This window comes from Melospiza georgiana, chromosome 18, assembly GCF_028018845.1.
Source record: "Melospiza georgiana isolate bMelGeo1 chromosome 18, bMelGeo1.pri, whole genome shotgun sequence".
NCBI classification, from domain to species: domain Eukaryota; kingdom Metazoa; phylum Chordata; class Aves; order Passeriformes; family Passerellidae; genus Melospiza; species Melospiza georgiana.
The window spans coordinates 8,039,183-8,109,882 of record NC_080447.1 but is presented as its reverse complement, the minus strand read 5'-3'; the positions used below and the strand labels follow the sequence as shown (position 1 = coordinate 8,109,882).

Sequence of the window (70,700 nt, the reverse complement as noted above, 5' to 3'; positions counted from 1 at the left end):
CTTCTGACGTGACTACAACTTGTCGTGCATGATCATTGTTTGTGTTTAGATGTAAAAAGAGAAAATGCTCTGAGTAACACTGGATTCCTGTGGGTCTGTCACTGGGGCTTTTGCTTCCTTCTTGGAGGATAAAACCACAGACACATCTTACCCCCATCTGTCCTGTACTTACATGTTCCTGGGAAAAGCAAACATCTTGGTCTCTACTCATCATATCCTTGCCAGCTGGTTAGCTGTGCGAGGGACACACAGCTCTCTGGAGAGAAGGTGGGAAAGGGAGCTGAAGTTTTGATCATGAATCTTATGAACTGTATCTTGGTCAACAGAAAAATAAATGAGAGGATCCTCAGAATGCAGATCTGCTTAAACACATGTTCTTAGCACTTGACACTGAGATTGCCAATGATCACAGTACCCTGATGCTTTCCTAATCTGGCGTGTCCATAGGCCAGGCTTCTCGGATTTCACTTATATCCTTTTGTCTCATGCTTGCAGCTAATGCAGGACAGGAGTCCCGTGGCTGAATTCCCAGAGAACAGAATTACATCTCTAGAATTTGATTGGGACACCATCTCCTGTGGGGAAAGTAACTGTGGGATTCTGAGTTCAGCCCAAGGCTGGACAAAAATGTGGTCCAGTCTATTGACAGGTTTTCACTTGCCTTTTCTTTTCTGACATTGTTTCCCAAAACCTCATAGGAGTTAAACAATAAAACATTTAATTTTTATGAAGAGTCTGATACTGTTTCTACTGATGCACCTCTGTGCAGTGGGACTCTGGATCAGCACTGCTGCTGAGTTTTCTGAGTACTACTGGTAGGAATGATGGATATTTGCTACTCCTTGGGAGGATCCAGACTCCTTCATGATTTCTGTGATATCCTATCATCAGAGGAACTTTGGCCACAGTACCCCAAAAGAGTCATCTACTTAGGTTTGCCCCAAATCAAGAGACTTTTATTTTAATGCACTTATAGAAACTGAGGATGAGGAAACGTCTCTCAGTCCCTGTGGTCATATTTCAGCTGTTACTGGGGCATCCTCTGCACTGAGAGATGGAGTTTGCTTTTCAGAAATCTCTCAGCAACAGATGGGCATTATGAATGGAAAGGGAGGACTGCAGAAGCCAAGTTTCATTTCCCATGCTCTGCACAAACTGTCAGTGATGCCAGATCTGTGAGCTGACCAGATTTAGCAGTACTGTCCAATGTAGAGGAGTTTCTGTTTCTCTGCCTGTGTATCAGCTCAATGCTTTTCTGTCCAGGTTTGTTTTATACACTGTGTTTAGAAACGGTTCATTTGTCATGTTTTAAGAAGACACAGAGTATCACTGTTTCCAACTCTTTGAACATGGAACGCTGATTAATTTCTAATTTGGACACTTAATTAAGATTAAGAGCTTGGAACAGTTTCCATCTGAAAGCAGTGAGACTGTAGCTGCTGATTTTGAATGCAGGTAGAATTACACTGTCAGGCTGTGTCAATGCAGCACAAAAAGTACACCAGAGTGCTAAAGAAACAGATTTTCCGCTAAAGTCCAGAACAGAGGTCTGGAGAGCTTCCAGCTCCTACCCAGCCAACAGCATCTCCTGTTAAAATCATTGCTGTGGATCAGTGTGAGGATTGGAACTGTGCTTTTGGACAAAGCAGTTGTCTTTGAGGAGGCTGCCTGTGTGTCTCAAAGGAGAGTGTCTACTCAAACACTGTCCTCAGTGCTTGCTACAAGGTGATTCTTTTTTTCTGGCAAGACAAGAAAAAGACTGGTAGCCTCTTGCCAACACAAAGATGGCACTTGCTGGCTACAGAATCGTGCCACATTTCAGAGCAGTGTCTTGCTGCTCCCTGTGCTCTCCAGTAGAGAAGAGACACCTTATTCTCATCCTCCTGCAGCAGAAAAGGTCCACTCTTGCTCTCTGCCACTGCCACCCCTTCAGGCCAGAAGTTATTTCATTTGAGGACAGACAGACAGCTCCCTGGGCATCACTTGCACAGCTCAGAATTCGGCCTGGGGAGGGAGCAGCAGTGGGGCAGCCAGGGCTGTGCTTGGGGAGGGATGAACTGAAGGGGCCCCTTGGCCCTGCCCCTGCAGAGAGCTACACTGACAGGCAGGGGCATCCTGTGGCAGAGACCATTCATTCACACAGGCCAGCCCAGGAGCAAGTACGTGAAGATCAAAAAAATTGATTGGTCAGGGATCCCTTATATTCCCTTTTCTCTTGCCAGTAAGCTGTGTTGTGCCTTATCTTGCCTACGCTTTAGGATCACCTGGTGTTAGTGAGCTATTGATTACAGCAGGCAAAGCCCTTAGCACTTACCCAGCTGCACAGAGCCTCCCACTATAGGAACTCCTTCCCAGAAAGCCCCACTGCACTGGGGGTTAGGTTTTAAGTTTGGCCGGTCCAGGCCATTTCTCTTTATTCTGACTGTTCCTTGCTGCAGGTTCCTCTCTGCTTGCTGGTGAGTGAGTACCTTTAGCCTGTGTTGCTTCTCTATGTTTCTTTTTTTCCTTTGTCAGACACAATGTTTATCACTTCGGGAGCTGTTGTTATCCGAGGTTCCCAAAGCACGTGGACTCTGCAATAACAGACACAGACACGATGTTGCTCAGAGTAGCAGCTTGTAGTTGAAAATCCCAAGGCATTTTATGAAGGTGATTATTTCTACGGCAGAGAAGTGAAGTTGTCTGCCCTCAGACACATCTCATGTGGGACAGAACACAGATTGTGGAGTGCAGATCTCAGCTGCACTGAGTGCTCTGTTTGCTTCCTTGGCTTGTTGTGTTGTGCTTATGCTGTGGGAGCCCAAGAACAGGGTCCTTGCAGTGAGGCAGGATTGCAAACACCCCCACACCTACAGGTGGAACTTGAGTACATGCTCTTTCAGAGTAGTGGTTGGCTCAAAGTTCAGATATCCCTGTAAGTGAAGCCCCATGTGTTTGTGCCAAGTAGTTTTGTTGTTTTCTCTGCTTTCCTCAAGTGTTCATTCTCTCAACTCTGAGCATCACCATAGACCTTACTGCTGTAATTGCTCTGCTTCTTCCTTGTGTTGCTCTAAATTTAGTTTTCAGATGATGGTGCGTATTGGACAAATGAGGAATTGTTGTACATGGCCAGGGTCTTGTTTTAAAATATCAAATGGAATAATGGTACCCAGCTGAAAAGTAACAGGACTTTATTGTGATTATTTGATAATTTTCCTTTGAAAGAAAGGTTTTCCAAGCCCATCAGCACTTGTGAGCTGCAAGAGAAAATTAGCAAATGACAATATGCTCAGGAAAACAGCTGCTCTTGCTATAGCCATGAGTCAAAATCTGTTTTACTGCAAAATTTCATTGGCGTCAACTGGAATTTTGCCTGAGTAAGGTGCTCGAGATTTTTCTTCAAGTAACTTTACAGTTACTCAACATGGAGAATTGGGAATCACGTGACATTCCTGACACAATATTATGTTTCCATTCTTGCTGCATGAACATACTTATCTGAAGAGTAAGTAGATTTTGCACTTTAAAAAGTGCATGCTCATGCTGAAGGCAGACAAAGACCTTGGAGCTGTTGTGCTATTGGAACTTCATCTATTTATTCAACTGTCCACCATGGCAGGAATTTTTCTCTTAAATATGTAATTCCCCACTTTTTTTTTCCTTAAACAAGAGAACCAGAGGGTGAAAGGGTTGAAGATTAAAATGTAAACAGCAAAATTTATTATAATTACAAGAGTGTTTCAAATTATTTCCTTAAACTGCAACATAATTTACCTCTAGTCAAGGTCTCTATTGGTGGTGAAAGAGGAAACTGCTTGACCTTGGGGTGACCTCTGGCCCCTGGGGGTCAGCGCCCGAGGAATGTGCAGATGTCACGGTTCATAAGCAAGGACAGAAACTCTCAGGTTTCCCAGGCAGAGAGGCGCCAGTTCGGGGATGGGGCCAACATGTGCACCTCCCTTTGAAGCAGCCACTCATACCTGCCAGCCCATGGAAGGCAGCACGCTCTGGGCTGGAGATGGGAAAGGTCCAGGGCTGCCCTGGGTGGAGGCTGGTGCCAGCAGTGGGCACAAGCAGCAGAACATAACGGAGGGAAAGATAAAATTTCCCTTAAGAGGATCAGCATCTGCACCACTTTTTAGTTGTACTTAAGGAATGCTGCAGGGAAATGGGACCTGCAGTGCAGACCCACGTGCAGATCCTGGCCAGGAGCATTTAGAGGAGCTTTGGCTGCAACCAAGGGATGCAGCTCCTTGCTGTTGTAAAAACAAGTGTCCTAAACTCTTAAAAATGCAAGAAAGGAGAGAGGAATAGAAGGATTTACTGCCTATACACTACATTAACGAAACTGCATGGGCTGAATGGGTGCAGTGCAAATTGCTGCTGGGACTTTTGCAAAGCAGAGATCCTCTCAGTAACCCTGTCTGGAGTCAGTCAAGTGCTGCTGGATACCTTCTCTCTGCCCCAGAGAAAGCCATTTGTGCTGCCAGCCCATGTTCTCTGAGCAACAATACAAAAAAAAAAAAAAATCCACAAAGAAAAATTTTCATGGCTAAAAAAACCCCAAACCAAAAAAACAAAAACCCCAAAACATAACCACAACACCTTTATAAAATTATTTGTAATAAAACAAATGAACAAGGAAAGTAGGTTTAAGCTAAAACAAATTGTGTGGTAAATATTAAGATCAGGGAGAGAAAATTATACCAGCAATAATATTCAAAGAAGAAATGGGATGAGGGGAAAAAACAAACATAAGCTTTATTTTAATATTTAAATCATACCTTATATATCAAAAATATAATTTATATTCAAGGAAATTGTGAACCCAAGAGTTCCTTTCAACTATTTGCAGCCTACAAACCACAAGTTGTGCTAAGCATGATCAAAGTACTTCACAATTAGTTAGGGTTTAAATCACTATAATTGTCAGCCTAGGTTGTAATCAGAGAAACATTGTTTTGAAGCAGCAGCAAACTTGTCCTGGTTGTAATCTGGGGAAAATTCAAGAAAAACCTTGGGTTGGTTAAGTGTAGCCCAGTGCTTGGGGACTGAGTTGTGTTAAACATGTGGGGCATCAGAGAGGCTGTCCTGGGACCGTGAGAAGCCGCCCTGTGCAAAGCCCTCTCTGGTTGCTGCTCTCTGGGGAGGAGTGGGCAGCACATCAGAGCCTTTGTAGAAACCAGTTCCTGAGGTGCTGTAAAATTCACGTGCTCCAGGTGATCCTGGGAGGTGCTTGGTGCTTTCCTTGTGGGGATGTAGGAAGAGGCAGCCAGTGGAATGAGCGGTGCAGAGTTCTTGGATGGAGGAGGCTGCAGGAGTGCCAAGAATGACTGCAATGCGAGTGCAAGCCTGCTCGGGCTTTGCTCTTTTAATAAAGCTGGCAGAGTGTTATCTGGAAGCTGTGATGGGTTTCCTAACAGATTCCTTCGAAGTTTCAGGTTGGAGAACTCTACCAGAGGCTCTGCCAACATAGCTGAATAGAGGATGAGCTCAAATGCCTTTGTAATTAGGAAGAGAGTATTTCTTGAAATTAAAAAGATCTTCTAGGAGTACAGGAAATAAAGGCTGTCTTTGAAGAAATCATGCTTTCTAGACCTTAAAAGGGTAAAGGTAGCTTTAATCGGGACTCTGCTATGGAGAAACTGGAGGAAATTTCCCCACTGGAAGCCTCAAAAAGAGAATTTGCTCAGCAGTACAAATGAATAAAACAACAAGGCTTTGTGCTTGAGGATCTCAAAGCGTTTTCTGCTCTGCACCAGGAAATGTAATACCTCCTGGGAGCTGGGCTAAATTGGAAACAGGGACTTTCTCAAAGGTCTCTCAACTCCACTCTGGCTCAGCACAGCCATGCTTCCACCAGCGTTGGTGGAAAAGACAAGTGATGTTTTGACAACTTGAGTCTTCAGTCGTGACTTTTCTACAGGGATGCAGGAGATTAGCAGGCAGCATAGGTTTAGTGAAGAAGCAGTTAAGAGAAGAGAATTAAATTTGCCACCTTATATGCAGCCAAGCCAGAGACTTTCTTTGCGTTCAGAAAAATCACCACCTTCTTTGCAGTGACTCTCATGGGTTGCAGAAAAATGGAGGTAGCATTGGGGTGACAGTGAGGGAATGGACTGGTTGAGGAGGCTTTGCTGGCAGTTTCCCCTGCTCTGTTTCAGAAGAAAATGCAGAACTGAACAAAGCTCAACCCCCAATTTAGTTTGTATGAATCATCTCCTCTGCGTCTCTTCTCTTCTAATCACCAAAGAGGTGTTAGGGAAAAGATGACTAAAAAGGAGCAACAGGCAGGTGAAAGCGAGGGCAATAAATATTAGAAGATATGAGGTTTGTAAGAAGCAACCAGTACATCAAGACTTCATCTGGAGAAGGGAAAGCATTTCCTGGAAACCATATCCTAGAACCCATTTGGGTGCAGGACTGAGAGACCATGAGTGCTGGGAAGGAGGGAATTGTAACAAAGCAGAGGAGCTCGTGGAGAATGGTGTGCTGTGCTCCCCCAGTGGAGTGTAAATGAATTGTAGCTGTCTTTTGGGTCTACTTTCACAAAATAGCTTATTGAATTGTTTATTTAAAGAAGTCACAATTAGAGTAAGTAAAATAACTCAGGTGTCGTCAGGCACTGCCAGACTCTGGGCATGGCCACATGGTTGTGGTCCCACTGAATTCCAGAGCACCCAGCAGATGCTTTGCTGGCTTTGCACACCTGGCATGGCACCAAGGAAAAGGCACAGACAGGTGATTCCTGATCTGCTGTAAAACATCTCAACACGAGCACTGCCCTAGCAAACTGTTTGTTGTAAATTAAGAATTCATAGATGGGATTTATATCCAAGCAGTGATTTTTATCAGATTATGGCTTTTCTGAATGAATGATTAAAACCTCCCAATTAGTTTCCCTCTTTATTACTGACTTATCTAAGAACAGAGTAGCCCTCTTGGCTTTGCTTTCTGTGTCCAGAGGTATAGCAGCTCTCTGTTACAGAGATGGTACAAGGGTGTACCAGCTAAGGTGGGATATCATGGCTCATTACCACAGAGCTGTTGTTTATTTTAGTGTGAAGAGCCTTTATGCTCTTGCCCAATTTTGACTGTGCACATTAACCAGTGCAATTGTGAGCAGTCCCAGTAAGGTGTCAGCAATGCACGTGTTTGTCTTCAGCCTCTGACCATGCACCTTTTGTGACACATGCTGTGTCTAATGCATCCCTGCAAATTTGTCCTTACATGACTCAGCCCACACTGTTCAATAAAAGATACAACTGATGGGGGGGAGTAACAAAGAAAGAAGTGAGTCTAGACTGATTCTGTGATTTTTTTTTTGGTTTGGTTTGGTTTTTTGGTTTTTTTTCTGCCCTCCTTTTCATGAAAGGGTGAGCATCAGATGGAAAGAAGGACAGTCTTTGGAAATTGGTGATGGAAGGATTCTCCCATTGACTGGCTTGACTCAACAAACAAAATCCACTTGAATCCACGGAAAGCAGAGGACACAGAGGGAGAGAAGGGACGGTAAAGCTGCACCCAGCCCTCTAGCAGCTGCAAAAGCCAAATGTAGAAATTGTTCCCTGGGCAGACAGGACCCAGAGTTGTTTCTTTAGCTTTCCTTTGGCTCTTCTAAGATTTTCTTGCTGTTGGGAGGAACTGGGTGAAAAGGGCAGCGAGAGAGGGGCCTTTGTGCCATTCTTCCACTTGAGTGTGGAGAACAGAGAGCAGAAGGTGCAGTGAGAAGCCTTTTAAAGTGGTCGTAGATGTGTGAGGTCTGATTCTGTTTTCAAAAACGTATCTGTTAGATGTAAGTGCATGGGAGGTCATTAGAGCTGTGCTGCCTTTCAGGGGGTGAGGCAGGAGGGAGCTGGGCTGGGGGTGAGGCAGGAGCATCACTGCTGGGAGCGGGAGCCACCCTGCCATCAGCAGCCTCCAGCAGGGGAATCAGGGCAGAGAGGCTGGATTTCCCTCTCCTCAGCTGAAGGCACTGCTGGTCACAGCCAGGTACTCATGTTTAAAATCACACCAGCTTGTGATTGTGCCAGGAGTTACTCTGGAAATGAGTATGGTTAGCTGGCAGGGTTTGAAACAGAGCAGTGCCTATCTTTGGTGGTCACCCAACATCTTGTTAATTACTGGATCTAAAAATAAACTGTGTTTTCCCAGAGCAGAGAATCCAGCTTGTAGGAAAAGGAAGGTATTTCCAAATAGCTTTCCATATGGTAGGTACCTCTGGTTCGTCTAACAACCCTTGCCATTCCTCTAATCCTTCTCAAATCCTTGCTTACTTTCCATGGATGGGGACTGAGAGCTTGCAACACAGCTTTTTATTCAATGAGGAAAAATAATTAGTTCTTGTATGTAAAGTTACTTCTGAGGGAGAGACGTGTTACAGAATGTGTGATAACTTTCTGAGTTTATGGGAATAGGAATCCTCTCAGAAAAAAAAGGAATGTTCTGATACTCACCCTGCACAGACACAATGTATTTCCAATAATCGTGCTACTCACTGATATTAAGATTTTTGTTGCATCTGAACTGACCCCCAATAAGTCTGTGATGGGTCACAAGTGAAGACATAAAGGCACAGATATGAAAGGAGAGATGTGATAGGGTCTCAATTTAAGGTTGGCCATGGGCTGCATGTGACATTCTCGTAAGTAAACTGACAGTGTCCAGGTTTATAATAGCTAAACTCCTCAGTTTCCTTTGTGTAAACATTTCACTCTAATGGAACATTATACCCAGGACCATGCCTCAGCAGACATACATGTATATGAATTGCATAAAGATAGAGCAATAGATAAATAGATATCTGGATTTAATAAACACATTCTAACAGTAATAGGCTGGTGAAATCTTACAGAGAGGGAGAGAGAGACTGAAGGAAAATACAAAATACTGCTGAGAGTTTACAGACTGGCACAACTGGAAGCACTCAGCATCAAAAGAATGAGGAGAGGGAAAGGCCAAGATGGATCAGGCATATTCTGTGCTTATTAGTGTTTTCCCATCTTGTAGCAAGGGGTGGTGAACAAGCCAGTGGGTTTGGGTGCCTGCTATTTCTTCAGAGGGGAAATCATCCTCATCCAAATCAAAGAGTTTCATTTATGAACTATGGAAGATTCAAACACATTTCTCCAAAGCCAGAGGATCTCTAGGAGTTTGTATTCCTTGAAACTCAGGTAAGTGCATTTAAAAATTTTACTTTGACTTCTCTTGGAAGCAAAAATGTTTTATCCAGTAGGGAAAGATTTCTTCAGATCGCTCATCTTCCTGTATACACTTGACATTTTCCCTGTTGCTTTTCACAAAAAAAAAAAAAAAAAAAGAGGAGGAGATAAAAGTGGCAAACAAAATCCTCCATTCCCTATTCCCTCCCAGACAAATCTCTCTTCCAATTCTTGGTCTGGGAACCAAAATCCTGTAACAATGGCAGCTCTCTACTGAACTTGTTGGAACTTGACAGGATATGGTCCTGATGGCCAGCATGGAAACAGGAGGGTTCTGAATCCAAGAGCCTGTGTGGGAGGGCTCAAATAATCCCTGTCAGTTATTTCTCATGGCTTCAGAATGCAAGGTAACTAGGTGAGAAGAAGGAAGAACTTTATGACAGTAAATGAGTAACAAATCAAACAAAAAAGAGGGGAAAATAATATCTAATTTCCAGCTTGCCCACTTGGGTCTGTCTTTGAAACAAGCATCGTCTGTGACCTAAGAAAGGTCAGTGCAAGTATTGCTCCAGCCCAGGCACCCTTTTCCTCTCATTTTCACAGTGTTTGGGTTATTTTACTTCTCTCTGCTTGGCTTTGTGCCATTCTATTGGCTAACATTCACCTTGGCAGCACGTGCCAGGGAAGGGCTGCCCGCTGCTCTCTCCATGGCGTGCCCAGTGAAGCCCACTCTCCCCAAATGGCTCCAGCCACTGATTCCTCCTGCCAACTGCATTTTGGGGAGCCAGCAGCTCCAGAAGCAAACCCTCTTTTTAGCTGGCTTTATTTACTGTTCAGAGCTAGAGCAAAGAGTATATTTGTCTCCTTTGCAAAGAGGAAGCAGCAGAAGAAGGGGCTGCCCAGCACAGGGAGGGGAGGGCAGCACCAGCAGAGCCCCCCACGGGCGCGGGCACCGCGTACTCTCCCACCAGGGATCTGCAATCTTGCATGCATGAATTGCCTTGCAACGGCCACTCGGCTGTCATCCTGTCAGGCCCATTTACAAATCACATAACAGGTTTAATTTTGAAATCTCTCTCTTCTCCCCCCAACTCCCCTCCTTATTTTTGCTGAAATGGATTTATAATGAAAGTATCTGAAAAGGAATAATTATCTATATGAGCAACAGCAGCACAATGCCTGCAGCAGCAGGGTGGGCTACGATCAGAGGAAATGAGCTCTAAGTCTGAAATCTGCTTTTATACTTGTGTACATGCTTAAAAAGAGCCAGGTATTTGCAAATACCTATAAAATATTTGATGGAGATGGATATGACATGATTTTTAAATTCTGTGGGTATAGATCGAATATGCAAAGTCTGATTTCAGCTTTTGCTTTTGTTGTGCTAAATGCCACATTTTAAAATAAGTCTCCAACCATACCACTGTGTGCACTTTATATCTGAAGTGATATTCCTCAAGAAATTGGTTACCAAAATCTTAGATGCTTTCCAAAGCATTCCAGCCCAATTTATGTTTTTAAAAGGGCAGCCAGCTCACACTCTCAAAGTGCGGGAGAGCCCATTTTATGCAGTAGTGGACATGAAGCTGAAGCTTTTTCTATAGTCTCTGTCCATTTCTCTCAGTGAATTGAATCCAGTCAAAGGTCAAACTGGCCAGAGGCACTTTTATTGTCATGGTAACCATGACTTAATCAAACAATCCTGAGATTCCAGGTTTGTGGGAACAGGCAAAGATCTGAAGAGACTGGAATGAATCAATCAAAGGGGGCAGGAAAGAAAATCCTAAGATATATGACTTATCCTTCCAAATCTATTACTCTGTCCTTAAACACACAAGAATTATGCCTTGGACAAAGCCTCTTTTCAGACCAAATACCTCTGATTTTTGTTTTCTTGTCCTTTGCATCAAATTTCCTAACATACCTCTGTCCTACAGCAATCAACCTCAGCCCCAGATTTAACCAACAAGAGGAAAAGAGGGGAAAAAAGAATTTAGGAAAGACAAAGATTATTTCGTAAAAACCTACTTAAAAAAAAAAAAAAAAAAAAAAAAGAGGAAGAGGAAAACCAAGGCAAAATGCAATCAACCACCCTTGATTTGAAAACCTATTTAGGCTTGTTAGTAGTGATCTAATGCAACTCTACAGGCAGTTAATGAATTTTTAAGGTTTTTCTCCTTTCTGGGCAGCTACTGTGTCTTTTTGGGGTGCCAGGGCTGTGGGACTTGCTTTTGTCTCATGCACTGGAGCATCCAAGGGTGCTGAGTTCAGGCAGCCTCTGCTCTTTGGCAACTCCAGGGCTGTTTGGGGGCATCTGGAGAGTGCTGGGGGCTGGTTAACCTGAGACTTGGCTAAGGCTGCTCTAAGCCTGTTTGTGCATCTTTGTTTTTATTCCAGAAGCAGTTTGCATGTGTCTTAACTTCTGTATGTGCTTGTGAGTCCTGGCTGCGTTTCTTGGTTGAGGAAGACGCAAACGTGTGGCCTCTGCTCCATCACCTCACTAATGGGGGAATGTCTTGTGGGATTTTGGAACCTGACTGCAGTCTATGTCCACAGGCCAATAAGCCCCTCCTAATAATTCCTACTTTGGTTTCTAATATAGTTAATCTCTTGTTTTGGCTTCCTCTGTCCTGAGAAGTCACAAATAGTGAAATTATGGGGATATGAGAGGAGTAGGAAACTTTGCTGAAGTGTTGATGACAGTGTGTTTATCTTGTTATACCTGGTTAAATGGAAATACCACATCTTCTTTTCCAGTGCTGGAGAAGAATTAGCAAAGAATCTGAAATGTATTTGCTCTTGGAGACTTTCCTGAAATTGGGAGTGTGGGGTTGGGGTTGGTTGTGCAGTGTGTGTGCTTTGTTACACTTCCTGATCCACAGTCAGGGAAACATGGGGAAGCTGTTGGCTGCTGTGCCATACTGGAAAACTGATTTTGTAATGTCACATATCACAAAATATGTGATGTTCACCTCCCCAGCCTGCCCTCACATGCAAGGCAGGATATTTTCTGGTGACTACCCTGTCTGAGGAGATTGCTGCTGAAATTCTCTGTGTCCATGTTATTTAAGGAATGCAGGTTGTGGCTTGCAAACCTCAAACCTAAGAACTGTAATAACAATCAGAGCATAAAACAAACTCCTTGATTGTTGTTTTTAATGTAGAGGTGTCCTTACCAGAAAATGCCCTCTTAATGGGCTCAGCAAACAGACTCTAATGGGGGAATTGTCCAGAAAACAAGCTCCTTCCTTGCTGCTGGATGGTTGCAGTGTCACCTACAGAGATAGATGTTGGTGGGTAAAATATGCAGGAGAAAAAATGCATAATAGAGTTTAGCAAATGGACAGAATTCCATGGATACTCCCAGGATACTGGCAGGACAGAATATAAATTACAGAAGCCTGAGCATAAGACAGGGAAATGAGTAGCTGAGGAGGTCTGGAAGAAAGGAACACTGAGCTGTGTCCAGGGAGGATGTGATTTTCAAGTGTAAGAAGAAAGAGGTCTCCATTTAGCTTGGCTGTAACAAGGCCACTGCTACCTCTGATAGTGGTTGTGGAAAGGAGACATTTCAAGCCACAAGAGGGGAATGGAAAAGCAATTCAATGTAGAAAAATAGCAAAGTTTAGAGAACAACAGGAAGGAAGAGGCAGAAGGCTGATTATGTCAAGAGAGCCTTTTCTGAGGTCTGTACATATAGGAGCAAACAAAGGAAACAGAAAATAACAGCAGAGATGAAATGAGAGAGAAGTACAGGGAGATCAAAAATGGGAATTAGAGGACTGGATGAGCAACTACATGAGCAAAGGAGGGAGTGACATATCTGATGTGGGCTTTCTTAATAGCAGAACAAGAAGAAAGTTTAAGAGGAAGAAAGGCTGTGCAGGACCTGCTCTGAGAATGAGCAGGGTGTGTGGCTAGAGATACTGGGATCAACAAAATTGAGGAGAATTCTGATGGTTTTTTATGGGGAAAGGCTTTTCTTAATTTCTTGTCCAGTGTCTCAAATAATATTTCAGACCGGGACAAAGAGCAGCACAGACAGAGATGAATTGCTGCCTCCTGCAGCAGTGCTGAGCACCCTTCTAACAGGACTATGAGGAGCAGCAGGCACTCAGCACCACTGGGAAAGAAACCTGAAATCTTCTCTTGTCTTAATCTGTTGATCTCCTCAGGACAAGACTGGGGAAATTGGTGAGATGAGGGACCATGGGCAGGTTATATAGGGAGCCAGCACTGCACATGACCTGTGCTGAAATGAAATGCCAGTCTGATAGGTAAAAGCCCTTGTAAAACTCCTTCCCCTCTGCAAAAATACCCTCCAAGTTAGCTTTAACACTTAAGTACCATGGTTCCTGAATGCTACCTTTAAAGGTTAAAGCATTTAAACTATAGGAACAGCCAGGGGCAAAAAGAGGCCCGTTTCAATTTGATATGTTGAGGTCCTGCGAAAAGCCAGACTGGGGGGTCTCTGAGCTCTTTGTCCTTCCCTTTCCTCCTGAACCTGAGATGGCCCCGAGCCCCAGGCTGGGCTGTGTTTCACTATCCTTCCTGCTTTCTCTCCCTATGTTGTAGTAAATTAGCCATTTCCAAAGGGCTCAAGCAGGGGAGGAAGTTCTCCATCCCTGACTTGCCTGCTGCACAGGGCAGCTTTGCAGGAAGGAACTGAAAGTAGATCAGGAAAGACTGGTGCATGAAGAGAAGAGCTGCGCTTCTCCCAAGGGTTCAAACCTTGGTTGAGACAAACAACACCCCTCTGCCACCATGAGCGCTGCCAGGATGGGTGGAACTGGTCCCAGTCACCACCACTGCTCAGGGGAGCTCATCTGCCTTTCATGGTAGGACACAGCACACCTGCCTTCCCTGGAGGGATCAGGGTCTGTCCCAGCATACTGTCATCAACTGACAGGGTTTTTTCCCCCATTTCCTGACCTTTATCTTGTAGCTGTGTTTTGAGGCAGCCCAGGTCTGGCTCTTGCTGTTTAGCACCCAGGGCAGGGCAGGCTGTTGGTGTCACTGCAGCACCCACAGCAGGACGGTCCCGCTGCACAGAGAACACCCTGCAGACTTTACCCCACCCTGTGATCCAGAATACTCCTCAGCTTGCTCTAACCTAATCCCTCCTGCAAGCTGCTGCCTTTTCCAGCCTTATCTGCTGTGATAGCTGTGGTATTAATAGCAGGAACCTTCCTTGCAAGGAGCCGACTGCAGCCAGAGCCCAGCTCCCCCTGTGCTCCTGCACTGCTATCTCTGTGCAAGGAAACACTTCCAGCTCTGCTCCACTGCTTACAATTAATGGAGATCTCCATCCATTTATCCCCCCTCAGCATAAACAGTCCTATCTGGAGGTGATGCCTGCTGTCAGCTCCCACCCTTTAAAACAGTGCTGGAACTTCCTTGTGCTCAGAGAGGTGAGTGAAGGTCTCCAGCACTTTCTAGGCAAGAGCAGGGCTGAAGGTGACTACTGGAATAGAAGTGTAAAATCTTCTTTCTGGGAGCCCTACCACAGAGAGATCTTTTACTGTTGTATTTCCCTCTTTTAAAGACATCCCTTTAAAAACCTCAATGAAAATAGGGAGGGATTTGCAAGCAATCATTTAATGGATCAGAAAAGCCCAACTACTTGATAAAGCTCTTTTACCTTTAGTAAAGCATGTTGGTACTGGAAGGCTGCCATGTGCTCTCCAGGGCTGTCATTACAATGAGATATTTTAGAATAGCTGCTGTTCAGGAAAGAAGGATAGGTGTGTCTTACAAGGAAAGCTTTCTGAGGGTCTCTTCCAAGGCTTGCTTTTCTCATGGGAGCAGAGAAAGGTCCAAGAGTCACTTCTCTGTTACCCTGACACTGCTCACTCCTACTGTTGTAGCTGTGCTCAGGGGCACCAGTCCTGGTGAGTGTCTCAGGTGAGGAGAACTCTGAATAGTGCTGACTATTGAGTGCTTAAAAACAGACATTCTGGAATACAGGTTTTTGGGAGAAATGTTATCTGCACCTAGAAAAGCCTGTAAATTGTGTGTATACCATAAGAAATGTAGTGCCCAAGTCCTTGGCAGAGACCTTCTCTATCAGGTATTTGTTTTCTCCATCCTGCCCTCAGTGCAGGCAGGGACTGTAGCTTTGCAGGGAACTCTGAATTCCACAAGTTTCTGCTTCTGCTAATCTCCAGTCTGACACTTCCTAATACCATCATTCAGAATAAGATTATATGAGATACACTAATTTCTTTGTCAGTCTTCATTCAACTTAGAAAATAGTTCTAAATCATCACAAATTCTGATCTATAGCACTGAACTATCTCTCCAAAAAGATCCCATGAAAGTATATTATAGACTTTTCATCACATACGTTAAGGCATAGAAGCAATGTGTGAAGATGATTGGAAAACTTAAGCATGGAGACATTTTTTTCCAAATTATGGATGTGCAAAATCTTTTGCTATGGATCTTGAACCCCCAGAGGAACTACTAGGTAGATGGCCAAAATGTCTTGCTAGCTGATGTAAAGAGAAAGCTCTAAAAATTTGGTATGTGAAGGTTGGAACAGGAGGAACCTGACTCAGTTAACTCAGAGGAATATGTCTGATATCTAAATATAAAAAAATTCTTCCTCCTCCTTAAAAAAAAAGGAAAAACAAAGTAAAAAAGAGAGTAAGATCTGTTAATTTTTTAGAGAAGAAACTGAATTCTGCTTCCTTGCATTTTTATTTTAAAAACCCCAACAACCCACACACACAAAAACCCCCCCAAAAACAAAAAAACCCCAAATCCCAAACAAAAAAAAACCTTACAACCCTTCTAAGCACATGAAAATAGAATTGCACTTCTCTATGAAGTGTGCAGTCTTATTCTGAGCTCACTTTACGGCAGTGTGTGAATCTAAAGTTCAGCAGAAGTTGATGAATTTACACCCCTTAGTGTCCACTTGCAGAGTGTGCAAGTCTTGAACCAGAGCCCCAGCAGTGAGAGCCATGCAGGCAGGAAGCTGCACCAAGCTGCTTTTGAGGAAATCACACTTTTTGGATAAATATCAGTCAGCTGCAAACATTTTTCTCTCCAGGATGTGTGTGCTTTTCTAATGTTTAGAATAAAAATGTGGTGCTAGGAATTGGGAATATAGTTTCCACGTATTTGATTACTCCAGCATTAAAGCAGCATGATAATATTAGTGGTAGCCTTTAACATGAACTTTGTTCTGTAACTTCCAGGCTTCAAAAACTAATGAGGAGTAAAATTGGGGGAAAAAATGTCTTCCGACAGGCTGGTCTTCAGCACCTTTTTAATGGATAACAGATTTGCCATCATCACACATCACTTGGAATATATTATGACAAGACACACAGGCTAATATAATGCATTGTCTACACAAGGCTACTATATATTCGTGAGTTTCTCTTTAACTTGATACAGGATGGTACAGTTCCAGTTACAGAAGGTTTCAAATCGTTTTCCTGGAAATGCCTAAACCCAGTGCAGGTATTCAATGTAACCAAACAGCATCAGATGCTTTGTACAGAAGTTGCAAAATGGTTTCTTTGCTTCAGTGAAATATGGAAGGAAAAGCATGGAAAGAGTTTCTAACTGTCAGCACTCAGTACCAAGATTTCAGGGAAGCCCAGGACACAGACAGGCAATCAGAAAGGTCAGATTTTCACTGGGCTGTTCCATGAGATACAGGGAGCTGACTGCACCCTGAGCCAGGCTCGTTTTCATGTCCAGTGTTCAGATGTGAATCTGGATAGGGGTTTTCAAACCCCTCAGCTGTCTGAGTGCTGGGTGCTTGCTGTCACAGGTTGGCTATGGGGTAGTGCATAGAAAGTGTAAAAGCTTCAAAAGCTCCTTCCTGGGGAAAGCAGGGTGATGAAAGAGATGAAAGCTTAAAAGCAAATATCTTCTCTTATTAAAAGACCAGTACATGCAAACCTTTTTTTTATATATTAAAAAATTTTGATCACCAGAGCAAGATTGGCAGATGTGAGGGCAAACCTAATGCAGCAGGCACAGCCATCTCCATCAGCGACAGTCAAGACTCCCTTTGTGTTTTCCCTGGCTGCAAATGGCAGATCTAGAAGTTTATCTCTTGTCCTGGTTTTGCCTTTTCAGTCACGAAAGTATAGGGCAGACTTAAAACATTTTTAAAAGTGTTCTTCAAACTTCCCCAGGTAGGGAATGAATAGTTGGAACTGGAATGACTCAGGGGCATTGAATAATCTGTGGGCATTTTCCCCCTCCTCTCCACTTATCCAAGCAATGATTTGTTTTCTTCCTTCCTCTTGTTTAGCTCTATAATATACTCAGACTCTAAAGTGAACTCGATTTTGTGTCTCTTGTATTATCTGTAGTGTCTCATTAGCCTCAGTACCATCATTACCCTTCTCTGAATCATCATTTGTATATGGATGTTTGACATATCAGCTGATTGTCCCTTTTTCTCTTTCCTTCCCCATCTCTTCTGAAAGCCAATGAAGACATTTCTGTTGATACTTAAATATCACAATTTCTCCCACTATCACTAATAGCATAATGGCATTATGAAGAACCTTTCTGCAATGCATTTTTGTGTGACGTAATGCAAACAAGATTGAATTCAAGGAAAACATCATTAAATGTTACCCTCTTAAATTTAATTTAAGAATGAGCAGGAAGTTTGGACATAGCAAATGTTTTTCAGGGTCTAAGCACTGAACAAAGTATTTTCAGGACAGTCTCAGGACAGATTTAAGATGGAGAAGGCACTGTAATGTTTATATGCATATGACCATAGAAAAGGCTTGAGTGCACAGAAAATAAGTGTCTACATGCCACTAAAACTCTTGTGGCATAGAATTGGTCCTGGTTTTCTCCTTTTCATAGGGTGAGATGAGAATAAATTCCCTAAGGCTTATAAACAATTCTCCAGATATAGGGTAAAAGGGGGTTCAATGTCTCCTGCTTCTATACAATATAGAAGTCAAAGTAACACTCCCTGTGAGTATTCTGCTCTGTATGATGTTGTGTGAGATTCTTGTGTGTATATTGTTTTTTAAATATTTTCTTGGCATCCATAGTCACAATCTGTTTTTCTCTTCTTCTGGAGACCTTTGTCCAGGGAGCTGCTACTTTTTAAAAATCAAATAATTAAAGCTATTGTTACTTTTTTTTTAAACCTAGGATAACAAATTCTGTCAGGTTTTTAGTACTTGGTATCCACAGGAACTAGCACTGCTTTGCAAACATCCTCAGATTTTCAAGATCTTGTTCCACCAAATACAACCTGCATTTTTCTAATATTTTCCTTTGTTCAGCTTCCCTGTTGTCTCATTCCATGTGGTCTCACTTGAGTCTTGTTTTAACAATGATAAGTTCTTTTGTTTTCCTATTCTATCTTATCTTCACAGCCACATTTATTTTTCCTATGTAAAGTTAGGCAAAATGTCTTGGTGTTACAGTGCTGATGTAGGGGTGCCCAGAAAGGCAGAAAATGCTCCTCAAGAAGCACAGCTTACAGACACCAGTCAGGCTGGGTGCACACACAGCACTCTGCTGGCTTGGGGCTTTTCCCTGATGCAGTTTTGCAATGCATGTGAGCAATTATTTTGCTGAAGCAATGGGACACTGAGTTGACAGGCTTTGCTCATTCTGTGAGCTCCTGAAAAGGCAGAGAATTAGGAGCCATCTTAGGAAATTATAGCTCTTTGCCCTACAGGATAGGGAGCACTGAGCTCAATTGGCATCCTTGTTGGATTTAACTTCTGAAGGGCTTTGTTCTTGTGACCAAAAGAAAAATTATCCCTAGTATTTCACATTAATTTAGGGGCTTAACTTGAAAGAAGTAGTGCTTGGTGATGTCACCATGCTGGGGGTATTGCAGGGAGAGCTGCTGCTGCTGCAGAGGTGCTGTGGTGGCCCTGCCTGGGCTCTGCCCAGTGCTCCAGGCAGTGCTGAGGCAGGAGAGCACTGGCTGCAGTGTCAATGCTTGGGGGAGCAACGGGCACTTCTGCAGAAAAGTTTATTGCCCAGCACCTGCCAGGCTCCATTGTCCTCTCTGTGTGTCCTGGGCAAAGGAAAAGCACTGGCAAGCAGGGCAGTGAAAGGTGGCAATGAGTTCATCTTCCCTTGCAAGGGTGTGAAAGCAGGTGCAGCTTGAGGCTGAGCTTTTCCAAATGTAACAGCTTTGTCTCTGCATCCCCTGGCAAGCGCTCGCCGGGGACACCCCTGTTCTTACTTTTTTAATTAACATTAACATGTGGGTGTTACCTTGAACAGAAATCAGAAGTCCTCCTTTCCATCACTTGCTTTATTTTAGCTTTTGGAATGGGTGAAGATTTGTTTTACTTTCTGGAGTAGTCACACTGTTATGATGGAGAAGCTGAAGGGTCGAATTACCCTCCCCTTGATGTTGTTTGTAAAACAATTAGAACTGGCAGTGTGTGATTAAAACCAAGAAGTTATCACTCCTTTCTTGAGGCAGGAGGGGTGGCTGTTTGCAGATGAATATGCACCAAATCTACAACAGGAGTAATTTTCTCCCCCAGTGTGTAACCCCTCCCCTCTGTTACTGACTGCAGGTATGCAGTGTATGGGGTTTTGCACATGAATTAACACTTGTAGCTAATAGCAGTAAACTCACAAATGGACTATTACTTTTTATAGCCTTTTAGCAGAGGCAGCCTAGTGGAGCAAAACTGTTAACAAATTAAGATACATTTGACAGGACTTCAAGTAGGAATCATAACCCAGGAGTCACTGGTTGGGACATAAATGTGAAGCTGTCTGTAGATCAAAGCTGTATCTCATCTGTTGTGTGGTGGCAAGTGCTAAACCACAAAATAAGAATTAAGACCAAGAGTTAATCTTGGAGAGGTTTTCAGAGCAAGGAACTGACTTCCTGTAAGGGTTGTAAAGAGTTTGACATATCTGTAGTGCTACAGGATATAAAATAACAACAGTCACAGTAAAAATAAGTTGTATTTGTCTACTTATGACACTGTACATATTTTAGCCATTGTATGATGATGATCTGATGAAATCTGATCTTTGGAGGGGAGTGTCTTTAAACCACGGACAGAATATATTTGAAGCACAGATGCAGGGCTTTTGTGGGGTTTGTTACTTGAGCATAAACCAAACTGGAGTAAGAACGGCTGTAGGAACTATCAAATATGTTTAAAACAAGTCACCTTTTCCAGCAGACACCCTGCTACAGCCAAACAGGGTGTGGGATTTCTGGGATGTGGCTTCAGCTCCATTGTTTTGTTTGTTCTTTTTTTCAGTTGAGGAGGTGGAGGTGGCTGCACAGAGGCTGTGTTTGCAGAACATCTGGATGAGCACTGGCTCCTCTGGTGTGTGGGAGTTAACAGAGAGTAGTTGCCCACCTCAGAGCTTTCTGCCTCTCCTCATTTGTGGCTTTCAACCCTGTCATTCTGCTTTTTATTTGAACTATCATAGAGTATCTAATATCTTTTACCTCATCAAACCCCACCTCAAGGACAATCTTTTAGTCAGCTTCAACTTTTCCCTTATTTTTGAACTGGCTGATGGGGCTCTTACATCTGGCATTGTTTCATTTTCTGCCTCACCTTTCCACCACACAACACTGCATTTTATAAGGTAGAGATGCAGCACAGTGTTACAGCTTCAAGCCCCAGCATAAGCTGTACCTTACAGGGGGCTTTTCTCAGTGCATTTTTATTTTTGGGGCTTGTTGAGTGTGCAGCATCGCATGGTGCACCTGTGTATGTTCCTATTGAGGAGTTCAGGAGAGGTCAGTTTGTCACCAGCTCCACAATGGCTCTGCTTATTAGTAACCTAAAGCCCAAACTTAGAGAAATTCAGGCTGATTTTACTCCTCTTTCTCTATCTTGAGCCTTCACTCCCCACTAGGCTTGTTAAAACTTCATTCAACATAACTGAAGACTCATTCTTCTCTTAATTTCTTGTGATATTCTGCTAAGAATATCCAGTGTTACAGTGCCAGCATAATTATACTTTCCCATAGGTGTAAAATGTGTCTGCATCAATAGCTTATTAAAAGAGTGCAATAAAAATTATGACCCCACAATTCTGCTATTAATATAACAATTCTGAGCCAAGAAAGCTCCTTGATCCTTCTTATGTGTCTGCTGTAACATGGTACAAGAGCAGAACACTGTAAGCCAGTTTAATCCCTTCTTTTCACCCCCTAGCAATATACATTGGCCCAAGAGAGTAACAGGAATTGAAAGTTTAATTTATTAATATGCAATAGTGATAATGTCAAAAGAACAATATATAAAGCCCACACAGAACAGGATTACATGGTACATAGGGGAAAGCCTAGAGCTAATATTTAATATAGCAAAACACAGCCAAAAATAACTTCTTGTCCAAGGAGCAAAAGAGGGAGAGCTCTGCAGGTGCTGGAGCAGAGGAGCTGTGCAAGCAGCCTCTGCCTTCAAGTGCACAGCTGGACCCAGGCATCCATCCTCTGGCTGAGCTTCCTCTCTGCTGGGAGCCACTGAGATCGTGGTGCTTTCCACCAGTGCCAACTGTTGGGCAGTGACTGAAGTTCCCAGCTATCACTTTGTCTACTTCAAAGTCTCTCACTGCTCCAGTTTAACAGAGCAGCAGACACAAGGAACACAGGTGGGGAGCGAGCCACAGCAAAAGGGGAGCCTCAGAGCTCAGAGCACTTCTGCAGGTGAAGCATGAGACCAACTGTTCACTTCAGCTAAATTGTTCATTTAAGCTTGAGCAAAATTTCACCAGTAGGCAAAGTACCCTGCAGCCTTAGCAGAGGTATATTAACATGTCACTGGCTTTGTCAGAAATGAGCAATTTGCCCAAGAGTTTCAAATCAGTAACAGTTATGTGAGTGGAAAGATATTCAGCCTCTTAGGGACTGGCAGGTCTCACACACTGCCTAGAGTTTACTTTCTTGCTCCTTCCCTAAAATGAGCAAGGAAGGAAAGGACAAATGTGAAAGAATAAACCTCAGAACTTCTTCAGTATTACTGAGGGTTCAGCATACAGCCAGGAGAGCAGAACCCACTCTTGGAGCACAAGTTGAGAGAGGGATGAGATGGGGCACTCCCTGGCTTCCCTGCAGGTTTCCCAGTCTGCCACACATTTCTTAAGTGGTGGGATGAAGTCCAAGCTGACCATCTCTCCTGCCTGCTGCTTGGCACTGTCACCTCCCTGTACACACACACCAAAGAAACTGCAATAGCAAATAAGTACCTGGTCAAAATATGGGACCTACTTGTCTGTTGATTGAAGAGTGTAGGTCTGGCAGCCAGGACTCTCTGAGCTGTTGTGTCTGTAGATTCATCCCCTGTCTGATTCCTCTTCCAGCCTTCCCCAGCTCTAATCTGCTTGCTGTCCTTTCCTTTGCTGGAGTTGATTGCTCCCTTTATGGCGCAGTCTGATTTAGAAGAGCCAGGTCAGCTCAGCAAAGCTCTGCTGCTTGAAACTAACTCATCTCCTCTTGAATGCCACACAAGATGCTCAGCTCTTATACAGCAATAATCTCTAAAAGTCAGGAGGAGGCTGTGGAGATGAGAAATGAGGGCAAAACAGGAAACCTAGCTCTCAGCTGAGACACCAGCAGCTGGGAAAGGCTGTGTGCCCACAGCCTGGCTCGACTGCTTGTTGTTCATCAGAGTCCACAAGCACAGCAGGAGAAGAAAAGCCTTGGGGTTGCCCTGCCAGCCCCTTCCTGAGGAGGGATAGATAGAGGAGGATGTTTGTAGCAGCAGTTCTTGTATGAGTTTGTTGTCTCTAAAGTTTTCTCACTGGTGTTTTTCAAGTGCCAGAGCCTGGGCAGATTAACACAGGTCACAGCTGCCCTGTGTGGAGGTGTCACGTCATGCTGCCTGGTTTTTATACATGGGGCTTCTGTGATTTATTTGCTGCTTCTCTCAAAAGCTTTATTTCTCTCTAGCTGACTAAATTAATGTATTTGTAGTAGTTCAAAACGGGTGGCTAACAGCAGGCTGGGCCCCTGCAGAGCGGAGGAGGAGAGCTTTCCCCCTTCTGTCAGGAGAGAGGGGTCAGGAAGAGCCATGTGTCTGTCTGGCCTCTGCAGACTTTCAGGGCCTTTGTGATATTCTCCTGCTTTCCTCCTGTAGTTGCCATTGCTCTGCAATTTCCTGTACTGTCATACTTTTTTTTTTTTAGCTTTATTTTGATACTTGTTAAATCTGTGACTTTATTTTACTTTGCTCAAAGCTTTGTGTGGTGTGTGCCAGGGTTTTATCGGCTATAGTTAGTGCATTGGACTGACACTTACCCAAGGGAAAACCAAGGCTCCAAAGAGGAGGTTTTCCCATGAGTTTATACATAATATGTGGAGTAAGAGCCAGGGAAGCTGTGGGCAAGGACAGGACCAGGTCACTTGGAAGGGCAGCTGTGAATGCTGTGTTCACAGCAATCCAGTCCAGAGCAGGGTGAGGAGTCAGGCAGCACAGTTGTGCCCAGCACCAGATTTCTGTACTGGGTGAAGCTGCTGCTGGACAGAAATAGAGTGGTTATACCTGCTCCACTGACCAGAGGGACATGAGACTGGAGACAGGTAAGTGAGTCCCACTGGCAAAAGTGAATTTTACATCAGTGAGTCCCCAGTTGCTTTCTTTCCTCCAGGAAGAAAAAAAAATTGTTTGCACAGTTTCAGTGGTTTTAAACATCTCGTGTTGCATCAGTCAAATGTGGGGATATGATAGATGGGGTGAAAAAAAAAATGTGTGAGACAGAAAATGAAGAAAAGTGCCATCCTGTTAGTATAAATGATTCTGCCCTGGGCTGAAGAGGGCAGGAGAGAATGACAGACAAGGACTCAACCAGAGTTGAAAGGCAAATCTAAACTAGAGGAAAAAGGAGGGAGTGATTCTTCAGTAAAGGAAAAAAATATTAGGATCTGACCTAGATACAAAGATCATTCCCATCCTGCCCCCCATTTGCTGGGTCAGGAGAGGTAATGAGAACAAGACTGCTACAAAATTCTTCCAAGGTTTTGAGCCCACGTAAGGAGGCTCACCAGGAAACACGAGGTAGCTGTGCTGCGCCACGGGTGAACTGGAGTCTGCCTGGGTACTGGGTCAGGTTCAGGGGATCTAAACCTGTTCACTGTGTGTCCCCATTCCCCAGCTCCTCACAACATCAGGGAAAGGCCAACAGGCAGAGGATGGTGTCTGTGGAACCACGGGTGACTGTTCTGGCAGCCTGCAAGTCAGAGGCTTTTACTCAATGCTGCCTTAACAGCAGCACCTCAGCTCCCACCGTGCTCAGGATCTGACCTCCTCAGTTCTTTTCATGTGCTTTTCCCCTGCCCTGGGAAGGGTCAGGCTCTTGCTGTTGCCCATTTCAAAATAAGGGTGTGTAGCTCAGCTGAACAATGTACCCTAATGACAAACTGCCAGTAGGTGATGAGTTTAAAAATATCAAGAGCTATGATGAGAAACAGCAGAAGAATAGAACTAGGAGTAATAAAATGGGGTTGATAAAGGAAGAATCATCTGAAAAGTCTCCTGGGAGGTCTGCTATGCTGAGGCATGGCCTCTTGGATAAATGTGAGTCTTCCTATGAAACCATTTATAAATTATGTGAACTGTTTGCTTTTAAAAGCCTCATAGCAGAGACTGCTATCCATATCAAGTCACCTGTTAACTCTTGATATTTCCAGCCTCTTTTCTTTGCCTGTTGCCAGTACCCTGATTACAAGGCTTTTTTACACTGATGAGTTATCTAGTCTTATCTGGCCCAGCAAGGTTTGCCCTGTATGGAGCTTATCCACAAGAAATTAAAAAAAAAAGAATATTGCTCAAAATTCAAACGATTTTACTTGGCCTTTGCTATTATGTTTGAATCCTGGACTTGAGGGAAAATTTTAAATATGTTCAAAGTGACAGCTAAATTCCAGCTTAATTTTTGAAAGTGACTTGGATATCTCATTCATGGTGTATTCAACCCATTTGAATTTGGGTCTTTTTAAATTCTGGACAAGGCTTGGATCACATCTCCAGGCCTGGGTCTCTGATTGTAACTGAATCCAGGTCTTTGTGCTTAAACTCTCTGGTGTGAACTGTGAAGGAAAAACATGCACATGGACACTGTTGATAAAACCTGTGGGTACTTGAGGGAGATCTGTTTCAGTAATGTTAGGGTTTTTTAATGGAAAAACATTTTACACTTGTTTTTTGCTGGTCTTTAGAGACTGACAGTGAACACAAACCCCCTCACATATAACAGGAAAATAAACCTTTTATCTGCTGGGTTTTTTAAAACATGACACACAGCGCTCTTTACCATTCCGGAATTAGAGAAAGCATTAATTCGATCAATTTAAGTGATGAATGCCCACAAAATGAAACCTTTTTTTTTTCTGGAATGATGACCTTGGGCAGATTAGAGCAGCTAGGTAAGAAATCCAGCAAGTATTTATCAAAGGCTTCTAAGACAGTGCAAACTCTAGTGAGTTCAAAAGCAAGAGACTTTCAGTCTTCATACAACTGACAGGGTCATAGCGTCTCAAGAATGTCAGGAATCCATGTGGCTGTTCCATTAAACACCCCTGATTAGTGAATGTGCTGATAAACTTAGAGAGTCAGAGGTCAACATTTCGGAGCCCAAGGTACCCCAGGTATCTGAAAAAGTCTCCAGAATTCCCGTGCCTCTCGCCCAGTTAACCCCTTCCACCACAGCACCCATGGAGGCTTAAAAATGAGCATGTCACACACAGCATTTTCCAGACAATTCTGCAGAGATGTTGGGTTACTCTGAAAACTATGGAAAAATTACCTCAGGCACCTCCCATGGAAGTGTTCATGACAGCTGGCTGCTCTGTGATTTCAGGTGGAGTTCAGAGTCAGTAAATGTGTAAAACCCACGTTGCACTGGCTCATCCTGCTCCCTGCCCTGGGCTCTGGGTGATACCACGGTGGCAGCAGGCTGTGCATTAAACACCTCCAGAGCTACCACACTGCAAACATGACAGTGGGTTCAAAATACTCAGGAGCAGTCACACCACCCTGTCACTGCACTGAGCTCTCTGCTCTGCTCAGGCTTTGTTGCAAGAGCTCCGGCTCTTACTCCTGCCAAGTGCCTGTGGCAGGCAATTGGGAAATCTGTGAAAATATGGGCTGTGTGCCTGAGCGTCGCTTTCGCAGGGCATTGCTTTAACTGCAGCACAATCAGGAGAGTCCCAGGAAGGCTGAATTATCCCAGCAGTTCCCCTGGGTGTTAGCCCATTTTCCAGGCAATTGCCCTAACTGGCAAGGCCCCTCCATGGACGTTGTTTCTGCCTCAGTCTCCCAGGCAGGGATGCAGAGTTGAGCTGCTCCTGCGATAGATGGCTTTTCATTCCACGTGCTGATTATGAGCTGCTGGAGGCACTAAGGATTCGTGTCTGCTGAGGGCCACAGCGTGACCCCATCAGTTTCTTTGAAAATCAATAGGAAAAATGTTGGAGAATGCAAAGGAAGCAGGAACAGTCAAAGTAAAGACAAGTGATGTCCTGTAATGGCTGTAATGATTCTGAAACACGCAAGGTCACAGATAATCAGGAATCTAATTCTCCTTTGAAAGAATCTGTCAAGTTACTTCCCTACCTCAAAAACAACTGCTGATTGATGTTATTTATGGGCTAACAAACTCATTGAAGACAGTCTGAATGGAGGTTGTACAGCCTTTAGTATCCAGGTGGAGTTAGGTAACCTCATCTGTAGAAAAAAAACAGGTAAAGAGATTTTCATTGTTGCAGTAAAACATGGATAGGATGCGTTTCAAAAAGTGCCAACATTGCTGCAAGCCAGAGCCACAATGCAGCAGTTCTGTTAATCAAACTCACAGCAGTTTAGGCTTGAGAGATCTCCCTGTTTAGCTGCTTCACTGTGCTGCAGTTCAGAATTGTTGTGAAGTGAGGAAAAAAGACCCAAGAAGGATAGATGTGCCTTGGGACTGGGCAGAAATGTGCAGGCAGGTCAGGGCTGGGCAGGCACTGGCATGAGCCTTACAGGAGGAGGCAATATTTGGGGCTCTTTCTCAGTGTAGATCGCAGGTAACACCTCAGGAGGAAGGTGTTGAGCTCTGCAGGCTTTATCTGGGAGGATTTTGAAGCCAGTTTGTAGCAACACACACCCCAACGTGCTGGCTAGAGCTGCAAAGCAGGACAATTTGTTTCCAACACCTAATGTCAAACCCCTTCTTCTCTACCAGTTTTACCCAGGTGCTTTTTGGTTTTACTTCCTATTTACAGAGCAAGGGCAGAGCTGTTTCCTGTAGGAGTGAAGTAAAAGGTTTATCACAAGCAACTGGGTGGGTTGACAAGAGGGGCTCTTTTCCCTGGACTGTGTGTGTGCTTGGAGCTGGTGCTGAGGGAGCTGTGGCATGGATCCAGGCCCAAAGCAACCTCCAAACAGCACAGATGCAAGGCAAATTTGGACTTCAGCACGAGTGTGGGTGTCAGCTCAGAATGTATAATGCAAAACCAACTCAAGGGCCAGGGCCACAAGCAGGGAAGCAGCAAGCCCACAACTCACAAATCTTGGGATTAGGCTGGATGGCAAAGTCAGCCAGCAGAAGGAAGAGGCCATATAAACTTCTCATGCAGGTGTAATTTAACTGCATTGTAATTGTGAACTGCATTCTGAGAGGTTTCTTGTATTGAGAGGTCTTAGGGTTTGTTGGATTGGTTTTTTTTAAAGCTGGTCCCTAATTTTTTTCACAGCTACTTCAACCTCAGCAAGCTCCTAGACCTGAGGGCAGATGGGTGGTCCTTGCAAAGAAAGAGCAGTGCACTTGTTTCGATCATTTTAACTTCAAAAATGTGGGGTAGAGAAAAGCCATAAGAAAATGTGGTTGCAACAAGAAGGAAAGAACATATGAAAATATGTGATGAGTGAGATGTGAAACTCAGGCAAAGATGAGATTTTGGCTGGCTCCAGCTGGATTCAGCTGGCCCTTAGCACAGAGGATTCAATGCAATTCAAAGAAGAAATTCCAAATTCCAAAGACAATAAAAACTGCTGTTCAAAATGAAGTTATTTCTGCAAAGTGACAGGCAAGAATTTACCTCAACTCTAATTTACACAATTTAGATATTTAGAAAGCAGAGACATGAATAGTGAGATAGACAGTAAACATTGTGATGTCTAAACCTCTCTGTATGGTTATGAATTACAAATTATGTATTTGCTCACATCTAGGTATTATTTTTTGGCAGTGAGGCTGTTAATGGCATGCTATTTTGTTATCTAGATTTTTCTATCACTTGAACAAGAACTTTGAAACTGCAAATATGGTCAATATCCAGTGCAGGCACAGCAGGGCCAGGGCACATGAGAGTCTGTTCTGCCAGAGCAGGGCTGGGGCTCTGACAGGACAACTGTCAACAGTCAAGATCCAATGATGTGTTGTGTGCCACGTGTGTGCCTGTCCCAGCAATATCCTGTTTCACCAGCATTCACCCTTTTCTGTCCCTCCTATTATACAAAGCGGTTTTAAAGAAAAAAGTTTTTATAAGGGCAGTAGCATAACTTTCACTCCAGCATGAAACAACACTTCACATGCTGGTGTTGCTTTGTATGTAGGAACTTTGTCTCCTTCTCCCCAGCACTGAAGTATCTGGAGCCCAGATTTGTAGTCAAGATTTCAGGCACATTTTTGTGGCCTCATAGTTCTTATTTAGGTTTTTTGGTTTTTTTTAAAGAAAAAAGCTATTTTAATAATCTGACCTGCATTTTAATAATTTCTAATGTCTGTGGTATCCATCCAGATGTGGCTTTGCCTGTCTGACCCTCCTGTCAATACTTATTAATTTCATGACAATCTTTTCAAGTGTGTTTGGAAACAAACAGGGAAAAGTTACTCTAAGGTCAAGAATGAGCCCAGGGAGGTGAAACAGGAACGATCATGCTCACTACAATAGAGAGTATGATATTTCTGCAGCTTTTTCTATCTTGCTCTTAAAGTGAGCTCTATGCATAGATCAGAACAGCATCCCTGAAGAGGGAAGTTACTACTTGAGTCCTGAAGTGAGAGGAGGAAGCAAGGCAAGTTACTGAAGCAAATCAGTGAGTCAATGCAGAACAAGGAGGACCAGCGCTTTAATCCTTCAGGTCTTCTGATGGACAAATGAAACATGAATGTCTCAGTCAGGGTGAGGGGTTTGACTGCTTAAATAACGGTGCACTGGAATAACCTGGGGGAAAATTCATGTTGAAAAACTTGGGAGTCAAAAAGGTAGCAGGACTGGTGAGGCTGAAGTGCCTGGTGTGCAAAGTGCTTAACCAGAATGGTGGTTTCTTGATTTGAAACACTTACCATGTTTATGTAAACCAAAATGCTAATATTTAAACCTAGAAACTTTCTTCATTTTCTGCTTATTTGGGGGTTTCTCATTGTTCTGCCCTGTTGGTACAGCTGGAGAGACATCAGGTCTTCAAAGGAAAAGTGAAGGAACACCAGCCAGAGCTGGATGAAGTAAGGGTGGGGTGTCAGTGGTCCTGGATGAAGCCTGCCCCAGCCCTGTGAGCAGCTGCAGTGCTGGCAAATACGGACTATTCTCCCTGGAGTTTCTCCTGTGGAAATGAGGGTGCTTGCCATGGGGCTGGGGATGTCTTTTTGGAGCCTTTTCAGTATGGTGAGAAGCACTTCTGAGGACAGGGCGGCCAAGCCTGGGCTGGCAGTAGCGCAGAGCCCCTGCGAGGAGTGAGCGAGGCTCCGCGGGGCTCCCCGGGCTGGCGCAGCGGGCGGGAGCCCATCCCCGGGGAAACGCTACGGCTCGGAGCGGAGCGGAGCGAGAGCACCGGGGCTGAGCCGGGGAAACGGAGTGAGGGGTGATACCGGTGGGATGGGGGTGGCAGCGGTGGCAGCGGTGGGATGGGGGTGGCAGATGTGGCAGCAGTGGCAGCGGTGGGATGGGTGGCAGCGGTGGCAGCGGTGGGGTGTGTGACAGCGGTGGGATGGGTGGCAGCGGTGCGATGGATGACAGAGGTGGCAGCGGTGGCAGCGGTGGGGTGTGTGACAGCGGTGGCGGCGGTGGCAGCGCGGGTCCCCGCCCGTCCCCGCCGAGCGCGGCCGCGCCCCGGGGCCCTTGGGCGGCTCCTGCGGCGGCAGCGCCCCCCAGCGGCCGGCCCCGCCCGCTCCCGGTCCCGCTCCCGGTCTGTCCCGGTCCCTCCTGCGCCGCCGGGACTGGCGCGCTCCGTGCCGGAGGGCTCGGAATGGGGTGAGGCTTTCCGGACAATTTTCAAAGCGCTTCAAGCCGCCGTGTGTCCCGGTGGCCCCGCGGGGCTCGTGGGTGTCCGGCCGCGGGATCCCTTCACGCCGGGGAGCTCCGTGCGGCCGCAGGGAGCAGCCACACGCGTCTGCGCCAGCCCAGGGGAGCGCGGGGACTCCCGAGAGCCCGGAGTCCCTCGGCCACGTGGGGGAGAGCCCCGACCGTGCTTTCCCGGGTGAACGCAAGTTGAAATTTCATGTTTCGTTGAGCATTCAAAGAAAAAAGGAAGGTTGGATTTTGTAGAGGGCTTTTACCAGAGGAAATTAAAAAATATGTATCTGACATATCTGAAGACTTGGTTTTAACTTGCATCCTGATTGTTCCAGATGTTCCCCAGATGTCAAAGGGAATCAGGCATTGAAACAGCAGAACACATTTTTTTTAATATGCTCTAACTTTAGTATTGCCAAAGAATTAAAAGACCTGGGTTTGTTTTGATTTTTCCTTTTGCTAACAACTTCAATGTCTATTAATTGTCTACTAATCAAATGGAAGGTGAATTAGTTCCTTTTTATTTCAGACAGCATGAGGTTGATATACATCTTGATCCTGGCTGCTTCCCAATCTCTTCTCTTTGGGTTTGTATGGTACTGAGCAGCTCTGGGAAAAGTGCTATAAACATTGGCAACGATCGATGCACAGCCACAGGGGTAAAAATAGAGAGATGAGCTCTTCCACAAAGTGCTTATAAAATCCATCAACTTGGGGCTTCCCTCTTTAGCTCTTCCCTTGACAGATTTCAGGATGTGTGGAAGAATTGAAAGCTGCGGGAAAGGTTGGAAATAGCTTGAGCCCACTGACCAAATGTCCTTAACAGGGCCCAGCATCCCCAGGAAGCCACAGACAGGGCAAAGAGCCCCTCCACGACTCAGGGGGGAAGGAGCTGCAGCTCCTAGGGGCAAAATCCCCTGGGGCAGCCCTTGCCTTCTGCCTGGGGAAAGGTGGGATGAGGGAAGTGTGTGTTCTGCCTGGTCTGAACCGTCTCTTCCCACCGTCTTTTATCTTCTTTGTATTTCTGCCTAAGAGAGACATCAAGGTTCAACTAAAATTTAATGTGTAAAAAATGCACTTTTTAAAGAACCATTCAATATTGTTTCCATTATCTCATTGGGGTGCAAGGGAACCAGGTGCTCTTAAGACTCCTAAGGTGAATTTATTTGCATTGAAGGAGATGCTGTCAGTGTCCGACACTCCTTGTAGTGTGTCAGGTCTACAGAAACTGGAACCTAAGTGACAGACTGGGCACAGGCACAGCGGTCCGTGTCGCTGGAACAGAGCAGATACAATTTGTGTGCGCGTTCTCTTAGAGGAGTTTGGTGATACACGTTCTGTGCATCTGTGTGGATGAAGGAGGGTGGCATCTGTGCACCGTACGGCACGGTACCAGCGCTTCTCGCGGCACAGCTTTGCACATGGGCTTCGGAAGGAAGGGGTGGCGATGTCCTTGTGCCCATGTCGTTGTGCCCATGTCCTTGTGTCAGGCACCGTCAGTGACCCGAGCTGCGGCCGTGCCCAGTCCCGGGCCCGGTCCGGCCCGGCCCCCGGGAGCACGGGGGGTCGCGCCGCCCTGCGCCGCCAGGGGGCGCCGGAGCGAGCGGGCGCCCGCCCCGGGAGGGGTCTGAATGTAAGAAAGTATGAGTGCCTGCGTATATATATACATACAAAGATATATGTGTGTGTGTGTATACGTGTATCTGTATGAGCGTGTATATGTGTGTGGGGGTGTATGCGTGCAAATGTGTGTCCACGTGTGTGCGTACGTATATGTCTCTGTGTGTGTGTCCGTGTGTCCGCACATGTGCCTGTGTGTACATGTCCGTCTGTGTGTCCGTGTGTCCGCACATGTGTCTATGTGTGTATGTCTGTGTGTGTGTCCGTGTGTCCGCACATGTGCCTGTGCTTATATGTCTGTGTGTCCCGCGCCCGCCCGCGCCGCCGCAGCCCTGCGGAGCCGCCCGCGCCTTCCGGCGCCGTGACCCGGCAGTGACGCGGCCATGGCCGCCCGCTGAGGCGCGGAGCGCGGCCGAGCCGGCAGAGCGGGGCGGGCGGCGGCTCCTCGGCGTTGGCGCTGTGTGCTCGGCGCTCGGGTGGAAGCGGGTGCGGCCGTGCCCCTCGGCCGGGACTGCGGGTGCCGCCGTGCCCCGGAGCGGGCGGGCTGAGCTGCGCTCCGTCCCCTCAGGCGCGGGAGCCGCCGCGCCCCAGCTCTGTCGGGCCGTCCCCGCGGCTCCGCGCCGCAGCGGCCGAAGATGAGGACCGTGCTCATGGTGGCGGAGAAGCCGTCCCTGGCGCAGTCCATCGCCAAGATCCTCTCCAGAGGTAGGGGAGGCGGGCGGGTGCCGGTGCCCGGTGCTGAGCCGGCGGCACCGGGAGCTCTCCCGGCACGGCCGGAGCTCGGGGATGTGTGCGAGCTGCCGGGGCTGCTGTCAGGGCTGTGAGGGGGAGAAACAACCTGGGCAGCGGCTTGGTTGTCTTGGGGCCGGAGCCTCCTGTCCGGTGGCTTCGGACAGGCTCATTAAAGAACGGGATGTCCCATCACGTTCAGATTGGTTTTGTGGATCCCTGTTTAATCGAAGAATAAAGGAATCTAGTTTCAATATTTTGTGTAGCTCTAGAGTGCCTTAGAGCGGTGTCTGGAAAGTGCCAGTCAAGTAGCAAGTTGCTGTTCTGAGATTTTTGAAGTAAAAGTTTCATAAATCTGGAAAATAAAATAAATTGATTCTAAGTGTGTGATCTAGAAAACTGGCTGTATTTTTGTAAGGCATCATAGCCTGGTGGAGATAAATTGATAGTTTAATTTGAAGAGGAAAAATACTTTAGGAAAGCCCTGAATTGATACTTAATTAAATAAAAGTTTGATCAATTAATAGAGTTTTGTGATCAGGATGACCCTAGCTGTAAGATCTAAGAGAAGTGGGATGGAACTTCAGACAAAACAATTTGTTTCACTAGCTGGGGTTTTTTAGCTCATTGATATTTATGATGCTGTTTCCACAGGGAACATGTCCTCTCGTAAGGGACTCAACGGTGCCTGCTCTGTGCACGAGTACACCGGGTCCTTCATAGGACAGAGTGCCCACTTCAAGATGACATCGGTGTGTGGTCACGTCATGACTTTGGATTTCATAGGTATTTGCCTGCTCAGATGTTTTAGCTAATATGGCTTGTAGAGCTGCCAGGTCCTTCAGAAAAAGCTGAGAGGTTCCTTGGCGTACAGTAAAGCAATATATGATAGTGTAGAAAATTTTCCATAGAAATTTTGGAAACCAAGTGTTTTGCAAAATACAGCTGTTTCTTTTATAAATATTTCTTCAGAGCTCCACTTAATATACTTTTGCTTTTCAGGAAAATATAACAGCTGGGACAAAGTGGATCCAGCAGAACTTTTCAGCAAAGCTCCCACAGAAAAGAAAGAAGCTAATCCCAAACTGACCATGGTGAAGTTTTTACAGGTACTCTTTCTTATGAGTAGTATTTAGAGTTATCATTTTCCATGTTCCTAAATAAGAATTCCTCCAGGGAGTGGCTCTTTGTCACAGTTAGATCTATTTTATTAACATAGTAGAAATAATTTTTTTTCTTGTTCTTACACTGTCTGAAATCTTTGTTAAATTTACTTTTCCCATTGCCTTCTGAGTTTTGTGACAGTTGATATCCTGCTTCTCAGAATTGGAGCACTGAATGCCAGCTTAGCTTTAACAGCCAGTGCAAAGCACAGCTTATAAATGCCTTCTTTAAAATAAGTCTGTGTTGGTTACTGCTCACACTTCACACACCTGCTGAAACCAGAAAAAGAAATGTATAGGTAGGGAGGAGGGAGGTGTTTTTTTGAGATGCTGAAGAACTGTGCTAATTTTTCTCACAGGTGGAGGCAAGAGGCTGTGACTGTATTGTCTTGTGGTTGGATTGTGATAAGGAAGGAGAAAACATCTGTTTTGAAGTAAGGTTTCCATTTTTAAGACTCGCAACACCGTAATATATGTCTGACAAGACTACTAATGCATTGTTTTATGAGTATACAGTAAAATTCAAACTAAAGTTGAATAAAGTTTTAAAGCCATAGAGGGCTTTGGTGGAAAAACTCATATGCTTTTAACTCTGTAAGATGTCAGTTAAAGAGTATAAATGAATTTCAGGGGTGTTGCTCATCTCAGAAGAACAATCAGGCCTCTTAAATGTTAGAACATTCCAGTGCTTCAAGAACTGGTCTGTATTCCACAGCTGGAGTAGTTATTTTTATGTCCTTGTAAAACTTCATCTCTGTTATCTTTTGTTTATTAAGCAACTAGATGCCTTAGAGCACAGAAGCTGCTTGCAAGTGTAGGCATACTGCAGAAATTTGGCCTCTGCACATAGAGCATAGAACAAAAACTTTGCTAGGATTTTTTAAAAATATCCTATTCCCAGAAGTCTACATGAAGAGTATTTGTTTGGAGATTTTCTTTAGATTAAAGAAACACATTTTATGAAGTGATTGTTGTAAGTTCTTTACATACCCCTGTATCATTACTTGTGCCTTAGCAACGAGTAGAATAAACCCAGATAGACACTGGTACATGTTCACCAAAAGGTGCTGCAGCTGCATTGGTGAGTGTCATTGCCCTTAGCCAAAAACACTGATTTGCTCCCAGCAGTTGCTGTATAGTAAATGAACCCTTCAGTTTTGTTAATTCCTCATGTGCTTTTGAGTGGATGGACAAATACTGCTCTGGAATATCAGTTAATGTACTGGCATGACATCTTGCAGTGACACAGAAACAAATATTTTGTAGAGAAGGTTTTTTTCTCTTTAGAGAGAAAGCCTTTATCCTTCACGTCCTCTTTAAGTATGCTTGTGATTTTCCTTAGGTTCTTGATGCTGTTCTGCCTGTCATGAACAAGCCCCGTGGCACGGAGAGGACGATTTACAGAGCTAAGTTCAGTTCCATCACCGACACCGACATCTGCAACGCCATGAATCACCTGGGAGAGCCCAACCGCAACGAGGCTCTGTCCGTGGATGCCCGCCAGGAGCTGGATCTCAGGATTGGCTGTGCCTTCACAAGGTGACAGCACAGCCTGCAGACAAAGCCTGCAGGTTTTGGAAAGGCTCAGGAGTGGCTCTGTGCCCCCGTGGTTTAACCCCACCCAACCACTCACTGGGGTGGGGAAGAGTTCTGGGTGGGTACGAGTGGGAAAAGTCATGGCTTGAGAGGAAGTCAGTTTAATAGGTAAACAAAAGCTGCACAAGCAAAGCAAAATGAGGAATTAATTCACCACTTCTCAGGGGCAGGCAGTTGTGCAGCCATCCCTAGGAAAGCTGGGCTCCATCACCCATTATGTGTACTTGGGAAAACAAATACCATCACCTCAAGTGTTCCCCCCCCTTCCTCCTTATTCCCCCAGCTTTATATGCTGACCATGATGTCACATGATCTGGAATATTCCTTTGGTTATTCAGCTGGGATCAGCTGGTCCTGGCTGTGTCCCCTTCCAGCTCCTTGTGAGGCAAAATGATTATATATAATTAGCTGTAATTTCTCAGAATGGTCTTTTCCTAATGCCTGAATGATTTTATAGATTACTCATATTTTGTGCATGTATGATGACAAAAACTTCTGCTTTTCATGGGAATGAGGATATTAATGTGTACATTTCTCATTTGGTTTTTTCCCCTTGCCTTTCTCTTAGGTTCCAGACTAAATATTTTCAGGGAAAATATGGGAATTTAGACAGCTCCCTCATCTCCTTTGGGCCATGTCAGACCCCAACACTTGGATTCTGTGTTGAGAGGCATGACAAAATCCAGTCATTTAAGCCTGAGACTTACTGGGTGTTGCAAGCTAAAGTAAGTTTTACAGTACTTGATTTTACAAAAGAAGTGCATTTGTATTTTGTTCATTCATAATTTCTTAGCTGCTGACAAGAATTCACAATGCCTATAGTTTACTCATGTGTTCTCATTCTGTTCACATGTGTGTCACCACTCTCAAGAACAGATTTCAGGATGTCAGTTTTGCATTAGAGTGCTTATTGTCTGCTGCTTATAAGAATTCTTCAGTGCTAATCATCTAAGCTTAGATTCTGCCAAAAAAACGGCTTAAAACGGTGCTCTTTTGTTCCCTGGGGTCCTTGGACTGACTGTTGTTAATTTGAATCCAGGAATTAATTAGCCTGCCAACAAACATTGGCATTGCTGAGTATTGGAATTTTAAAGCAAATAAAATGCTCATTGTGTTAATTGGCAATTGAGTCCTCAGAGTACTTTGGCAGCTTGGAGTGGTTTTACAGCCTTGCTGCTGTCCAAGCTCTGGGAGCAAACCAATAGGGTTTTATGGCTTGTGATCACAAGGATTTTTTAAGCACGTGAGGGATTAATGGTAAAAATTTGCCATTTTTGTATTTTAAAAGTAAAAAAAAAAAGGTGAAATCTGGCATCTGCTGTCATCTGTTGTGATGTGTCTTGTGTCCTGCTAGGAAACACTTTGTGCTGTTTACAGAGGGGTTTGTGCTCTCTCATGTTGGTCACTTCATACTAATTTTTGTACATGGGGCTGAAAACATAACCTAGTTACAGTTTAATACAAAAGATTGAGTCTGCTAAATCAGAATGGTAAACTTTGAATTTCTGCCTATTTCAGTCTTTACTGTTCCCAGCACTAAACAAGAACAGTATTTCAGTTCAGTCAGGAATAGTTCTGGTCATTCCCCAAACCCCAGAACCCCAAGTGCTCCACCCTTCACAAAAGCCCCCCCAAAAAAGAGTAAAACTGCATGTTTGGGCACTGGTGTCCTGAGGTGGGTTTGTCCTACATTTGTTCTAACAAATCCTATGTGTCCTAGGATTTGCTTGCTGGACTCTTTTTGGGAATATGCGTTCTCACACTTGTAGGAGTAAAGTTGGTGGGAACTAATTTTTTTTTTTTTTTTTGACCAATAGGTGAACCCTGAAAAAGACAGTTCTCTCACTTTGGATTGGGATAGAGTGAGGGTGTTTGATCGTGAGGTTGCTCAAATGTTCCTGAACATAACAAAGATGGCAAAAGAAGCAAAGGTAAGAATATTATCCAGGTGCCAGTAGATCCATATTTCATTTAAAGGAAATACAATTTAATATTTCATTTGCTGTGTGTTGAGACTTTTGGTCGTTTTTTAAGGAGTGCAGAATATCTGTATTTTGATTTTTATTTCATTCAGCTTTATGTAAATGAGAGCAAAAGGCAAGAGATTTTTTTTTTTGTTTTAGATTGTACTGTGCTGGTGTGGTCATCTCAGCAGAAGCCTCTTCTTAGTATTGACTTTGGGAATGCTCATCACTCATGATAGGAACTCTTCATTACTAAACCTGCTAGGAAATACTGTTCAGATGTCTCCAAGCAGACCTCTTATTTCCCATGAGATATTGAATAAATTGGAATTTAATTATGTGTAGGGCAATATTCCTGCAGTTAAATATTTAATTATGTGTATGGTGCAGTCTTTATAGCCAATTAACTTATACTCTGCTCTGTTCAGTACTTGTTTGACAGTGTGTTTGGATTTAAGTGCTTATAGACATCAAGGTTCAAAGACTGCTTGAAGCTTTTAAAAATCTGCATTCTTATAGTTAGGACTGTTGCTTGGAATGAGCACTAAATCCTTGTAGCACTGAAAGTAGGAGCTGCTGAGGTAAGTGGGAAGTAAGGACAGCAATAAGCTGCCTTGCTGTGTTCTCAGTTAGTTACAGACCTGATCTAGTCCTGGCACAAAGGGGCTTTCAGACTTTAATTTTAGAACTTGATAAAATTATCTCCAGTCAGATTTTCTGAAGTAAAAATATACTGGTGGTTACTGTTTTAAGGGAACAAAGCAGATATTATAAGAATAGACAATGGTACATTATGATACATATTTATAGACATTATTAAAATTATGCATTTACCAAATGTCAGAAGTTTTACTGTGAAAATGCTCTTTTCTAGGTAGAATCTGTGAGTAAAAAAGAGAAGGTGAAGCAGAGACCACTGGCTCTGAATACAGTAGAAATGCTCCGAGTGGCCAGTGCTGCTTTAGGTAGGTACAAAAGTTCAGATTTTCACACTGTTTTAAAGCAAAGTATTTTGGCTTCTCAAACAAAACAAAAAATACATCATTTTGGGCAAAGAACCAAGTTTAGAAAGTTGCTTGTCAAAAGTGAAATGTTTGGCAAGATCAATTGTATGGAAAGGACAAATCATAATGTATTTAAATACTTGGGTAAGGTGTACATCCAGGTGCAGCAAACGATAATCACAGGAATGTGTATATGATTTTTGTTTTCTCCTGTCCCCTCTCAGGAATGGGTCCCCAGCATGCCATGCAAATAGCAGAACGTCTGTACACTCAGGGCTACATCAGCTACCCTCGAACAGAAACCACCCATTATCCAGAAAACTTTGACCTGAAAGGATGTTTGAGACAACAAGCCAATAATCCTTACTGGGCAGAAACTGTGAGTACAAGAAGCAAAAGCTGTACTGTCATTCTCTAGTCAGTTTCAGACTAGACCTTGCTTGGTGTATTATGACCTGTAGGCCTTTAGAAACTTTAAATATCTCTAGTTTCTTTTATTTATGTTGCATTGTTATGGATTTGATATGAGTAAGCCATTTCTTCCTTCACCCAGGTAAAAGTATTGCTATCAGAAGGCATCAATCGTCCCAGGAAAGGCCATGATGCAGGAGACCATCCTCCCATCACCCCAATGAGAGCTGCAACAGAAGCAGAATTAGGTACAGGCAAATTCAGTAGTATTGGGACACTGTGTGAGGAAATCAGTCCCTTGAGGTGTAAGGTGCCAGTTTCAAAATCACTGAGATGCAACAAAAAGTAAAATTATTTGAATGGCAAGAAGTGAGGAGAGAGCAAACTTGATCCTCACTGAAACTTCTGGTGACAGTGAAGTTCAGAGCTGCTTCAGCAGTTGATCCTTGGGACTATAGTACTGCCAAGAAAAAGAAAACAACTAATACCTATGTTTCTAGGAGAAATTTGTCCCAGAATAGCAGCTCCCAAGTACTGAAGTTTGGTTATATTTGGTGGCTGAGGTGTTGTTTCTCCCCAGGTGGAGACGGGTGGCGACTGTACGAGTACATCACTCGGCACTTCATTGCCACTGTCAGTGCTGACTGCAAGTACCTGCAAACCACCATTTCCTTCAGTATTGGCCCTGAAAGATTTACCTGTGTTGGAAAGGTGGTAACTTCACCAGGTAAGACAAATCAGAAGAAAGTATTAGCTGCAGATTAATTTTTTTCCTCATTAATACACTGAATGGATATAAAAGTGAAGCTCTGGGAACAATTGCAATTGTGAGGACTTTTTTGAGCTCTCAAAACCAGAGACCAAATCTTGTCCTAATTTTCATATTTCAGTTATGATAGAAAAAGTGTTATTTTTCATGTAGTAGTCTCAAAGATTTAATGCCACATTTGCCGGTGTGAAGACCAGTCTTTTTGCAAATGCCTTTTAGGGGATAAATTACACAAAGGCAGAAGTTTATTCTTGGGCCTCTGTAAAAACAATGCAGCAGCACTACTGAGACTTTTATGGTAAACTGGCAAGTTGTTTCTTTACTTACAGGGTTCACAGAAATTATGCCATGGCACAGCATCCCATTAGAAGAGAGCCTTCCCCACTGTGAGAAAGGAGATCTTTTTCCAGTTGGTGAAATAAAGTTACTGGAAAAGCAAACCAGCCCTCCTGATTACCTGACAGAAGCAGAACTGATCACTCTGATGGAAAAGCATGGCATTGGTAGGAACTTGCATAACTTCCATTGTTCTGCAGTACCTCCACCAAGAGTGCAGAGTCTGAGTCACTCCTCTGCACTGTCTGTGTCAGTGATGAGCTCTCAGTGTTCATTTGGATATGTACAGTGATCATCTCTTTCCCTTTAAACCACCATGCCCATAGCTCCCCTCAGCAGATGGTAGATTGTTTCTTCCCCCACGTTCCTTTCCCTTTCTTATCCTTATTTTGAGCAGTTTCTGGTTTCTGGCCAAACATTTCTGGCCAAAGCAGTTTCCTTTCATAACACATCCCTGTCACTTCTCTGTCAGAAAGAGCTGATGTGTGGAAGGAAGCACCTCCTCATTCTTAGGAATGATTTCTTGTCTTCACACTTGCTTTAGCTTTGCTCTCTTCAGTAATCCTTCTGTATCCTATTATACAATTTACCACAATTCTACTTTCCTTTATCAGTCTGACTTGTTTATTTTAATGTATTTTCATTAATTTGCCCCATCAGAGTAAACACAGTCTCTTACTCTACTGTGTTTTTCCAGAGTAAATAACTGTGAGAATAGGTGTCTTCCCAATAGTAATTCCTTGGAAGAGATGAAAGGATTAAGGTTAAACCATATGTTTCAGACTTACCAGAATTGCAAAGGAACATGAGAGTTACTAGAGAGGGAGAAGTTATGCACTTGAAGTTGGGTAACAGTAAGAAGGTATCTGAATTTAAGCAGTCTTAGGAGCTCTGTAATTTGACATTAAACCAGAGAAGCCAGAAACAAGTAATTTGTTGAAAACTCTTTTTTGTTCAGTGTGGATATATTGTTTTCCTTTGTGTGGCAGGAACTGATGCCAGTATTCCAGTCCACATTAACAACATTTGCCAGCGAAACTATGTCACAGTGGAGAGTGGTCGGAGACTGAAGCCTACAAACCTTGGCATTGTTCTGGTTCATGGTTATTACAAAATAGGTCAGTTAAATGCTCTTCCCTTTCCATCCTCTTCCCTTCCTTTCCCTTTACTATATCAACGGCTGATGTCAATGTCTAAGTAACATTTCTGTCTCAAATAATGCTTATTTTGATGTCAGTTTAGGTATGAATGGTTTCCTACCTCCATTTTTGACCTTTCATTGCTGCTGTCTCTGGTTTCCTGTTAGATGCAGAACTGGTTCTTCCTACAATCCGCAGTGCTGTAGAGAAGCAACTCAACTTAATAGCTCTGGGTAAAGCAAATTATCATCAGGTCTTGGAGCATACCCTTGACATTTTCAAAAGGAAATTTCACTATTTTGTGGATTCTATTGCAGGTAAAACTTTCTACATGTGAAGTTCCCTACAATTACTTAGTTGTTGCATAGAAAATATTTATATATTAGGCCCTTTTCAGAGGTTTAGGCTTTCTGAAAAGTTGTGCCAGGACTGGAAGTTTCCAGTCAAATTAATTTGCTCTCCAAAGGGAGGTGGACTGAATCATGTCTCCAAAACTCTACTTCAAGTTTATTTTGTGCCTGTGCAGTGGTGAATTTTTGAAAACTTGAGGTTAGCTGAACCTGTATGTTTGTGCATGCTCAGTGCAAAATGCTTTGTATTTGTCTTTGTAGACAAGGAAGAGCATTGTGAGTAAAATATTTTCATTCTCACTTCTTCACAGGTCTAGACGTGATTTTGTGCAAAGTTTCCTCTTAAGAACTAGAATTCTAATCTAAGTGTGATTATTCCTTTTGCAGGTATGGATGAACTGATGGAAGTGTCTTTTTCACCCTTGGCTGCCACAGGCAAACCCCTTTCCCGCTGTGGTAAATGCCATCGATTCATGAAGTACATTCAGGTCAGTTTACCTCATACTTGGAACTGGAATTTCACTTGCTGGCACACTGAGTACAGACTTCTTTTCTATTATTGAACTTCAGTTCAAATGTGGTCATCACAAGTTCCTTTCTAAAACAAAAAGGCTGATAGAGTTTGCCTTGGGGAACAAACCAGAGAGCAGCTCCAGCTGGGTTTACCACAAGTTTTAAGCTCTGCTGACCCTGCAGTTGCTCAGGAGATTTGTGTTCTGTTTCCAGGCCAAGCCGAGTCGCCTGCACTGCTCTCACTGTGATGACACCTACAGCCTCCCCCAGAATGGTACCATTAAACTCTACAAGGAGCTGCGTTGTCCCCTGGATGACTTTGAGCTGGTGCTGTGGTCATCTGGGTCCAGAGGAAAGAGCTATCCACTGTGTCCATACTGTTACAACCATCCTCCCTTCAGGGACATGAAAAAAGGTAGGAGCTGTGCAAACATGTAGGTATCATCCTCACTTGAAATAAATTAGGTACAGTCTATACAATGGGCTTTTTAGGAGTTTTAAAATCAGTGTTGCTTAGTATAAAGTGCTGTTCAAATTAGGCTCTGGATACCTAAAATTCATGTTAAACTTACTGACCAAAATGTATTAGTTAACAAATTTTTGAAGGTTTTTTTTTTTTTTATTTGAAGAAGTAAGAAAATAATTTACCTGCATGCCCTGTAGGTGACCTTCACAACACTCAGCATACAGTGAAAGACACCAAGATACTGATGCCTTGCAAATTTGAGTAGGCTTGGATAGGAGTATAAACAAAGACCAGGTCTTGGGAATGTTCTGATGGAGATAAACGATGTGTTAAAAGCTGTTAAAAGATATAAAAAGAGGTAGACTTTGCAGTTAGTTTAGTGACTGTGGGACTGAGACTTAAAGTGGTGCACTGAAGCTTTTCAGCATCTTTTTATTACCATCTTTTAATTAAAAATATCTTGGACCAACAGTGAGTAGTTCAAGTATAAAATAACAGTTAGGCAGGAGCCATACATTTAATTGAAAATGTAATGAGTTTTCATCACTAATCTGTCTAAACTGCCTGTACTATACAGTGGCAGTATATGGCAATTCTGAAAACCATTACAGGAAAATTTTTCAGCAGGGGATTATTCTGAAACTGTGAAAGGCAAGTTGCCATTTTGGGAGCAGTTCCATTCTTCAGTGATTTAGAAAATGTACAGTATACTCAAGTGTCTCTGGCTTCTGTGTCTCACTTCCTTCAAACTGGGTAGTGAGCTGAAGGGTGGTGTGGTTTCACTCTTCTTCCTCAGGAATGGGCTGTAATGAGTGCACCCACCCCACGTGCCAGCACTCCCTTAGCATGCTTGGAATTGGGCAGTGTGTGGAGTGTGAGAACGGGGTTCTGGTGCTGGACTCGACCTCGGGCCCCAAGTGGAAGATGGCCTGCAACAAATGCAACGTGGTCGTGCACTTCTTCGAGAACGCCCACAAGGTGCGCGTGTCGCCCGAGACGTGCGACTTGTGCGAGGCAGCGCTCGTGGACGTGGATTTTAACAAAGCCAAATCCCCCCTACCTGGAGATGAGACCCAGCACTCAGGCTGTGTGTTCTGTGACCCCGTGTTTCAGGACCTGGTGGAGCTGAAACACGCGGCCATGAGGCACCCCATGCACCGTGGGGGACAGGGGAAGCGGCAGGGGCGGGGAAGGGGAAAAGGCCGGAGACCTGGAGGAAGGCTCAACCCAAAGAAACCCAAGGACAAAATGGCAGCTCTGGCTGCTTACTTTGTATAATGGCTACACAGCAGGAAAATAAACTTCTTATAAAAATGTGTTTCTCTTTGAGTTCTTTTTTAAGGATCTTTGATGTTTCATTGCTTTCCTGTTCTTAGAACAGTTAACACCTTAGGTTGCTCCCAAAACAAACTATTCTGGATGATCTGTCAGTAACTGAGTAAGCCTTTAAGCTTTTAATTGGGATTCATTGATACAATTAGAGCTCACAAACAATAGGGAGACTCAAGAAGTCTGCTTGGCCTGTTAACTGTGGCTAATAGAAAGGAAATGGAACGTCTCTTCTGACATTTCTGGGGCCTTTGTCAGCAATGCTAGTGCCAGGAATATAAGAACTGATTAAGATCAGTGTTATGCTGGCACAGGCTTTAAGTGTGGCATGAGACTTGCTTCATCTGACTTTGAATCTTCAAAAATAATAAATGATTAGTAGCTGTCAGATTTTTAAATTACATATGCAATAGCAAGAGCACTGCTTTAAGTCTGTCATTCTGCTGCATAAGTGAATAATGCCAACAGACATACAAAATGGAAATTATAAATGTGAAGGGGAATATCTGCCTTGAGCAGTGATTCCCAAATTATGGCCTGCACAGACAAGTTAGTATCTCACAGTTAATGGGGCCCAGTGAAATGAGACCTCCTCCTGCTGCTGGAAGACAGATTGAGTATGCATGCTGGTTTATTCCTCTGTGGTCACACAGCAGATCATGTCTGACAAAGTACAGTTTGTTCTGTCTGTTCCTGGCATTGTCATTTCAGTGTTGGCTAGTTTTGGTGTCAAAAGGAGGGTGTCCTCATGCTTTGGTGTGGAGCTGTATCTAACCACTGCAGCACTGGATGCCACATTGCAAAATCTCATTGTACAAATATATAAAATACTCTCTCCTTTCTTTCCATGGGCTCATGGCTGAGCATGTCTGGTCATCTGGTCAAGTACAGTTTGTGTCGCCAGTTTCAGCACTAGTTATGTTCAGATGGGAGGAGCAAAGGCTGCTGAATTTCAACTCAGAATGTGCAGAGGGTGACCTGACATGGGATGCATTGGCAACAGAGAGGTAAAACAAGTCCCTACAAAGGTAATTTATAACTCTGCTGTTTTAGTTGGCAAAGTGTGTGCATTTACTGAACCAGAGAACACAGTCCAAATACCACAGCACCAAGCCTGTTCCTCTGATCAAATGTTTGTTTATACACTTACAGCTCAAACATGAACTGTGTTTTACAGTACTGCTTAGAAGATCTAACCATGGGTAGAAGTTTCTTTTTCTGTAGTTCTTTTTAGTTCTTTCTGGTAAAAGCAGGCTGAAGTAAATAGCTTCTTTTCATGGGAACTATGCCATTGTTTTAAAAATCAAATTGATGTGGTGCCTTGGAGTCATAGGTCTTGGCATAAACTACAACAGCTTCCAGGGTGCTTGTACTGATTCAGTTGTTCAAGTCCTCTCTTAGCTGTAGCCTGGTTTGTACACCAGGAGCTGCTCTGAACACACCTGTGTGCCCAGCTGGCTGCTGCTGCTGGCTGGGATTTCTGTAATGCCTGGAGATGATCCTGGAACCGTGGGAAACCTGGCATTGGTCATTCTCCATGGCTTCCCAGCTGGGTTGGAATGCTTTCCTCTTCCTCCAAGCATGGCTTTTACTTTGGTTATTTGCAGACAAACTTTTGCTTGTAAAATTTCTTTGCACCCTTCCTATTTGTGTGTATCTCCACGCATGATTTGCCAGGGTGTGTAATTCTTCATAATATAATGTAGAGTAAGTATTTTAGGATAGAAAAGCCACTCACCTGGGTCAGTACTCACCTTGAGTAGTGTGTGCAGTTTTGGGCACCACAATGTAAAAAATACCTTAAGCTATTAGAAAGCATGCAAAGGAGAGCCACGAGGATGGGGAAGGGTCTGGAGGGGGAGCCATAGGAGGGATGGACAGTGCTGTCAGGCACATGGTGAGATTTTTGGGGTGATCTTGATGGTCCCTTCCAACTGAGGTTATTCTAGGATTCCATTAATGCTGAGCGCGGGGAGAGCTCAGTGAAGAGGAACTCTGGGAAACATCTTCGTGCTCCTTTCTGCTGATTTCAGCCCTTCTCTGGGGTCAGAGTGTATGTGGAAGGAGAGCACCAGAAGCTGCTCTGGGCAGAAAGCGGTGCGGCCGTCCCGTCCCATCCCAAATTATCCCATCCCATCCCATCCCAAATTATCCCGTCCCGTCCCTCTCGCCGCGGGCCCCGGAGCCCCGCCCCGCATTCCAGGCATTGTTTGCGGCCCCGCCCGCCCGGCCCCGCCCCCGAGCGTCCCTTAAAGGGGCCGGCACCGCTCTCAGCCCCGGCCCCGCCCCGCCCGCCCCTCCCGGCCGGGCAGCGCCGCCATGGCGCTGGAAGTGGAGCCGTCCGCGGCTCCCCTCAGCTCCTTCCTGAGGGACTTCCCGGCGCCGCTGGGCCCGGGGGAGCCGCTGCCGTGGAGCTCCGCGGGGAGCGGCGCCCTGAGCAGGGCCGAGGTGCCGGGCGCGCTGGCCGAGCGGGCGAGGAGCCTCCTGGGCAGCAGGTGAGGGGACGGTGGGGCGGGCGGGGGCTCCGGCCGGGCTGCCGCGGGGGCGCCGCCGGCGGCCGCTGTGAGGGAGCGGGGCCGGCCCGGCACCGAGGCCGCAGCAGGTGCAGGCGCGGGAGGCGCTTCCTCCTGACGCGGGGCCCGCCGGGGGCGGGGGAGAGCCCTCAGCGTCTGCAGGGAATTTTAGGTTTGGATATTTATTAATTTATTATTATTTCCCCTTCTGAATTAGTTTTGGTGACTGTTAATCGCATGCTCCTATTGAAGCCATAGGCCTTCGGCCCTGTGCCTTCATAGGATTGTTTGTGTGTTCTTTTCAAAGCTATTGCTCTCCCGCTCCCTGTGCGGAGTCAGTTACCGCGATGGGGCCGTTCCGGTGCTGGGGTGGCAGCAGTGAGAGCTCGGGTCCCTCAGGGCACCCCTGTGGGGCAGCTGGAGCCCTGCGAGGGAGGCTGGCCCTGAGGTGCCTCGCTGGGCTGCCAGGGGTAAGGGCGAGCCAGCTCCAGGGTGTTCAGCTCCCCAGCCTTCCCGAGTGGGACGTGCTCGTGTGGGTTTCTCAAGCTGATGTTTACTTAAAAGTTCAGGAGCGCAGTCACACCACTGCTGGAACACACAGCTGCTCATCAGCGATGCTTCTGTCATCCCCTGACTGCATCCCAATAACCCTCATCCTGAATAGTTTAGACTTCCTCTTTAATGCTGCTAAGAATTTGGGTATGACTTACTTCTTTTGGCAAGTTAGTGCTTCCTCAAGAACGGGTTATCTCCCACCAGTTCCACTCTCTTAATGCACTTTGGCAGTAGGGCCTGTGCGCTCCAGCTGTTACAAAGTTCCTACCGCAATCTGCTTCACTAACCTGAACAGTGATCGTGAATGGTCCGAAAGAGCGTGAGTGGTGATCAGTGCTGTGGAGAGGCTGCTTCTGATCTGGGATGTGCTGAATGTTATCTAGTTACTAGAGGAATTTGATAGATAGTAAACCTGGTTTGAATTAATTGCCTTTTAAACTATCATCCACTGAGTTTATGAACACCAAATAGATTTTTGCTGTTGAAGGTGTATAGGTGATTTTTAGATATTTAAAATGCCCTGGAAATTTGTCTTAAAAATCAAGTTACTCCTGCATGTTACAGAGGTTATTATGGACATAATATCACTCACTTAAATGGTATGCCTAAATCTGAAGATGAAAAATGCATACCAAAGAAATACAATTTCTTAGTCTGTAGTTTAAAAAGGCCCAGATAGTCATTGCATTTTTTAGTTGTGCTTTGACTAAATTGCTCTTGAACAAAACACAGCTGTGTTTTGTTCCACAGCGAGATCGCAAATTCATCACGTGCATTGAATCTTTGAACTCTGTGGAGCAAGAGTGGTTCTGGGTGAATGCTTTAAAGAACAAGGTAATGCCAATCTTGAGCAAATACTTATCACATGGCACCCACTCTGCCACGTGGGCCAGGCTGGTGTTCTCTGCAGTTGATTTAGAGAGGAAGGTATGAGGCTTTAGAGTTATGGGATGTGTTACTCAAACTGCAGTGCTTTAAAATCAGTATTTCTGAGCTGCATGTCTGCTGACAGTCTGTTGTTGTCTATTGGGCACAGTAACAAGTGGAAGCAGAAGAGGAATGCTGGTTTTGCAATGCTTTCACCTCACCTGTCACTGCTGGTGTTTACACAGAGAGGAGCCTGCCAGTGTCAGAAGCTTCATTTTTCACATACCTGCCCTGCGGCCAGTTCTGGCTCCACAGCCTCTCTTGTGGAGCTGCCCAATTCCTCAGCAATTAAAAAAAAAAAAAAAAAGGAAGGGAAAGAGAGCTAAAGAGAGTAAAGCAGAATTGAAGTGCAGCAGTCTACTTACTATTTCTTGTTTTTACAAAATGTTTGTGAAAAACAGAAGTAGATAAGAAAAGTGTTTTTGTGAATCCTCATGGCTGGCTGCAGGCAGCTCTGTGTTTGGGTGCAATGTAGTGTACCTGAAGTGTCAAATGTAGGGATCCCTACAGAATTATAGCTCAGGTTTGGACTCCTAAGACAAAGAGAAACCTCATTTTGCAGTTGCAAAAGGGCTGCATTTTCCTGTTGGGTAGGCTCAGTTCTTGCATGTGTGGAAAAAGACTGATACAGCCCAAGGCCAAGACAGGAGTCTTGTGTTTTGAAATTGCAGGCCTTCTCCTTATAATACCTGTAATTAGGAACTAAAACTGAAGTCTCTGATTGTGTGAGAAATTGCAAACATTACATTTTTTCCCATGTTTGCTGCTGTGGATCAATTCAAAATACAGCTTTGAAGGCTAAATAAACTTTTTTGTTGATGTGAATCCTCAGTAAAATAGATGGGGGAGTAGTAAGGAAATAAGAGAAAGAAGGCTGTTAAAGATTTTAAGAAATGGAAAAATAAGGGTGAGGACTGACATTAGAAGACATTTAAATGTTTGTGTAAAAGTTGAAGATGTAGAAGGGGGCTGGATCAGTGGCTGTGCAGGAGGTCTCTGTAGCTGGGACCCTGCAGGCTGTCATGGCAGCATCCCAAACACATGGAGGGCAGCTCGGTGAGAAACACACACCCTCAAATATCACTGTGTTATTCTGCATATGTTTAACACTCTGAACTGAAGGGGTTACTGGGTGTACCTTGCTGACTTCTGGTGTTGTTGTTTGATCTGTTTCCTGAGCGTGAGATTTCTCTAACATTCCAGCATCAGAGTGTATTTTACATGGTGATTAGTACTGCTGAAGGGTTTCTGTGTAGATCAAAGTGTTATTGGGAAGCAAGTTTGACACTCAGTCCTGCTGTTCTGCTTTTCCTTTCTGTGCTGTCAGGTACTCCATTCTCACCTGCACAGGTGTTTGGGTCGTGCCCAGAAGGGCCCAAGCCAATCAAGGTCCATGGCCAATAGAGGCCCAGCAGTATCCTTAGATCCCAGGACAACATGTGGTGATGTTTAGCTCGTTCTTCCAGTGGCTTGGAGGCACAAACCTTTGTGCCTTTGCAGTGTGAAATGTTGTTCCTCCACTACTGATCAGGATTTCTGTTGAGAAGAGATTGGGCCAAGAAGCACCTTTGGTTGGGTCCAACATGGAGTTTCTGAATGCTGGTGCTTCTCCAAAGCTGCACACATCTTTTTACATGGAAGCAGCTGGGTATGTCAGGCTAATCCCTGAATGGCCTAATCTAAAATGAATTATTTTAACAAATTTCTGCAAATGCAGCTACCTTAGCAAACCACCAGCTAAAACAGCAAACCATTTTGCTCTCTGGCATGCCTTGTCCCTAAGTTACTAATCTGGTAAAGTTTTGCAGATATTCTACTTTGAATAGTTGATTTAAATCAATGGAACTGCCTGCTGCAAACTGCAGCTAAACACATGCATAACATTTTGAAGAATCAGAGCAGGCTTAAGTAATCTTGTTTTGCAGAAGTTCAGTTAACATACACTTTTGGGTAATAGCTGTGTTCTGATAGTCTATGAAAATAGGTGAATGTGAATGAAGTGACCATTAGTTACTTCCCAGGCTTTAGAAATTAACCTGAAATATTCCTGACTTTCACTGCAACAGAACATGAGATGAAGTCAGACTCCCAAATATAGAAATTTCATCTTCCCCTTGATAGGAGCTGAAACTTGTATGGGCATCCTGTGACATATCCAATAACAATGTGAAATTGCTGCAGCCTTCCTGTTGGAGGAGATTTACCACAATAACAGTTGAGAGACTTGGGCTTCCTGTTCTGCCCCCTCCCCAGCGATCTGCTGTTGCCTCAGCATCCTGTTTTGTGTCTTTGTGCTTTATTCTGTGCTCACACCAAGGTGTGGCCCTGGGATCTTTATTTCCAGTATTCCCTTCTTTTAGAGTAGTTAATTCAGCAATTCTGATATTTTGAGGTCTAGTGTGATTTAGGTATGAGGAGGGGGAAAAGAAAATCTTATCTTCTGACTTCCCAGTCTCTTCTTAAAACTCTATTCAGTCTCTTCCTCTGTGAAAACTACTTTCTACTGTGACCTCTGCTTTTAATAAATTCCCTAAAACCTACTTCCTTATTCCTAATTTGAACAATTTGTTGTAATGCTCTGGTACTTCTTGCTTAGGAGCATGTTTGCATATTTTGCTCTCATAACCTGTGTGAAACACACTTTCTGTTGTTGTTTGAGGATAAATACTCAATTTTGAAACAACATGTTTAGGGTTTAATTGGAAAGTGGCTTTTGTGGAATTAAGCCTCTCCTGTTCTGCTGTGGGGTTTTTCTTCCTGCTGAGAATAAAATGGAAGTAGCAGGTGACTCTTCACTGCACATTTTGTATAAAAACTGTTCAGTAATGACTGAAGAGCCTGAAGAGATGGATTCTGCATTCTAAAGTTGCTACTTCTGGTAGTTTCATAAGAAAAGCTGGGGAAAAACTGCTCCATGTAACCATAAGAGATGGAAATTCTGTGTGTGGCATTGTTTATGTATTTGTCTTGATGCCCTCTTGTTCATCTCCTTCAATGACCTGATTTCATTAGCACAAGGAACAACTTCCTGTGCATTGTAGAATGTCAGATGTTCTCTCCTTAATGGATATTATTTGTACTTTTCTGGCTACCATCACCCTGGGAACTCTAGGTACTGCTCTAATAAATGCTAATGCTTAAAGCTGCTTGAGTGGAAACATTCTGTAGTTGATTATAAGAATAAAAAGCAAAAGGGAAATAAAAGCAGCAGACTGGGGAGAAAATACTGAATACAAGCAGCTTTTGTTTATGAGGAAGCTTGTGACCTGCTATTATTTTGGCAGTGTGAGAGGATCTTTCACTTGCTGGAGAACTGCTGGCATTTGCAGATCTGCACTAAACCCGCTGCTGATAGAGCTGCAACAAGCTGGAAACACACCCCGAGCCTGCAGTGCCCCAGCTGAGCTCTGTGGGATCTTCTGTTCCAGGGCCCATGAGCAGATAAGGGCTCCTCTTCCCTCAGATGTAAGGCAGCTGCAGCTGACTTGTGCTGGAGCTTGTGCTTTCAGATATAACACTTCTTTATCCCCAACATGTGTGTGTGCACAGTCTGAAAGGAAAAGAGGATCACACACTGGTGCTCTGGCCTGCAGTAGCACTGCTGCCTTGTTACCATGACTTTGGTAATAATGTCTAGAAACAAAATTAATCACTTAAAAAAAAATAATCTGAAATATAAGTGATCAATACTTGGCCAAGATAGTTGGTAATCTCTTGTGCTTTATTTTATACAAACAGATTTCCTGACAGTACTGTGGGAGAATGTGTGCATTTGGAGTGGGGGGAATGTGAATTCTTTTGATTGCAAAATAGGGGCATAAAATGCAGAAGGCTTTGTGGAAACATGGAGTGTTTGGCATATTCTAGAGAGGCTGTGTACCACCCTCCAAGGTGACACAGAGCTCATTTCTCTGCTCCCAGTGCTGAGGAGTATCTTTTTGGGGTCTGCCATCTGCTGCACAACTCTGAGTGCCCAAAGCCACTGTAAGCTGGGCACGGAGCACTGCAGGAGGCCTGTCAGCTGTTTTCAGGCCTTCACAAAAAGTGTAGCTGTAGCTGAGGCTCTGGCCAGGGTGTGGTGGCCTGAGCTTTGATGCTCTGGATGCTGCCCTGTTACCCAAAAAAATCTTTACTAGAGACTTCTGAATGTACCTCTTAAACTGGAGGGGAAGAGGTGGGAACATCTTTGAACTGGTGACTTGTTTGCAACACTTGCTACAAGTGTCTTGGGGGATTAATGACCCAAATTAAAAGAATGAGTGAGAAGTTATCTTACTGTGTTTCTGCTTCCTAAATGAACGTGTATATATTTTGGTGTTTTTCTTTCTGAAGACTGGTACTAAAAGGGTCAGTATCAATCTGATGATTGACCTGACATACGTGATTACCCTGTGGCTGTGGTGGTGTGACAGCTGGTCTTTTGAAATTAAAAAAAAAAAATAGACAACTAAATTGTATTGCAGAAGAGAAACAAGGTGAACAAGAGAAGTAAGTCCTGTTCTGTAATTTATGCCAAATCTAAAGTATGCAAAGCATCATAATTGCATTCTACTTTTGTGTGTAACTTTATTTTGGCCCGGAGGTATGTGTATCAACAGGAGCTTTGCACAGCTCCATTCACCAGTGCTGTGTCCAGCAGTCCAGAATCTTTCAAGGAGGAGGGTGGCATATAAATTTAAGTGTCATCTTTATTAGCATAAGTATTGCTTTACTCTTTAACTTACCTCTTTTATCTGTACTCAGGTTTTTGAAATAAGTCTTGTGTTTTGCTGTGAGTAGCTGGAGGAGACAAGCTCCCTGCTCCAGCCACTGTTGATCTGACTTCAGCTGCTGGTGAAGCTACGATGCCTCGTCTGCATTGTTACAACATGCTTTAGTTCTTTTAAAATATTTTTTATTGTGGTCAGAACACACCCTTTGTGTTAGCAAAGAAATAGCCTGCAGCAAAGAAATCCAAGGTCTGTTTACTACCAGCCTGTGTGTGCTGAGGCTGAGTGTTTAGTGTTGTGTGTCAGAGAAATGGGGCTAACGTGTTTCTTCTAAGATTCCCCTAAAGTAGCATCCTGTGTGTGCATGTAACACACCCCAGCAGCTTTCCTCTTCTTCCCAATACAGTTGGTTTTCCACTTAGGAACACTGTAGCTGTTTCCTTGTGTTTCATGGAGATTAAATCATGCTTGGGTCAGCTCATCATCAGGGTGTCTTGGGCTTCTTTGGAAGGAAGGTTTTAACAATAAGTGACATTCTTCTTTGCTTACAGGAAAGGTTTGAAGTCTGCAGTGGTAATTGCACTGGGTTACTTTTGCACTGGTTGCCATAGGTACTGTGCCTGTTTCCAGATACTCTCCAGCCAAGTGAGACCTTGTAGCTCTCAACTAAAGCAGCATTTTTAATGACACATTTTGTTAACTCTTAAATTCTCTGATTTAGAAGGTGAACTTAGACCTGGTAAATGTTGAACCTGAATGGAAGATGCCATTCCTTGGAGCTCCATTCACTTGAGCTCAAGTGAAAACCAGTCTTGTCAATGTGGTAATGCTGTGATGAAGATTTAATAAAGTAATCATAAATATCTTCTGTTCAGAGCGGAGTTTGACCTAAATAGGTTTGGTAATTTTTAGACTTCTATCTTTATTCAGTGTATTAGAATCAATTTTTTGATGTTGTTGCTGTCTGCATAACAAAATCCCAATAAATAACCACTTTCTTAACAGATTTGCTGAACTGTGGAGTGGGAGGAGATACATAGGAAGCAAAGCTGAATAAAGCATATCAGTACTAAGGAATCACAAAATTTCCTTTTTAGGAACTGGGTGGCAACTGGAAAAAGTTGAAGGATGAGACATAATTTGTAAATTTTCTCTTTGTTATAGGCATCCTGTAAGCAGAGGTTTATACATGACTTGTGCATTATATATAGTACTTAGTAGATTTCCTTTTGTTTAAGCTGCCTTTTATGGGCCCAGTTGAGCAATTCTGGACTCTGGAAAGCAGAAATGTACAAAATTTAAAATCAAAGTATTAAGCCCTCTTCTGATGTTGAGCTGTGAACCCAGGCTAGATATTTTTTCCTCCAGTATAGCAGAGAAATTCTGAAGATGTCTGAAGCTGTGGCTCTCACTGTGCAGCTAAATGCATTGCTATTTTCTCAATGTTTCTTGTCTCTATTCTTGGAGCTGAAACGTGCTTTGATTAAAGCTTCTGACTTTCAGCAGCGTCAACAACACATCTGACATTGTTTGTGGGGCTTATATTTTCATAATTCTTTTTTTTTCTCTTACATGAACAACAACAGGAAGAAGGATTTTGGAGGGCAGGGGTGCCATTTCTGTTTTGGATGTATTTCTTGCCTGACCTCTTAAAAGATTGTCTGTCAGTGTCAGAGCCATTATAAGCAGGCATTGTTACTTTAAATGAGCTAGGAAAGGAACTGACTCCCCTAAACATATCAGCCTTAAAAAAGAAATAAAAAGCCACATTCTGTTTTCCCTTGATGTGACATGACTGCAGCTAGCACTGAAAGGGCTGCAAACACGTTGCCATCTATTTGAAGTACCGAAATAACTCATTAAATTGGGCCGTCACTGCCACAGAATGCGTGGCATAAAGCAGGCCTGTGTTGGAGCCTGCTGACTGACACAATGCTTTCTGTTTCTGCCACAGGAGGTACTCATACATGGCTGTGAGGATGTGACAAGGCCCCTCTTTCAGGAGCACAATGGCAAAATGCATTTCAGCTTGTTGTCACTGGGATCTAAAACCCCGCGGCCTTCCCCTCCCTGCCCTTCTGTGCACACAAGCCACTCATTGCTGAGCAACACCACACACCAAATGCTTCCACCATTTCATACTCCCCAGCAAACCAGTTCCATGCAGAACTTTCTAAATGTTTCCTGGGAAAACAAAGTCTTGTCCTTGACTTGCACCTTAATGTGGTATTTGCTTTGCTTGGGTAATTCAACACCTTGTGGGAATCAAATGTTCCATGAACAATGGATAAAGTGGCTTTTTATGGATGTTGATGCTTATTCTTCATCGTGCTCATAGAAAATGGCTGGAATGTGTTTTCTATGTATAGTGTAGTTGTTAGTGCTTGCCATGAGACTGCAGTGAATTTAGGAGTTATTTTATAGTAGCCTCCTTTTGGAGTTGGATGGGACTTATTTGTTTACAGATTAAAAAACATTATAGCAAGTGTGTGCATTTATAAATCATGTGGCTTGAATAAAGCATTGAGTGAGCAGGAGATGGTGAGCATACTGTGTAGCATTATTGTGTTCTAGATGCCTACCTAAAAGCTTTGTCTAAATAACAAGTCTTGGAGCCTCTTCTCATCCTAGTCTTGTGTCAACTCTTTGCCTGGGTGGTTTCTTTGGAAAACTTCCAGTCAGAATAAACTGAATTATAAGGGCTGTAGGTTAGCATTAAGCATGACTTTTCTTGTGAAGGGAAGGAGAGTTCCAAGTAACTTTTTTAGAGATTTGCATCTACCACAATGCTGAGATCTTGGTGCTGTCTGTGGTGAGATAGTTGACTGCAAGCAAGAAATGCTGTGTAGTGAGTAGAAACAAAATGTGTGTTCAGAGGCTGGGATTGAAGGTAGCAGTTCCCATCTGATAGCTCAAGAGAAAGAGGTACCATCTGTGACTGGAGTGTGAGGCAACAGTTTGAAAATATGATTCATACACTTCTTTCTCTTTACATTCTTGAGAAAGCAGTTGTCTAACTGAGGATCTTACTAAAGATTAGTGTGAATAAATATTGAACATATGGTTTGCTCTACTAGTTTACTAATGAAGTTTGTATTATTGTGTGTAATGGTTTCTAAGTCTGAGGTCACCAGCCATACACTGCGAGGTTGTAGCTCAGTTTAAACTAATGGAGTCTATTTTGCTTTCCCTTCCTTTTCTTACCAGCAGAGATGTTTCACCACTTCTTGCAGCATCATTGATCCATGCTGCAGTTGATGAAGTTCTCCAAAAAGACTTGACTGAATTTAAGCTGCAAAATGTGGAAACAGAGGGAGAAGGAGATGAGGAAAGGTTCACCTGTAAGTATACTTTTCTGTCTGTGGTTTTTCCAGAGGCTGTCTTTCAGAAGAGTTTAGTGTTTTGAAATGTTTCCCAGATTTATTTGGTTAGGCTGCCTGGCAAGCAGCAGTGAATGGAACTTCATTTGCTTCTGCTGTGTACCTGTGGGATGAAAGGAAGCTGTGCTGGGTTTGTGGGCAGCATGCAGACAGTGTCTGGAGCCCTGACTGATGCTGTGCATTGGCTTTCTGAAAGGGAAGAGTTTGTCCTTTGCCCTTTGGCAGAGTGACCTTATTATTCCCATGCTTTGACATTGCCATCACCACAGATGTTGTAGAGTCAGACCAACACCTTCAATCCATCCATAATAAACCATCTTGCTTTTGTCTTGGCAACCAGATTCTGGCTCCTCCATATCTTAAATATCCTGAAACTCCAGATCTTTCTCCTGGCAAGTTGCTCGATAGTTTGTGTCTTTATCAATAGCTTCTTTTCTTCCCACTCTCCCCTGTAAAAGTGAGATACTGAGGGAAGAAGAGCTTTGCATGTCTTCTACCTGATGCCTGCATTTTTTCCTGTGTGAACTGGAGAGAGAACAGACCTTGGTGACTGAGTATTGGGTTTGTGCCTTGTGTAACAGATGGTCCTACTGCATTTATGTACTGAAGTGTTTAACATTAGACTTCACCAAACCTTTAGTCCCAGTGCCAAGAATCTAAACAGAGCAGGATGCAGGCAGAGTAGAAGATAGAAATGGAGATGTCTTAGGCAAACCAGTCTGTTCTGTAAGAGGAAATACTCACCCTTGCATTTCCCTGGGATGGATTGAAAGGCAGTTCAGTGTGCCCCAAACAGAGCAGTGCAGTGGCCAGGATATGAGACTCCCAGAAGCCTCTTTGAGCATTCATGTCCAAGTCTGAAGCAGCAGGAGGGGGAACTCAGTTAATTAAGTCGTGCTGCACTCTGATTATGTCATCCCTTGCCCTAATGCTTGTGGCCTTCACTCACTGCAGCTACCCTGGCCTGGGGCAGCATTCTGCCTTGAGGGGGAGCTGGCAAATATGAATTTGGCGTGACCAGGTCATTGCAGCCTCTACAGGAAAGTCAGAAGCAGCATATTGTAACTCACCTAGGATAATTATGTAGGTTTGCACAAAGCAGTTGGAAACTGTTATCAGAGCACCCTGCAGTCACTGTGCTGTGGACTCTTCATTGACTCCTGTGTAATTATTTTTGAGGTGAACTATAGCAGTAATATAGGGCATGAACTGCTAAACATTTGTGAGCCTAGGACTGTAATCTGTAGTTCTGTGTCTTACGTAAATCTTGGGCCTACAAACCAAAATGAACCCTATCTGAATAATAAAGAAATAATGTTTAGAAACAAGGAGTAATGAAGAACTTGATAGGACGTGGACGTTTTCTTGGCTACAAGCATCTGATGTCTCTGTTACTATGTGTTGGGGACATTTGCAGAACATTCAGGCTGCTGTTTTGCTCTGAAGGCCATAAAGATAGGGCTGGAGTCTACTTTTAAGCTAGTGCAGGCGAAGTTGGAAAATCCTTGGATGAATTTTGTGTTGAACTAGTTCACATTCTGTTTCACTATTACTTGTTGACAAGTGCCCCAGAACTCTCCCTGTTCTGATGGTTGAAACCTTCTTTAATTTCCATTTTACATATTCCTGCCAATTTTGTTTCTTTGTTCTTGTCATCATTGCCATTTAGATCAAATCTCTACTGACCATTCATTCCCCTATCAAAAAGGATGGAAATTGGCTCATTGTTCAGGTGCTTGAGCTGCCCAATTTCAGCAAGGAACAGCTACCTTAAAAATGTTCATTTTTCTGCTCCCTTGGATGTACTTGTTTTCCCCTATCTTGTAATTGCTATTACATCACTTGAACTGTACAACTAGAAGGAAAGCTGTTCCTCATGCTACAGCACAGTATGGCCTCTCTTCCTGCACTGCAGTGATAAATCTGCCAAAAAAAGCATTCTTGGAATGAAAGAGAAGTGATTATATAAAAGCAATGGGGGGGAGGGGGGGAAATGTGTGCACGTGTGAGTGCCACTGTTTGTGGTACTGCAGAAGCATTTCTGCTGTTGAGATACTAAATTCTTTGTCAGATGTCACAAGCTTAATATTTAAACAGCAATATGTGTCTTCTGGTCAGTATTAGTCTAGACATTTAGAAATATGTAAACTAACAGCTGTAGGCAAGGCTGTCAGAGATGCTGTCCTGTTTAGTTATTTTGTGTTTGGGATGATTTAATATCTAAAGATTTTTATAGCTTGTCATTAACACCTACATATTAAGCGAATTAAAAGTAATTTTGGTTAGTATGTAGTGGCTGCTCATCAAATATGTGTGTTTAAATTTAGCTTTCAATTCTCCAAGCCCAGAGATGCATCTGAAGCTGGCCAGCTACTGTTGCTGAAGAGAAAAAATCCAGGAGTTACAAAAAGGAATTCTGAGGAAACTTTAATGCTAGCAGTGTTAGCAGGAGTCAGGATAAAATAGATACAGGAAAGATAGTTCATGCACTGCAGGTCTTTAGAGTATACAGTAGTGACTGGCAAATTATTTTTGTTCTATAAATGTTCTTTTCTGTGCATTTTGAAGTTAGTTGATTTAGCATTGGGGCAGGTTTCCTATTCAAATAACAAAAATTTAAATGGTTACCTGTTTGGAGAGATACTGTGTTGCAAAGCTAGACACAATGCCAAGCACCAAACCATTCAGTCTGATGAGCAAGTTTGGATTAATTGATCTTTGGGATCTGTCCAGAAAAGGATTTGAGTGTCTGGCTGGAGCTTTTCACGCCATGCCCAATGGCTGTTTACAGTTCTGCTCTGTAATGACAAAGCTGGAGAGTAGCGGAAGTGTTCTGTCCCTGCAGCTCCTACAACCATGAGTATTTAAAAAGATAAAGATAACAGCTTAAAATTCTAATCTGTTCAGCTCAACTGTGAGTTGAGCTATTGACCTCAGCAAACATTTTCAGACTTCCTTGTTGTTTCAGTGGAAGTGGTTCAGTAGGACATAACCTGACCCAAAGCCAGGCCCGTGCTTTTTCAGCCCTTTTGTCCAAGACAACAACAATCTCATCTTAAGGTTTTTCTGCCCACTTGATGATTCCCTTTTATTTTTCAGTATGTGCGAACTCCTACCACTTTATCTTACTGATTGTACTAATGTAATAATAATATTTATGTCTAATATAGTATACTGATTTTTCTGGGTCTTTGTTATGATTTTTGTACTGTAATCACCTCCTTGATAAAACCTCTATTTTCAAAAAGAACTAGCAAGTAAAGAAGCTGCCTTTATACTTAATGTTACACTGTTTTCCATTGCAACTTTCTCTCCACATTATTCTCAGGACCTCATTTTAATTCTTGCAGAGCCTGTAAAGGCAGGGTGCTGGATAGGGAAAGAAACTTGAAGGAAAGACAGGCCAAAAGATGGAGTGGTGTGGGAAGGTGGGCCAGAGCACTCACTGTTTTGCCTCTGTGCTGGCAGTGCTGGATGGGGAGTCGCTGCAGCGCTGCTTTTTTAACAAGCTGCGGGACGTGTGCTGCGAGTGGCAGAAGCAGCTGCCGCCGCTGCGGCCCCTGGCGCGTTTCCTGCTCGTGTCCATCCACGCCATCCGCAACGCACGCCGCAAGATGGAGGATCGCCACGTGCTGCTGCCCGAGTTCAATCAGCTCTTCGGCCTCTCAGTGAGTCTGGACACAACGGGGGGATGGCTGGGCAGCTTTGCAGCATTGCTGTAAGCATGGGGCCCTGGTGGTGGATGATCTGTGAATTTGTTGCCATAAGTTATTTGTCATGTCTGCATTGGAGCAAGGACTTGGTGACTCAGATTGCCGGGGGCCAGCTACTGCCCTGATAAAGAAGTGGTGCAGGGAGGATCTTGTGACTTTGGGATTCATGTCATAAGTTATGATCTAGGAAGATGGGAAGTTCACCTAGTGTTATGTTGCTGGAGTTTCAATGTGCTTGTGACTGACACAACTTCTATATGGATTGAGAGCAGCCCTGAGGAGCAGGACTTGGGGGTGTTTGTTGATGAGAAGCTCAATGTGACCCAGTGATGTGTGCCTGCAGCCCAGAAAGCCAAATATGTCCTGGGCTGCATCAAAAGCAGGGAAGGCAGCAGGCTGAAGGAGGGGAACTTTTCCCTCTACCCTGCTCTGGTGAGACCTCACCTGCAGAGCTGTGCCCAGCTCTGGGACTCACTACACAAAAATCAGAAGGATCTCATGGAGCGAGTCCAGAGGAGGCCACAAAGATACTGAGAGGGCTGGAGCACCTCTGCTGTGGAGACAATCTGAGAGCTGAGGTGGTTCAGACTGGAGAAGTGAAGGCTCTGGGGATGCCTTATAGCAGCTTCCAGTGCTTAGAGGGGCTACAGGAGAGGGGCTTGGAGCAACCTGGTCTAGTAGAAGGTGTCCCTTCCCATGGCAGAGGGGCTGGAATTAGATGGTCTGTAAGGTCCTTCCAACCCAAACCATTCTGTGATCTGGAGAACAGCAGTTGTACAAGTGCAGTTCATGAAACTGCTGCAGGACTATATAAGCAGCAGTCTGCTGCTTCAGTGCCAGGTTATTCTTAAGGACATTAAGTGACTGACAGCAAACAAAGAAAAGTAATTGGCCTGCAAAGTACTCATCTTATCCATTTTGTACCTGTATAAATGGACTTAAATTGTCATTTGTACAGAAGAAAGCCCAGAATAAAGAATCTTTGCTTGTTGGGAACAGTCTGAGCTATTTTGGTTTTGACCATGAATGTCTTCCTCTCTCTCTCTCCCTGCCACAGGATGATGTTGATCGTGCTTACTTTGCGGTGTTCGATGGCCATGGTGGAGTGGATGCTGCCAATTACTCAGCAACACACTTACATGTCAACGTTGGGTTACATGAAGAGATTGTTAAGAATCCAGGTGAAGCCTTGAAATGCTCTTTCCAGAAGACAGATGAAATGTTTCTTTTCAGAGCCAAAAGAGAGGTGAGTGGGTAGAGATTAATTCCATTGTTTTTAAATAACACTGAGAACTGTTGGACAATGTGGTATTATCCAGAAAATTCTGACAGTACAGTTAATTTCAATCACTGGCTTCTTTATGAAATTATGCTATGTGTAAAGATTTTGTTTGATCAAATTATTTCTTACTTTGAGGAAAACCAGTGCTTGGGAGTTCAAGATGAGTAATTGAAAAGAATTGCTAAAGTGATTTAAATGATTCTGACATATCAATTATTTGAGAAAATACTGGTGCCTCCTTGTCTAAACCAGGCAGCCTCTAGATGTTCTGCTGTCTTACCTCTTACCTGGAAAAGAGATTTCTTTCTTCCTGATAATATGGTTGTTATCTTCCTCTTTCTTGTCCTACTATTAGTGTCAGTGGTGATTGTAAGTGAAAAATGTGTTCTCTGATTTAAATCAGACTCCTCAGTTCATTAAACTTATTGATTAAACTTTGAATTAAGTTGGTCCAATGAACATTCTGTCTTCAAAACCACATTACACTGTTTGAGAACTCTTATAGCACTGCTGTGGAAGTACTCATTGTCAATATCTTTATTTCTGTTTATGAGGTATGAAAGAGAGACCAGCATTTCATAAGGTCTGACTCTCACTCATCTTTTCAGGGAATCTAGGACAGTTAGATGTTTTTCCTTTGTTTGCATTCTCATTTAAATACCCAAGGATAAGGAGATCTGTGTGGAGCAAGGTATCTGTAGTTGCTAGGGTGGAGAATGTGAAAGGGATCGTAGAGATGTGTTTGTTTGTGAAGTGTTCATTCTACTGAAATTCAGATCCTTTTGCTTTTCTGCATGTCTCTGTTTTAAACAACAGAGCTCTTAGTCTCCTAGATCAGTTTTGGAATTAATAGCAGGAGAAGGAAGAACATGAGACAAAATTTTCATCTGCATATTAGAAAATACATTTATAAATAGTTTATTTCACATCTCTCTACTATCTTGTACCCTTTTTTCAAGTATCTGAATTAGGATTAGCAGGTCTAATGTGCTGCATTTAGTGTGATCAAAGCTAAGTTTTCAATATTGCCATATATCCCAGTAGGGCTGTTGAATATTCACCTGACACCCCTGATTTCCTTCCGTAGAAGCTGCGGAGTGGCACAACAGGAGTGTCTGCATTGATTGTAGGGAACAAACTGCACATAGCATGGCTGGGGGACTCTCAGGTGATGCTGGTGCAGCAAGGGAAAGCTGTGACATTAATGGAACCTCACAAACCAGAAAGAGAAGTAAGTCTGACTTGTTTTTTCCTCTTAAGTGTGTGATGTCAGATTCTCTCCTGAAACCTTTTGGAGTCAAGCCTTTTTAAGTGATTGGTGCTTTACATAATTATATATCCTGTATGTTAGGATGCATGGAATTAACAATTTCTTGTTTTGTGCTCACTCCTGTGTCTTGACAAGATGATCCTTACACCTTACGTGCTTGGAAGTACTAATGAATGGTACTGATAGTCCTGACTTCAGTTCCTGCTTAGACTACTCAAAATTTGCAGTAATTAAAGACTTTCAAAGGCTTTTTGTGTGTGTGAATTTAAATCTGCCTGTTACAGAATATTTTAGTAATTTGAGATAAATAGCAATTCAAAATATTAGCATGATGCAAATCTTTCATTATATGCAGTACTGTAATTGAAAAGCTAATGCAACTATTGGCCTAACTGGCTTAAAGTGTATTGTATTTCCTATCTATTTTTATAGCCAGATATTTTATTCCATGAAATTGGATGGAGACTTTGCAAGTTTAGCTAGCATTGCATGACCCTTTGCCTTCACTGCATGAATATTTGTAACAACTGAGTAGTTAAAGGAATACCAATGCAAAGACAATTGTTACTTAGCTTAGTTATTGTGTATTTCATTCTGAACATTTATATATTCACCCAGCTGCTGTATGGAATGGGAAGAAGTGGCAGGAAAATTTACTCATCCATATAAGAAAGCATATGATGATACAGAAACTTGAGAATTCTGCTTTTTGGTGGACAAGCCATAGCAGGGATGGAAAGTAGTGGCTTGTTTCCAGTAATCCTATGTGCCTGTTTCTGTGCTAGATTCTGATATGTGTGTTTGCTATATTCATTGTAGAAATACAGAAGCTGGAGCAGCAAACAAAATGTATTCCACTGTTTTTCAGGATGAGAGAGCAAGGATTGAGACTCTGGGTGGCTGTGTAACCTACATGGACTGCTGGCGGGTTAATGGTACCTTGGCTGTTTCCAGAGCAATTGGTGAGATAAACCATTAAAATCTGTAAACTTTGGATTCAATTTGATTGAAACACAGCACCTGAGACTGTGTTTACTGTAAATGGTGTCTTGTTCAGCATCAAACAAATAGTAAACTACTTACTGTCTTTCCCATAAGGCAAAGACTCACATGGCTTGCAGCTACATCAGCATATTGGTTTTACCATGAGAGTAAAATATTGGTTTATTTTACATACTAGCCATGATAGTCCTATTTTTTCCCTACTACTAAGATCTTGCTTCCTATAAATGCCTAAAGTACTGTAATGTTTTACAGTAGTTTAACAAATATGCAGCATTTTATTTGTAAAAGTGGAGGAAGAAATAAAGGTTTGTCTAGCCTTTTTTATGTGCTCAAATGTCTGAATTGTGAGGGGGTTTTGTCCACTTTAATATGAATGTATCTTTCTCCTAACTGTGGATCTTTCTGCTTAGGTCAAATCACTGCATTCTCCTTCAATATCCAGCAATTTAGGGCATTTTAATTGCAGTATTCTCACAATCTTATTAAACAAGCTTACTTTGCTAATTGCCAATTATGGCAGAAAGACAAAAAAACCCTGAGCAATACAGTAGATAAATGTAATGTATGAGTGGGAGGAGATTAGTATGGAATTTGTATAATGCTACTTGGATCAGTAGGAACTCATGTTTGGTAAGTATGTCCATACAAAACTGATAAACTAAACACAATGAGCAGATTGTTAGGACATTGTCATGTATATCTGGATAGCTGAGAAAAATTTTATTTTCATGGCATTCTGAAGGCTGTACAGGAGGCACATCTGCAACATGAATGCCTGGCTATCTCCTCACACAAATATATTTCTGAGAGAAAAAACTTAGGAAAAAATTCCTTATTTTCCCTGCAAAATTAGGGGGGGGGGTTTAAGGAGTTACTTTAAGTTTTACTTTCTAAGGGGTTGCTTTTAATTTTTAATTAAAAGTAACTCCTTATAAACCCACTGGATTTATGTAGGTTCCAAGCATCCTTAAAGAAACAAAAGTCTTTGTGCTTATTCCATGGCTTTTAACTACTCTCATCCTGCATCAGGTACCTCTGGAACAGGGTCTGGCCATCCTTGAGGATGGTAAAAGCAATTGATGGGTAAAGAAGTACCTGTTTATATCTGAAGTAATCAAGCCTTTGCTTTGTATGTTTGTCTCAGGTGACATCTGCCAGAAGCCCTATGTCTCTGGTGATGCAGATGGAGATTCCTTTGAGCTGACTGGCTCAGAAGATTACCTACTCCTTGCCTGTGATGGATTCTTTGATGCCATCAAGCCCCATGAGGTTGTAGACTTGGTGCTGGATCATTTGATGCAGACCAAAGGAGTGGGGCTCAAAGCAGCAGAGAGACTGGTGGCTGCTGCCAAGGAGAATGGATCCAGTGACAACATCACTGTGCTGGTGGTCTTCTTGAGGGATCCCCAGGACATCCTGGCAGACTGTGTCAGAGACTCTAAGAGCCCTGGGGTTGATGATGGTGCTCAGGGCTCACCCTTTACCTTCCTCAGCTGTGAGGCAGCAGCCGCACAGTGACAGAATCTGTTTAGTCCAGAAGGTTCAAGTAAGTTCATGTAAGGAACTGCTTTCCAGTGAAGAAGCCTCTAATGCAGAGGGCACGATGTATCAGGAAAAAAGACAAATGGACAAATGTGGAACAGAAAGGCAAGACCCCTTTTACTGAGTTCCCATTTGTCTTTCCCTTCTCCCTTTTCTCCTCCCTCCCCTCAAAAAACACTGAGCGGACGTGGAGATTTGTACAGCTGTTTCATCTCTGGGAGCAGGCACTGAAGTGTGTCCCAGGGCTGTTGGTCATAGCCCTCTGTCCTGGAAGGGTAAGAAACCATAGTAGGTATAAGCTAATGGATGAGAATATGCATTTCATGAATTCTGGGTGAAAATTTGAATTAGTGCTTTGAAAGAGTACTGTATGTTGTACTTAACTGTGATGTTACTTTGGAAGGTGGAGGGGAGAAGCTGTCCCCACCACAGAAAAGCTTTTTCCTGTCTGTGTTCTGTAGGAACAGACTTGGGGTGCAGGGACTGGTTGACACCAGTGTGCTGTGTAAGGTGCTTTTGGTTTGTACCAAAGATAGTACAAGAATGATGTGGCCTCTTTATTCAAACAGAAACATTTAACATTTGTGTGCAAGGAGAGGAGAAAATAAAACTGGATGCTCCAGAAAAGCAGAACTAGTTAGAACTATCCCAGGGGAAAATGATAGAAAATCAACTGCTTTCTGGGATGCTCTGGTTTATAAACTGGAATCTGATATTTAGCTGCACTGAATTATTTCTCCCTAACAAATATGATTATTGGCTATTTGGCAACCTGAAGAGACCCCTCTTGTGATATTTGAGAGAGAGCTTTGCAGTTTGTGTGCTCAAGCAGGTAAATGTCCTCTTCCTGCCACTATTTTGTGTACTATAACAAAGGATGAATTTATTTTTCTTCTAAGTGTTTATTTGTTAATTTTCTGAACTCTACATTTGAGGAATGTTTTGCAGTGTTACTTTACTTTGTTGTGGTTTTTATTTAAACTGGAATTTTCAAGTGGCTCTGTCTTTATTACCTGGTGTAAAAAAACTGACTACCCTCAAGTGCCTTAAATATTTCACCCAAGGATTTCTGGCTGCCTATCATGGTCTGGGGAGCCAGTTCCTAATTTTTCAAATGTGACTTTTTGTTTTCATTGATGCACTTAAATGTTTCAGTTTGTGAATTATTTTTGTGGTAACTAGGTTTCAAGAAAGCATCTTTCATTGTTGCCAAATCTTGTGGTTTGTAGTAAAAGCTTCACTGTGACTTACTCCCTGCCCTGTGCAGAATGCTCTAGAGGTTTAATCATAAAGTAACAATCTGAGTAATAATTTCATGTAAAAAGTAACTTCTGGCCTTCACAAAAAAATTAGTAGCACAAACTAGAAACAATTCAGTAACAATTTTTTTCCTCATGGAGGTTAATTTGGTCACGCTTCATGAACCTTTTGGGTCAGAATAACTTTCTAAGAACTGTGAAGCTCAGAGGATGAAAGAAGTGTAATGAATATGTGAGGGTGTTTGCACAACTGCTCCATTCATGACGTGCTAGAGCCTGTGGTTGTGTTTTGTCTTGCCTGGCTAGCAGGACTCAACAAGATCTGAAGGCTCAATGGTAAATTTGTTATTAATTTCAGTGTCTAAACAAGAAGTGCTTTGCATCTGGCAGCAAGATTGTATGCCACATTTAGAAGCACATGTCATTGCAATATGTCAGTCCTATTGGTTAAAATATGGTGAGCATTAATGCTGCTTGGGGAGGAAGCTGAGGTAGAAGAGCTGGATGGCTCAGAGGAAGAACAGAGCAGCACTGTCTGTGTCCCCAGCCTCTGGATCCTTTGCTGATGTGGGATGGTGCAGTGACCCCAAGGCTTTTGCTGGAATTACTGAGGATGATCCTCCAGTTTTTAATGTAGGAACTCCTCAGTGACCTCCTCTTCACCACACAACAGCTCAGACAGCAGCTGCCTTCTTTTGGCACAGGGGCTGTTCTGCTGAGAAGGCTGTAAGCAGTTTTCCACCCTACATTTTGGTGTCTTAAAATGTGTAGGGAAGGATTTCCATTCTGGCAGCCTGGTGGGGTGGGCATCAGTGTTTGTAGTGAACCTTTTTCAATTAAGGGAACCCTTAGGATTGTTCAGTCACCTCCTTGGATTTATCAACTCTCCTCTGTCTTTCTAGCCAGATTTTCAATTCCATGCTAAATCCTGATGACCACTAGTGCCTCTTGGTGTCTTAGAAACAGTTCTATTATTAATAGAGTAACAATCATGCAGAATTGATTGCTATCTGAGGGTTATCAGGGGAGGAGGAAATGATTGTATTTATGAAGGAAGGTGTGAAATATTGGTAAGTTCATTATATTGGTTTAGTTTCTGAAATTTGCCAAATTTCCTCAAAGGTGAAAGGGATTGAACAAGCCAAACTCTTTGTAATGGTTATTTTTTTCAACCTTTTCTGGGCAGATTTGCATTACAGAGGAAAGAAAGTCCTAAGTCTTTTGATGGATGCTTGCAGCTATGTGAGAATATAGTTTTTTGTTTCAAATTTGATAATTTCTTTTTTATGGGAGCTAAGTGAAGTGGGCCTTTAGAAAGCTGTCTGTGGCAATCATAAAATCTAATTCTCAAGCAATGCTCTAGGGAAGAAATTCTGCGTTCTTAGAAGCTGTTCCCTTACATTTACATTCATTCTGACTGACATAGTGCTTCATTTCTTTGAGATGTAAATGAATAGGAACAGTCTTTGAGAAGTCAGAGAGATTTCAGCGTGGATTAAAAGTATTTCTCTCATTTTCAGATACTTCTTACTAGCTTTAAAAAGGCTGGTCAGGTCAACAGAAATTGTAATGGGTCAAAAAAGACAGTTTGCATCCCATAGCTAGAATAAGTAATTCCTGATGTGTCATCTACAGGAAAACCCCAAATACAGTTTGGGGGGGAGCTGTAGAAATCAGCTGAAGAATTCAAGACAAATGTTCAATAATTTTCACATTTTACTAGACTCCAAATGAATGTCTGCTGAGTGCATTTTAGCACTCAGTAGAAGAAAAATTGCTCTTTAGAGGAGCCTGAAATTTTAAAACAGAGCACACTTAAATTCTTTTGTTGTTTGGCTGGAAACTGACTTCAGTTCTTCTGCTTAGTGGGTATCCAACATCTCTTTTGCTTGTGGGTAATTCATGCTTCTACCTTCCCTTCCTTTCCCCATCCTCTCCTTCCAAGCCACACACCTAAGACAGTGAATATTCTGGATCTGACAGACACAAGATGAAAGTTTTACAAATAACATTTGTTTGGGGGGTTCATTTTGGCTTTTTTTTTCCTGAGAATATGGATGATAGAAAAGCAGGAAAATTCTTAGAACAGAGAGAGATTAAGTAAAATCCACCCTCTGAGTGATGGAGGAGTGAAAGAGAGAGACAGGAATGCATTTAAGTATTATTAATGCCTATTTTATAAAGGAAGTGGGCTGGAAAATAGAGCTACAAATGTCAGTTCTTTAGAGTGAAATACCAGTGCTTGAAAGAATTAGAAACACACCCATTAAAAAGGCAGAGCTCAGCTGTGCTAACTCTTGTCTTCAAACAGCCAAAGAAGGAATAGCACTAAAGTGTCCAAGGTGATTTTCTGTGACCCCTCAACACCACCATGGCAGCTAATGCTCCTAAATGGATTTTTCCAAACATCCTCCTGTGCTCAGAGGGAGCAGCCAGCCTCTGCAGTTCCTGGTCACTGTGCCATGCTGCTGTGAGTAAACCTGGAGTATGTTCATGAGTGGAGGGGCTGGTGAGCCCTGCAGGATGAGTAATTGGGCACCGAGTGGTTACAGCAATGCTGGCAGCTGAGTAGTGTTAATCACTGTGATGACTTTAATAGCATTTAATAGACACTTCTCTCCATTCAGAGTCAGATGTGATACTGCTCTTTTAAAATGCATTTCCAGTGCCATTAACCTTCTGTCATGAGGAGCCACTAAAATTTCCACTTTCTTGTTGGATATTGGGAAAAGTGCTTCTCTTGTTTTCTGAATTCTGGAGATAACTTGGCTGTCAGCACTGGAAAACCTGTGCTCAGCTGATTGCTTAAATCAGTTATTTGGGGTTGAAGCTTCCCTCCCAGGTGAAAAAAAAACCCAAAAAACCAACACCTAAAAACTAACCTAAAAAAGGTGTTTCCAAAACAAGTGGCTAAGAACTTTTGTAATTGGTATTTGTAAATGGCCTTGCAAAAAAGGTACCCAGCAAATACCCTCCATCTATAAAGGGCATAGACAGTAAAGTCTAAGTTAATATTTCAGCTCTACTCTTAGTGCAAATTTGACTCTGTTGGTTGAACTATTTGTGTTCTCGTGGATGCAGGTACTGGATGTGCAGCACCAGCCATTGTCTGTTTCTAGTCTTACAGTACTGGAGTATCAAGCAAATGCTTTAGGGAGCAGGTGGGGGATGTTAGCCACAACAGAGCAGGTTGCAGATGATTCATGTATAATTTAGCTCTGGTTAAGCCTGAATTAAATTTCCCTGCTTAGTTCTATTACTGCCCCTTTTGCAACTGGGCCTGTGTCTTCAGACAAACTCCTACTAGGAAAAAATGGTTCATTCCCCCTTTTTGAGGAGCAAACTCTTCTGATGAACAAAACGCCACCCAGGAAGGACTGGGGAAGGAGAAAAATGAGCTTTCAAATGAATGTGAAACTGCCCAATCCACATAAAGTTATGTACTCTCCCTAAACACAAATTTATAGCAGCTCTGGTTGCATTTGAGTAGTACCAGAGGGGTTTCTGCCAAGCTCATCAAAACCTTGCAAACAGCATCAAAACCAAGAGGCTGGTCCTCTCTGTGTTATTAAATCGAGCCACTCAACCAGCCAGCCCTGTGGAGTATTTGTTTTGTAGCATTGACAGTTCTTAAGAGCTAAGCCAGACACTTTCTGCATGTGTTTTGGTTAGATTTTATTTAATTTAAAGTTATTTTTATTTATATAAGTCATGTCAGTTGAAAAGTAAACAAATGAGACTTGAAGGAGTGACTGCACTTCTGAACATGTATCTGTCATAGACACTTGTTCAAGTAATACCTTAAAATGAGCTGGTAGGATCTTGTGACAGAGAACCTTATCTCTGCATGGAACAGGAAACCAACATCTTCCAAAGAATCACATAAACCTTTATTTTGGTGAGACCCATCAGACCTGAACACTCTTCTGTGTCCCTGGTTTAATGCATGTTCCACGCTGCACACGCTGCTGCTCATGCACACAAAAATAAACAAGGGACAACTGTGTTGGCCACATAGAAAATTTAGCAAGATGCAGTTTTTGTTAAGTAGGAGAGGACAAAATCAATAGGAAAAGAAATGTTTTCAAGCTTCTTGGAATGCAAACAATAGAATTAAAAAAAAGCAGCCTAGAAGAGTTGGCTGTGCACTGTCAGCTGAAAACCACTGTTTCGAGCAAATGAATTTGGCTGTGTTGTAATGTCTGTTTTATTTTGATAACAAACTCCTCTCAGAGTTTTATGTCTTATTATGTGCCTTTTGGTTGAAGAGACAAGATACATCCAGTTCCTTAGAAAGTTAAATATATCTGGTCTTTGTGACATGCTAGATCCTGATTATTGACTTTTCACTCAACTCTTAAGCCTGATTACTAATTTCCAGGAGATATTAATATATCAAATACTGAAATTATTACTGATTAAATGGTTTTGGAGTTCCATGCAAGGGAATGTCATTGGTCCTTCCTGATCAAGTGGATCACTCCTTGAAGTTATTTATCCCTTTCAAGGCCATACATTAGGCAGGTAAAAGGTTTGTTGCTGTGGCAAATGGAGCTGGAATGTGTGACCATGATCCCTGCCAGGAGCTATTTATCCTTTTATCTAAGCAATGATGCTTCTTTTTGGATGTCCAAGGATAAAGAGATAATAGCTAGGAAACCAGGGTGAAACCTTTCTGAAAAAGCATTTGGCTGAATATTGCATGATTAATGCTGCTTTCTTTGTCTGTTTCCCCCACTTTTTTTTTTTCTTTAGTGTATTTAATAATAGCAAGATTTTTTTAAATTTTGGGTCAAAAC

The 70,700-nt window shown here is 43.3% G+C and overlaps 2 protein-coding genes across 2 annotated transcripts; both read left to right on the top strand.

The window, feature by feature from the left end:
- Nucleotides 1–32,521: 32,521 nt before the first annotated feature.
- On the top strand, nt 32,522–43,703 carry TOP3B (DNA topoisomerase III beta). Its single transcript, XM_058036934.1, has 17 exons — nt 32,522–32,682; nt 33,361–33,492; nt 33,709–33,815; nt 34,229–34,303; nt 35,212–35,408; nt 36,034–36,190; nt 37,283–37,396; nt 38,304–38,394; nt 38,658–38,812; nt 38,987–39,092; nt 39,425–39,571; nt 39,943–40,116; nt 40,939–41,067; nt 41,256–41,405; nt 41,826–41,926; nt 42,165–42,366; nt 43,214–43,703. Exons 1-17 carry the CDS (start codon nt 32,613–32,615, stop codon nt 43,693–43,695), a joined length of 2,589 nt encoding a protein of 862 aa, XP_057892917.1. The 5' UTR covers nt 32,522–32,612; the 3' UTR covers nt 43,696–43,703.
- Nucleotides 43,704–46,051: 2,348 nt separating this feature from the next.
- Nucleotides 46,052–69,419, top strand: PPM1F (protein phosphatase, Mg2+/Mn2+ dependent 1F). The gene is made up of 7 exons (XM_058036835.1): nt 46,052–46,241; nt 55,661–55,791; nt 59,299–59,498; nt 60,601–60,789; nt 61,913–62,056; nt 62,964–63,057; nt 64,245–69,419. The coding sequence occupies exons 1-7, from the start codon at nt 46,066–46,068 to the stop codon at nt 64,616–64,618; spliced, it is 1,308 nt and encodes a 435-aa protein (XP_057892818.1). The 5' UTR covers nt 46,052–46,065; the 3' UTR covers nt 64,619–69,419.
- The last annotated feature ends 1,281 nt before the right edge of the window (nt 69,420–70,700 follow it).

Bases quoted from the DNA above. Each gene is read 5' to 3' on its own strand.
- PPM1F (XM_058036835.1), top strand. From the start codon at position 46,066: ATGGCGCTGGAAGTGGAGCCGTCCGCGGCTCCCCTCAGCTCCTTCCTG. The intron at 46,242-55,660 runs GTGAGGGGACGG...TCTTACCAGCAG, and splicing joins AGGAGCCTCCTGGGCAGCAG to AGATGTTTCACCACTTCTTG. The intron at 60,790-61,912 runs GTGAGTGGGTAG...TTCCTTCCGTAG, and splicing joins TTTTCAGAGCCAAAAGAGAG to AAGCTGCGGAGTGGCACAAC.
- TOP3B (XM_058036934.1), top strand. From the start codon at position 32,613: ATGAGGACCGTGCTCATGGTGGCGGAGAAGCCGTCCCTGGCGCAGTCC. The intron at 39,093-39,424 runs GTACAGGCAAAT...GTTTCTCCCCAG, and splicing joins TGCAACAGAAGCAGAATTAG to GTGGAGACGGGTGGCGACTG. The intron at 39,572-39,942 runs GTAAGACAAATC...CTTTACTTACAG, and splicing joins AAAGGTGGTAACTTCACCAG to GGTTCACAGAAATTATGCCA.